Source organism: Polypterus senegalus, unplaced genomic scaffold (genome assembly GCF_016835505.1).
Source record: "Polypterus senegalus isolate Bchr_013 unplaced genomic scaffold, ASM1683550v1 scaffold_95, whole genome shotgun sequence".
NCBI lineage: Eukaryota > Metazoa > Chordata > Cladistia > Polypteriformes > Polypteridae > Polypterus > Polypterus senegalus.
This window is the reverse complement of record NW_024378528.1, coordinates 17,864-89,952: the sequence shown is the minus strand read 5'-3', so window position 1 is coordinate 89,952 and position 72,089 is coordinate 17,864. Positions and strand designations below refer to the sequence as shown.

At 41.2% G+C, this 72,089-nt stretch overlaps 1 long non-coding RNA gene across 2 annotated transcripts; it reads right to left on the bottom strand.

Moving 5' to 3' along the window:
- Positions 1 to 29,781: 29,781 nt before the first annotated feature.
- Positions 29,782 to 65,470, bottom strand: LOC120519599. 2 transcript variants are annotated; one of them, XR_005631590.1, is made up of 3 exons: positions 65,423 to 65,470; positions 33,470 to 33,565; positions 29,782 to 29,854 (listed from the first exon to the last, which is right to left on the bottom strand). It is a non-coding gene; the product is annotated as an uncharacterized LOC120519599 (long non-coding RNA). The 2 variants fall into 2 exon arrangements; XR_005631589.1 differs by lacking the exon at positions 65,423 to 65,470 and adding an exon at positions 65,018 to 65,076.
- Positions 65,471 to 72,089: the final 6,619 nt, after the last annotated feature.

The window sequence follows — 72,089 nt, the reverse complement described above, 5'->3', positions numbered from 1 at the left end:
GGGGTATTGGCGGGATAAATGGCGGCCATCCTTCACAATATATAATTAACCATATATATATATATCTATGATATATATGCTATTCTACAGCATGAGTAGAATCATCTGAGTATTAAAGTGTAGGTCTGCTGTATAAGCATAATTTAGTGTTAAGTATTAAAAAAAAGCATACCAGTCTCTTATTTTACAGGTACATATATATACACAGTATATATATATAATTTTACTGCAGTAATTCATTAACAATTATTGGTCTTTATATACCAGAAAGACTTCCCAAAAGGGTCTTTTGTAGGAAATATGTACACATAGTTGATTTTCTCTATGATTTGTATTTTTATAATTATAGAGCACTTCATATTATTATTTTTTAAAGCTCACTCTGTAAAATTAAACTATGATTATACAATTCAATGTTTATTATATTTATACATTATTATATCTGTCTTTACACGTGTTGCACAAATATTTAGTAAATGTAATAAAACCAAGAATTTTAAAAATCATTCAGAACATGTGTAGGTGAGCGTAAATATATCTGCACAAACCGACACTATTGAGTAACATTTTAGACAGTTCAAAAAGCAACGCAAATCGCGATCTCTGTATGCCACTCGAACAAGCTTTTGCAGAATACATTAACTGACAAGAGGTTGGCCCGCCCTCTCGAGTTTTAATGATTGTCAATTCTTGGTAGCGATCACGGCGCGATTGGCCGTGCTTCATCTTGGTAGAATCTTGGTAGCTACAAGAATTACCTCGACTCAAGGCTGCTGGGGAGCAGGCTCCCCTGGAAAGTCTTTCTGGTATATAAGACCAATAATTGTTCATGAATTACTGCAGTAAAATTATATATATACTGTGATATATGTACCTGTAAAAAGAAGAGACTGGAATGCTTTTTTTTAATACTTAACACTAATTTCACAAATCGTTCATATCAAGGCCAATATAGAATAATAATAATAATAATAATAATAATAATAATACTCTATATTAACATTGATGTTATAAATTATGCTTATAAAGTAGACCTACGCCTTTAATACTCAGACAATCTATATACATATAAGTGGTGTGTATGCTGTTTAATAGAACACATAGTTATTTTATGCGCTAAGTATATAAACATTTCCCTTTGCAATATTTCAAAATATTTATTTTCTACCTACTTCAAATTAATTGTCACATCAACTAGAATATATTACTTCCCAAATGTTATAAATACATACAAAACACAAGGCTGTGCACTATTATTTATTCATTCTTATTGCTTTCATTTTTTTTTATCCTCTTGATTATCTGTGCAGACGTCTCAGACCATATTAAGGCATTATATAAGGAAGTGAAATGCATTATTATTTGTTATAATTATGATTCAATGGAATTGGAGGCAGTTTGTTTAAGTGTGATTTTTAAATTTGCTTGTTGTCTGTGTGTTCTTGACAAATCATTCATAAACATTTTTCATTTAATCAAAAACAAAATAAACAAACTACAACGTAGGATTCAAAGCAATTACGTTAAAGAGAAAGTTTTCCATTCGCAATAATGTGCCTTGAGCGGGATTCGAACTCGCGTTCTTGCAATAATTTCTGGTAGATCGTCTTTCAAGAATTGCAGCAGTACCTCGACTCATGCGCGATATCCTTGTGAATAGCCGTCTGCTTCCAGTCGAGGCTCAGTCGGTGCTGCGATCTCAAAGTGTCCGTCATTAACACAAGATGGGCTGAGACAGTCCACGGTTATGTGCGCTTACTCGGGAGATTTAAGGGCGCGGAAACGATCAAGGAGAACATCAGTTATGGAACACCGAGGAAGGCGACATCTACAGAGGGGGTGTCTGTGAGTATTATGGGATGGCTTGGGAAGAAAAGTCGGCTGAGCAAGAATGAGCACTTGACTCGACAGTGGTGCAAATCTGTAAGACCTTGAAACTGATGAATAATCGCCGATATCACGTTAAAATTTCTGCGATCGATTTTTTTTTTCATTACATCTCTCCTGAAGAAGGGGCCGGAGTTGCCTCGGCTTGCATATTGTAATTTTTAGTTAACCAATAAAAGGTGTAATTTTACTTGACTTCCACTGCTTAACACAACCCCAAAACTTTAATTAAATCAGTTAATCTGCCTGCGCCACCACCACCAAGAAACCAGAAAAAAGAAACAGAAAGAGAGTAGGGGTCAAATACGGATTTTAGAGCCACCATGAATAGTTATTATGATGAATTGAACATACAGAGTATCAGTATTAAGTTAAATTGAAGTTAGGAGAAAGCCATGTTAAAATAATGTGTTTTTAGCAGTGTTTTAAAAATGCTCCACTGTATTAGCCTGGTGAATTTCCATTGGCAGGCTATTCCAGATTTAGGTGCATAACAGCGAAGGGCGCCCGCCTCACCACTTCTTATAAGTTTAGCTTTTGGAATTCTAAGGAGACCCTCATTTGAGGATCTAAGGTTATGATTTGGGTTATAGGGTGTCAGACATTCCGATTTTATAAGATGGAGTGAGATTATTTAAGGCTTTGTAAACTATAAGCAGTATTTTAAATTCCATTCTGAATGACACAGTTAACCAGTGTAGTGACATCAAAACTGGAGAAATGTGCTCGGATTTTCTTTTCCTAGTTAGGATTCTAGCAGCTGCATTCTGCACTCATTGCAAAAGATTTCTGTCTTTTTGGGTAGTCCTGGGGAGGAGTGCTACAGTAATCTAGTCGACTGAAAACAAAAGCGTGAATTAATTTCTCAGCATCTTTCAATGATATAAGAGGCCTAACTTTTTCTATGTTTCTTAATTGAAAAATGCTGTCCTAGTGGTCTGATGAATATCACGATTTAAAATTCAGATTACAGTCAACAGTTACCCCTAAGTTTTTTACTTCCATCTTAACTTTTGATCCTAATGCATCAAGTTTATTTCTGATAACCTCATTGAATCCATTATTGCCAATTACTAAAATTTCAGTTTTCTCTTTATTTAGTTTGAGAAAATTACTATTCATCCATTCAGAAATACCGGTAAGACATTGTGTTAGTGAATCGAGAGAGTCGAGTCATCAGGTGCTATTGACAATTGGCTGTGTGTCATCAGCATAGCTGTGGTAGCTCACATTGTGCCCTGAGATAATCTGACCTAAGCGAAGCATGTAGATTGAGGGAAAAGCAGTGTACCCAGGATAGAGCCTTGTGGAACACCATATACTGTAGGATATCATGCGTCTTTGAGTTATATTACCACAACTAACAAAGAATTGTCTCCCTGCCAGGTAGGATTCAAACCAATTTAAGACACTGCCAGAGAGGCCCACCCATTGACTAAGGCGATTTCTAAGAATATTGTGGGTCAGTGGTGTTATACTACATTTTTTTTTATGTCACTATATCTGGACAATACTGTTATGAGTTTTATTCACATGTGCATGTTAAATTTGGACACAGGGCTCAGCAGTTAGAATTGCTAACCAAGCATTGGATTAGATAGCCAAAAGACAACTGGAGGTTTGTATAGTCAGCTTAAACACAGGATAAGTATTTCTGTCCTCTGTCAACACAAATCTTCTTTCCATATTGGGAGAATGAGAACCAGCATGTAAGCACTATGATATTTCTGTATTTTGTGGAGGAGGAGTTCAGCCCTTTCCTGCCCTTGTTTGGAGACAGAAAAGACCAGTAAGTTGAAGAAGAACAGTATAAAAGGCCTGACAGCAGCCAGACGTTCGAGGCTGTCGACAAGTTAGAAAAACCTCCTAACTGGTGACAAGAAAATGGCTGACTGTGTTGATCCAGATTTCCACCTGGATTAAGTCTGTCCATGCGCCTCCCGTCTGTAACGCGTTAGCGTCAGTAAATGTAAGCTAAAAGATATTTTTTCCTCATGTGATTCTTTACCCGTAATCACGATGGGAGGGATATCACCGTTCTGGTATATTATGATATTGTTTAATTATTTAAATGCCACAATTTCAAAGAACACATTTCCAAGAGAGCTAATGCCTCTTCAGGAAACATAATGAGCGTGAGTCGGCAGGATTGTGGCTACATTAATAATTATATATTAATTATAATATTTTATATATATATATATATATATTTTTGTTGGATGGCCCGCCCGTTTATCGACAATACCCCCGGGTGACCCTTTCCTTCGCATGGGGGGGTTCCCATGGGGCCTAAAGAGAGCTGCAGGGAGGCCCGAGGATTTCTTCTGCCCTATGCCCCGGAATTTTCCGGGAAAGGGCCGGGCTTCGGTTTAAAAGAAATTTTACCTGACCGAGTGATTGAGAACATGGACTGGGGATTGGGAACATTTCCCGGGTCGGGGAGATAAAAAAGGACTGTAAGGTCCCAGAGGGGGCTAGCTGGGTGGAAGTGTGGCCCCGACTGGAGGATTGTTTTTGTGCTTTTTTGGGATTTATAGGTTTGTGGGGGAAGTTCTTTGTGCAATAAAGTCAAAATTTGGGACTTTACCTGGTGTTTGAGGGGGGAAGGGGTTAAAGGGTGAGAGTGCCCCCTACAACCAAATATATATTTTATATATTTATATATATATATATATATATATATATATATATATATATTAAAAAGAAATCCCAGCTTCGCGGAGAGTAGTGTTTTAAAAAATGGTATGAAAAGGGAAAATTTTAAAAAAAACTTAAATGATTGTCAATGTAATTTTTTGTCATTGATAGAGTGTTGTTCTTAACTATATATATATATATATATATATAAAAAGCAAAATCCGCCTTCCCGGTAGTCATTAAAATTTTTTTAAGAAAAAAATTTAAAACCCTTTTTTTAAACTGTGGGAAAATATCCAAAAATTTTTGTTAAGGATCTCTTTGTATACCATTTGTCAGTTCCCCCCCGGTTGTAACATGACAAAGCTGTCGCGAGTTTACTCTTGAGCTTTAACGCAGTTCCTTGTGAAAACAATCTTGTCTAAAACCCCCGTTTGGGATTCTGCTTAACGGTTTGAGTTTCAGGGTTTTTGTTTAAATTAAACAGTATTTAAGGATTTGTTGTGTTGAAGGACATTCCATCTTCAAGCGTTTAACCCAAAACCGTTTCATCAAAAAAATAAACCCCCAGCTTTTGAGAGTTTAAACTTTCATAAAAATAAAGTGTTCACTCCCAAATCCACCTTGAATCTAAGATTTTAAGAGGCTTGGGGGTTAAAAAAGGGTGTAAAATATTTCCTTTTTAAATTAAAGGGGACAACAAAAATTCAGGGGAAGCCATAAACTCACATGAACCATAGGTAAAGGGGGTTAAGTATTTACCTTCAGTCCCTGTTTGTATAATTATCTCCCTTCCCGCATCAGCCCACACCAAACCCTGTCCCAGTCATTCAATACATAAGACAGAATTTCCCGGATATCAAGGGGAGCCGAGGCCGTGAATATGTAACGAGAATGGAAAAGGTAGGGGGTTTCCGGGCATGGAAACCACTGGAAGGACAGTTTTTTTGATCATGTGATCATCTCGAAGACATGTTAATGGGGGTTGGAATATAAAATGGGTACCTGACAATGAAAAGTAAGTGAAAAATACCTTACAATAACTAAAATTTAAAAAAAAACAATAAAACAGCAAAAAGGCCGTGGATTAAAAAAAAAGGCGTAGTTATCAGTAGGGAGCGTGAATCCGGGGAAAACGGGAAGGGGAATGAGAGACCAGGCGGGCGGTCTTATATAGGCGGGCAGCCAGCCAACAAGGGGAGGCGTTAGGGGCCCCAACACCGCCCCCAGGTGATAAAGTGCAGGCCAGGGATGTATATATGTATGTAAGAAAGGGTTCAGTTGCTTTGGGGAACCCCGGGTACAAATTTTTGATGGGGGGCCCAAAAGTAACAAAGACTTTAAAAGTTCAATATGGCGGCAACATGGGCATCATACCACCGAAAAAAAAAGTACATACAATGGTTTTGGTTAGTGCAGGGCCCCCTACCAAATTCAGAAGATGGGGCCATAAATAAAAAAGTTAATATGGGGACGTTGTTGAAATTATGACCATTCGGCGGAATTTGAAATAAAACCTGAATTTTTTGTAAGAAAGAAGGAATGAGCTTCGAAATTTCAGCCTTCAAATTAAGGGGGAAGTTGGAGAATTAGTGATTTTGGGAAAATTCAATATGGCGGCTGACAGTGGCGTATACCACCGAAAAAAAAATTACTTTGGGTTTTGGGGGGGTCAAAAACCTACCAAATTTCGTGAAGATGGGGCCTTAAAAAAATTCAACATGGGGGGCGTTGTTGCCGTTAGACTGTTGCTAGAATTTAAATGAAACCTGCAAAAGGTTAAGCTGAAAGGGGAAGGGGCCTGAAATTTCGCCTTCACCACGGAAGTTGGAAGGGGCTTTGGGAAAGTTCACTAGGCCCGGGTGGTTCCCCCAAAAATAAGTACTGACGGGGGTTTCGTTAAAAATTTAAATGGGGGAAATGGCATCATTACCACAAATAATACAAATTTGCCTCTACCACCGGAATTTTAAATTGTGAGTTGGGGAAAGTTAAAATTTGGCGAAGTGGGCATAATAAAAAGTATTACATTGGGTTTCGTTACGGGGAACCGCCTAAAATTGTTTAAGATGGGGCCATGAATAAAGGAAAAGTTAAATTGGGCGGATTAATATGCCGTTTGGCGGAAACAAATAAATGCTTAACTTTTGTAAGGGGGGCCCCCCCTTTAGCACCTTCACCTCGGGAAGTTGGAAAATTGGGTTGGAAAATTCAAAGGCGGCCGACAGTGGCGCCCAAAATAAATAAGAAGTACATCGGTTTGGTTAGCGGGGAACCGTAAAAACCCTTTAAATGGGGCCATAAATAAGAAAGAACTTTTTAGAAGCTTTGGGTTTTAAACCGTTAACCCCTTACATTTGAATTTCAAAATAAACCCCTTTTTTATTTTTTGTAATAAGCTAAGGAATAAGCCTGCCAAATTTCAGCCCCCCCACCTGCACAGGAAGTTGGAGAATTAGTGATGAGTCAGTCAGTCAGTGGGGCTTTGTTTTTATTTTATAGATAATGAGTGGGTGGGGGTTTATATTTGTCACACCGCAAATGGGAGGCAGTAAGGGGCCGGGGGAAGGCATTTCCCCGGCCCATCCCGGGATGTGGCGGCACAATTTTTTCACTTCCTTGCCCCAAACCCCGGGGGGTTCCCCGTCTCTGGGCGCCCCGGGGACCGACCCAATGGGACCTTCCCCAGCCCCGGGCCCCCTGATGTCACATGGGGAAAAACCAATGACGGAACACGGCCCCCCCTTTTGACCTCACTTCCTGTCCCCCCCTTTAAAAAGCCTTCCCTTTTCCCCCTTCTAGTCGTCTTGTTTTGGACTCTTTTGAACCCTTCAGTGCTGGTATTTAAAGAAAAAACAAGGGCCGGGGATCCTTCAGGGGGCCCCCCAAACCTTTTTCTTTTTTTTGTTTTTTTTTTGTGACAGGGTAGGGGGATGGAGGTCCCAAAAGGGGACAGGACCTAAAAAACCCCCCAGGTGGGAGGGGGCGGGGCCGGGGGTATTCAGGCGGGAGGGTGCCCGGGTTGGCAGCCCCGGGGTCGCCCCAGCCAGAACAGGCCATCTAGAGGCCCTGTGCGGGGGGGGCCAAAAGGGCTGCCCGGGGGGAGACAAGAGGGATCAGATCTCTTTGGGGAGGGCCTGCCCCCAGTGAAACCACAGCCTTTTCCCCCTTGGGGTCCCCCAGACGGCAGGTGGTAAAATAAGGGGAGGGTTGGCCCCTGAGGGCCCCAGTAAACCCGGTCCGGGCGTTGGCAGGGGCTGGCCCAAAAAAGCCTCCCAGGCATTGGGCAGGTAGCTATCTGTCCAAAAACCTTCCCGGGGCTTCCCCCACCCGGTCTGGGCGTGCATTTTATGTCAGGGCTCATGAGTTTTGGAAACACAGGGGCCCTCACTCTGGGAGACGGAACCCCCTCTGCCAAACTCACCCGGGGTAGCCAAAACCAGCCCCCCCTGAAACCGGGGCTTGCATGGCGTCAGGGCGGGCGAAAAAGCGGGGGAAAGGGGGATGCAGGTGGGGGGGAGGGGGGCTTTGTGCCCCGGGAAACCCGTTGCGGCCCCGCATACAGGCGGGGATGGGTTAGGGGTTTAAAAACTCGCCTGCTCGATTGGGCACAAATTTCCATTTTTGCCCCCCTTTTGCTCCCGGACAATGGCAAAAAACGGACCAGTATAACCTGTGCCCAGGGGAAACCGCTGGTACAGCACCCCCCAATTAGCTACGGAGGATCAGTAAAAACCCAAAGGGCAATCCTTCCTGATCCCCACCCCGTGATACTGGGGGGGATGCTACTTAAAAGCGGGGAACACATACCACTGGGGGTTTTTGGGGCCTCGTTGAGAGAAGCCCCTGCTGCCTCCCCCCCTTTAACCGCCGGCAAGAGAGGTGAAGCACCCCCCCTGGCTGCGTGGAACCCCCGGGCCCGCGCGACGACCGCATCCCCGCCCCGGGCCCGGGGGGAAAACCCCGCCCTTGAGGTCGGCGCTGACCCTCTCTCCGGTTCTTTCAATTTAAAAAGCGGCTTCTTTAAAAAGGGGAGCAAGGGAAATTTGGACTCCCTGAAGTTTTAAAAAATCAGTTCTTGTCAAAACGCACAGTCAGTCTTACGGGCCCCTATTTTGGGTTTTAGAAAATACCTCCTTTCCGGGAAATCCCCGGGCGGGAGCAGGCTTTGTAGCCCCGCGCCCTTTCCCGGGGCCAGGTCTGAGCGGCCCCCACCCCCTAGGTGGCCCCTGGGAACGAAAAACTCTGGGGGCCGGATCAAGCTGGTTTTGGGGTTGGGGGGGTTTTGGGCTTTTCCCTTCCTCCCCCGGGTGTCCTGCGACAGATTCCTAGGGGGACCGGCTCCTTTTCCATTCCGATTGCGCCCTTCCACAGAATCGGGTCGACCTGGGGGACCTCTGGGCCCCTCAGCCGGGGGAAAAAGTACTTTTTGCCCTCGTGGTTATGCTACCCGAACTGTTGTTGGCTCCAGCTCCCTCAAAAAACCCTGCAGGGTTACTGGGGGTAGGCTGGGGATCCCAAAAAGTCTTGACAGACCGGGGGACCCCTTCACCCTTCGGGAGCTGCCAGTTACTGTAAAAGCATTTAAAACCTCGTGTATCATCCTAAAAGGCGGATTAGTAGAAGGTTTAATCAAACTCTCAAGCAAATGCTCGTGGTGGTCAGCGAGGATGGAAGGGAAAAGGGGATCAGCCCCCCCCTCTTTTTGCCTTGGGGAAGTCCTCCCTCCACGGGTTCCCCCTTTAACTATGTTGGGGAAAACCCCGGGGGCATGGATATTTTGAAAAAGGCTGGGAAGAGGGCCTTCCCACCACTAACATACTGATTATCGCCGTTCGTGAAGTTTTGAAAATTGGCCTGCCCTTTAAAAAGTCACATGGAGGCTAAGCCCAGGTTCGCTCTCAAACCGGGCCCCCTTGAGTTCCACCCCGGGTTTGGGGCATGGTCCTGTGCCTACCTCCCCCTCTGGTTTTGCCCACTGGCAGGCCCCTCGGAAATTAAGGGAGGGAAGGGGCTGGTCGACTTTTTATCAAACCCCAAACCGGAAAGGGGGTTTTATCATGAACCCTCCGGGAAGGAAGGGACCCCCCATCCCTCCTCCCGCCCGCCACTCTTGCCACACCCACCTTTAAATTTGGCGCAGCTTGAGACCTCAACGGGGGGGAGCTGGAAAATTATCGGGCCGTTTGGGGGGTCAGTAAAACCCCGGGAAAGGGCCTCTCTGATTAAGGGACAACAGGGCAGGCCGGGGGTTTTTGTCAGAACGCCGCCCCTCTTCGGGGCGGCTGGGGGCTTGAGATCAAACGCGTCTGGAACTAGGTGAATTGAGGAGAGTTATAGTCCCCCGGTCAGCCCCCCTTGTGCCTGGGGAAGCCTGCGGGGTTGGGTTTAATGACCCCCCCGGCAACTCTCCCAATTTGATGCCTATCAATCCCGCGGGGCACCCCCCGAGAGGCTTGGGCAGGCTCAATACCTGACCCACTTGACGACAAAAGGGTACTGGAGGGTTTCCTTTAAAGGACTCCGGGAAAAAAAGCGTTTTTACCCCGGACACGGGGTTCGGGCCTTCCCGGGGTTCAGGGGGTCCAGCAACCTTTTAGCGCTGGTGGACAAAGTGCCCGGCCCCCTTCCCCTGTGCCTCCTGATCGGGGCATCTTTCCCGCACATGGAAGGGGCCCACAGCATTCCGCGGTATTTGGAATTGGTGAGGCCCGGGTCGGATTAATCCCAAGAAATGTTTTTTTTTTATTGCAGGAAAATTTTTTCTACCTGGTGGGTGGGGTCCCTGGGGCCCAGGTCAAAATTGATGCCATTCAAATGGCCCGCCAAACCGCGGGAGGTCCAAAAACCTTTTCCCCGGGGCGGGTTCCGTTTTTTCGGTTTTTAGGGTAGTTGATTTAACAAAGAAAAACATTGTGGTATGGACTGCAAAAACAGCCTGCATTTGGTGAGAAAGGGCCCCTTACGCCACCCCTTTTTTTGATGGCACAACTTTTTTTTCCTTTTTTATCCTCCAGGCGGGCCCCGGGAAAAGGCCGGGGCCCTGCGAGCCCAAAGTCGGGTGTCGAACACCCCGCATGTTCCGGCGGAAAATGTTGGACCGGAGACCAGGTAGGGGGGTGGAGAGGGGCCCCCGATTAAATGGGGGATCACTCATGAGGGACTACCTTTGGGCGGGGTTCACCCCTTTCACGGGCCATCACCTCTCAGGGTGGCCCTGCACAAGGAGTGAATCCGCGGGTCACCCGGGGGTTTTTTTGACCTCGCCCCAAGTTTTTTTCGTTAGGGGTTTTTTCCGCCAACGCCATCTCTCTCTGGGGTTTCGACCCTTCGGAAAAAGGGGGACCCGGGTTGGGGTGAGGGGGGGCCCTTTTCACCAGCGATGGGGGGGCAGCTAAAGGGCTGGTGAAAACAGTTCTGGCCATGCCGGGGTTGGAGGCGCACTAACTCTCTTTCTCCCTTCCCCTTGACCTCCGGGGGGTTCCACCTGTCTCTCTGGGGGCACTTCTGGGACCAGCCAATGGGGCGAATTCCAGCTCCCGGCCCCCGATGTCACATCCGGGGCTAAACCCAAAGAAAATTTAAACGTCCCCTTTTGACCCCCCTTCCTGTCTCCCCCCTTTAAAGCCTTCCCCTTTTTCCCTTCGGTCAGTCTTGTTTTGGGCTCTGTTGAAGCACTTCAGTGCTGGTATTTAAAAAAAACGGGTTTCAGCCCGGGGTACAAATTAAGGGGGGCTCCCCAAACCCCTTTTTTTCTTTGTCTCGTTTTTTTGACAATATATATATATATATATATATATATATATATATATATATATATATATTTTTAAATATATATAATAAATTTTATACAAAAAAGAAAAAAACAGTTTATATATATTGTGTATATATATGATATATATGTTGTGTCTATATGTGTGTGTATACTTTTTTCCGGTCAAGGGAAAAAAAATAAAATATAGTCTATAAATTATTAAACAGTAAAACATTAAGTTTTTAAAATCAGGTACTTGAGCCCTACTGGGTGGTTTTGTAACTACATTTTTAAAAACGGTTTAACAGAACGGTAAGTAGTTTAAAAAGCAGCTAAAATATATATGGGTCATCTCTTAGTAGATCCCTTTTAAAAGGGACTACACCGGGGGTGTGGTATAAAAATTTCATTTTCTATGTGACGTTTAATTTCTGCCTCTGGGAATGTCCTTACGGTATACCAATTTAAAGAAAATTAGTATTGTGTCCTCTGCGTGTTAAAGGGGAAAACTTTGGGTTTTGGGGGAAAAATTTGAAAAAAAGTTGCCTTTTCTTTTTAGTATAGAAAATTTTGCTGGCTTTTTGATCACCCTTTTGGGGGGGGCGGGGGGGTCTTTGTAGACTGGTGAGGCGTCCCTGCCATTAATGGTGTAATTGCACTGTCAGTCCTCCACTCGTGCATGTCTTCATAATCCGGGGGAGGGCGCCTTTTCGTGTAAAAAAGTGTGAATGCCTTAATATTATTTTCCGGGGGGAAAAGGGGTCCCCTGTTTTTGCTGGGCTATAGCTCAGGAGGAGGATGAAAAAATTTAAAATGCTCACTTTGACTTAAGGCAGAAACGAATCAGCTTCAAGGCCGGACAGTAAAGCCCGGGGTGGCTGCTCGACTCTTACTGGGCAGGAACCCCAGTTTTTTAAAAATTCACATATCAAAATCTCAGCCTTTGGGGGTCATTCATATATTATATATATATATATTTAGACCGGGGAAACCCCCAGTGGAGACCCATCTTTAAAAATCACCCTTTTTTCATTCAAAAATAAACCGTCCCAAACACCACACAATGCAAAGCAATAATCACCAGTTTTGACCCCTTCCCCAGTCCCGGGCAATTTCCCCCTGGGGGTTTTCCTGCCCCCCCACCAGCTCCCAGTTGCTGGGAGGTGGCCTTTTTTTCCGCCCGGGTGTGCTCCGGGGCTGATGGGGTCTTCCGGGAACCCGGGGGCGGAAGTGCGCCTTGCCCTGGAAAACCCCGGGCCCTTTGGGGGGCCTCCGCCATCTTGCCCAAAATGTGGGGGAAAAAATTTCTCCCGGTCCCAAAGGGAAAACCCCTGGGGGTCGGTCCCAAGAGTAGAAAATCTCTCTTTTTCCCCTGGGCCTCTCCCGCTCCAGGGGGGTTGTGTCCTCCTGACCGGAAACTTTTTTTCCAGCTTCTGGTCTTTCTAAAGGCCCCCCCGGGGGAACCCCCCCCGCCCGTGAACCCGCCCCCACCAGCAAGAACAGTCCCCTTTGGGCCCTCCCCAAAATGTACCTGTGCGGGGGGCATAAGTTTGCTCCCAGGGCCCGGTCCTATAAAAATAGAATAAATAAGGGGAGGTTCCATGCCATGTCTGGGTTTTTTCTCTGACAGAGGGAACACTCCCCCCCTTTACCAGCACCCCGGTCGCCCAAAAACCCCACCGCCCAGTGTAATCCCCTCCCTTCCCGGGGGACATACGATTCCCCTTGCTGACTTTGGGGCTTTTACGCAGAGGGGAATTTTCCCGCCGGAGCTCACAGGCTCAGTCTCCCTTTGTAGGAAGAAACGGCCCCCTTTTGATTCTTCCCGCTTCTTGGGGCATTCTGACGCCGGGGCTTCCTCTGAAAAAGGAAAGACCCCATCTGGGCCCCTTTTAGAAAAACGGACTGATGCTGGTCGGCGGCGAGCACTAAAACCCCGGGACTTGTCAGCGGCGCTTGGCTCCCCTTCCAGCGATCAGCACCCCGCTTGTTCCACTGTTGGGGATGAGCATAAGTCCCCGAACCAGCATCCGGGGTGGGTTTGCCGCGCCCCCCTTTTTCCTTTTACGGGCGATTTTACTTGCCTCTACCCCCCGATCCTCCCGATTCCAGTGTCGCCTTTTTCCCTCATGCGGGTCTGAGTGCAAAGACCCCTTCCCCAGCTTGTCTATACGACCGGGGGGAAAATTTTTTCCCCCCTGCTGCACCATCTGCCTTCCCCGGGCCCCCTCCGTTCCTTTGGGCTGCGGTAAAAAACAGTATCACCAGTGGGGGACACCTTTAAATGGTCCTACTCACCGCTGACACATGGGGCTTTTTTCCGGGGTTTCCCCGGCTCCCCCCCCTCTCTGGGTTTCACCGGGCCCCTCTTTAACCTACCAGGGGAACACGGCCCCACCGCCCCCCCTGCCCCCGGGGAACTTCGTCTTCACCACTTTCCCTCCCAAAAGGGAAATGCAACCCCACGGTCCCTGCCCCCGCTGGGCGGGGCATGGATCCTCCCTTCTCTAGCGATGCCGTCCGGCAGCGGACCAGATATGCACACCCCAACCAGTGACGCTGATTCCAGGCAATCTCCTCCGACCCGTCAGTGGGTGTTGCTACTGCAGTCCCTCCGTGACGGCAAACGCTGGGGAATCCCCTTCTCCTTTGCCTTTGGCATTCTTCAGTCCCCCGGTGGCAAACAGCCCTCTGGAGAATCTCCGGCGACCACTGGCTTATTCAAGGGGACGTCCATAAGCGTGTGCCACGCCTCCCCTGCAGGACGTGTGAGTCGACAGTACCGGCAGCCTCAAAATTTATTTTTTGGGTCCCCTGCCTTGGAACAGGCAGAAGGTCCCTGTTTGGGTGCCATTGTGAGACTTGCGGACACCACCAGTGGAGACCACATCTTTAAAAATCACGTCGTTTATTCATTCACAAAATAAACACAGTCCCAAACACCACAATGCACAAAGCAATAATCACCAGTATTAGACTTCTCTTCCTCAGTCCTTGGGCACAATCTCCTCCTGGGAGCTTTGTCCTGCTCCCTCTCCCGACTCTAGCTCCCAGATTGCTGGGAGGTGGCGCCTTTTATTCCTGCCGGGATGTGCTCTAGGTGGCTGATGGCGATCTTCCGGCAGCACTTCCTGGTGTGGCGGAAGTGCTGCCCCTTTGCCCTGGGAAGCACTCCAGGCGCCCCTGGCAGGTTCCTCCCGCCATCTCGCCAAGTGTGGCGGAAGTAATGTTCTCCCGGGTCCTGCAGGAGGCTTAAAGCCCCCCTGGCGGTGGCCACGGGTCCCAATGAGTAGGAAAGTCTCTCTTCCTTTCCGTGGTCCTCCTGCTCCAGGGCGGTGTTGTGTCCTCCTGACCCGGAAGCTTTTAATGCCAGCTTCTGGTCTTTCTAGGCGTCCCGGCCGGGTAAGAACCCCAGCCGTCTGTGACAATATATATAGCAAAATACCCACGCCTCAGTGGAAGTAGTGTGTTAAAGTAATGAAAAAGAAAAGCAAACATTTTAATAATAGCGTAACATGATTGACATTGTCATGAGTGTTGCTGTCATATATATATGCCTGCCTAAATAAGTCACCCTCGCCTCTTACTTTTTACCGTTCATTTAATCATGGCTAGTGGCGGAAAAATGATAAAATAGAAGGAGGATTACACTGAGTATGGCTTTACCAAAACAATTATTGATGGCGATCGATTATTCATAAAGCTTCAATTGGTGATCTGTTTTTCTGTGTTAACCTCATATTTTTTCAGACTTCTTCTCAAACTAAGGTGGTGCGAGGGTAAAATGAATCGGGATTGCTGATCAATGTAATCCGTGTACCAGGAAATCATGCATTGACAAAAAGCTCCCCTTTGCTTGTAATGCAAAGTGTGATTAAATGCATTATTTTTTAATCGTTATGGAGCACATGCATCGCTTCTCAGCTGTGCTTGTGCTAAGAAAAGGAAAGATTTTAAAAATAGCGTAACACGATTGTCAATGTGACCTTTTTGTAATTAGTGCCTGGAGGATTCAGTGTGTAGAAACTCTAGAGACAAGCGTGTGTATTAACTTGTGGATTTTCTGTGAGTATTTGGTGGCAGTGTGACGAACTTGTTTCAAAGACGGCAAGTTAGCATGCGGAGCTCAGCTCAGACCGAAATGAGATGAATGGGAGGGGAGATGATGACGTGACTCCCCCACCCGCCTTAACTGTCAATCCCCCACAAACACAGTCTCTCGGAATTTGCAGAAGCACAGCCCTTCACCTGCAATTTTAACTTAGTAACAAAGTGATCAAAACTCTCGTTTATGTCCTGCGTCCTCTCATTAAACTTGTATCCCGATTACCGTGGGCATGTGAAAGCCAGCTGCAGCCTGTCTATGAACTTAATTTAAAGTTTAGGTTTACACCTTTCTTTCTTTCCGAGTAGCAGCACTCACTAATATGGTAGTATATGTCACTTTCGCCTACTTCTTACTGTTTCGCTGCCTTCTCAATTATATAATGCATGTTTTCTTAAGTGATTTTGGAGCTCTTCCTGGTTTTCTACGCACTGCGCTGACAGTCAGTTCACATGATTACGTGGGAGGCGTGATGATGTCACACAAACCTCCGCCCCACGGCTTTCGAGCTCAACTCCATTACAGTAAATGGAGAAAAATACCTTCCAGTTATGACCATTACGCGTAGAATTTCGAAATGAAACCTGCCCAACTTTTGTAAGGAAGCTGTAAGGAATGAGCCTGCCAAATTTCAACCTTCTACCTACATGGGAAGTTGGAGAATTAGTGATGAGTCAGTGAGTCAGTGAGTGAGTCAGTCAGTCAGTCAGTCAGTGAGGGCTTTGCCTTTTATTAGTATAGATATATATATATATATATATATATATATATATATATATTAAAAATATGCTTATACTGACGATATGGGTGGCTCGGTCAAAATATTTGGTATATATTTTGGGATTGGTCGCGCGCACGGTCATGGACTCCTGGACCGAGAATTAAAACAGCCTTAATATGCCTGGCCCGAATTGGAATAGGGATATTAATTAAATCCCATCAAAAGACAAGAGGCGAACTTGTCATATAATTGGCACAGTGCATGAGGCTGGAAAGAAAACACGACATCTGGTATCATCTGCTACCTACGGTATGCAAGTGGACTTTTAAGGTTGGACTTTTAAGTTCAATGCATAAGTAGGACTAAAATTGGACAAAATAAATGGAAAACAACAAGATTGAAACTTATGGCACGAGACTGGCTGTCCAGTAAAATGAAACGGCACTCACAGGGCAGCACAGATTAATGCACTGCCGTACGAGTCCAAAACCTGCCTGAAAAGTACATGCTGTGATAGGGAACACTGTTATTTAAATAAATTAATCGCTAGCCTTTAGAAAACAATATTGAAAAGCTATAAAGAACGGCGCGTTATTGTATATTAGTTGCGGCAGGCAGACAAGACATGCAGGCAATGCACTCACCTTGCCGTTTGCGTGGTAATCCAGAGTAACTGAAAAAACTTAAAGATGAAATAAAATCAACAGCGATAGAATCCATAACATCTCGATCACGATCGCTAAAATAATTTGTAGAAATCTTTAATGGCATCCTAGCAGCCCGATGCGAAAAATACAAGCTTCGTCCACGTGTTAAACACAGTCTAAAAGACGCCAGCTGTTTCTATCAGTCTACCTACAAGGGTAAAGGTTAAAGGTTAAAGGTTTTGGCAAAACCCCACCTATTTTGGTACTTTTAAGAAATTGCTGTGTGTTTAAACACACAGAAATAATTAAATTGCCTTTTAAATATAGCTTATATAACGAACCTAAGTTATAAGCTAATGTTTAAAAAGAATTTGTAAAACGGTGTACACATATAGCGCTAACATACAAAAGAGCTCTAAGAACAAAGTGGAAAAAGAATAAATACATTTGGGGTTAAAACTTACAATGAGAAACATGCCTTTGTACCTTCTGGTAAGTACTGGCCAAACTTTGTTTTAAGAAGGGATTATTTAGATAAGTATGAAGTTAAAAACATGAGGCAGTTTCTCATAAGACAAAGAAAGATAATGATATGTTTAATTGGTTTAAAGCAAATCAAAAAAAGAATGTCTCCACTTCTGTTTAAAACTTATAAACGTGCAAAACATTTTTCCTTTTAAACCCTGATCAAGTTTAAAGGAGAAATGCTCTTTTAATAATACTAAATAATAAGGGAGACAAGTTCTCACGGATATGTAGCATGTGCCCGATTGTGCATGAATGGAGGTTATGTATTTTGGGAACTCTTAAGGGAATGTATGGTGGCGCAGTGGTTAGCACACTTGCCTGGTGATACGAGATAAAGGTTCAAGCATGTATGTTTTCCTTGTTAAGTCAGGATATTCTCTGTGACCGCGTAACTTTTTGTGCGAATACTTTCTTGTTGTGGAATTGTGCTGCGTGATTTCTCCACGAGTGGATTTTTCTTGATTGCCGCTGAATTTACGGATCGCCACGGACAATATTTTGCCCTTGTTGCCACTGAACCGTGATGTTCACCACGAAATTTCCATGATCTGGAAAATAGCACGTATGAAACTGAGGTAAGAAACATTCCTAATATGTTCAGTAATATCAGCTTGCGGCCTGAGATGTTGTTTGATTAATAATAAGCATGAAGGAAAAGACGTGCTTAAGTATGTTGCATGGTGAAACCCTATAGATAAACAAAAAAGCACAACCTCGAGTGAGTTTATAGCACGTTTGCTAGAGATCGAGAACTTTATTCTGTGAATGAAGTATTGTTGTAAAAGAGAACGTGAATATATGTGAAAGAATGAAGCAATTGCCAAATACTGTGTGTAGAAATTACTGAAACGAGTGAAGGTTGATTGTCTGTTCTCTAGTGAATGAATTTCTGCTTTAGCCAAGTAATTCTACTTGGACATGAAGCAGAGTTTAGAATCTAGAAACAAATAAAAGACGAATAAATTATCTTTATTCAGAGTCTGGGGTGGCAGATGCGTGTTTATGTCATTTGTAAGTCTGTCTTTCTATGTTCGTCAGCTGACTAAGAATGGTAAATAAACTGTAGAAATGGGAGACGTCCCATATAATAATATTCCAAGTTAAATGTAATACATGTGAATATCAATAGTGATCATGACTGGTGATTGATAACACAATCTCTGCCTGGTCTGTGTCTTTGAAGCCTGCAAACAGATGCAGAGTTTAAATAACGCCATGACTTATTGACCTCGACGAATCTCAGAATAGCTTGTAACATGGTCAGTCAAAGAGAAGAATTTTCAAATCTGAATTTCATGAAAGTATTAGAAGCATAAAAGTTTCATTTAAATCTATAGATATTCTTTTTCTCCAGATTCAGCAAATCCACTGACCAACGGATGAAAAACACAAACTATGTTTCTATACAAGTTGAAAAAAATAGCTTAATAGCAAGTTTGGGCAGAGCAATTAGAAATAATCTAATCGAAGGATAGTGAATATTTATCAATCATAAATTAATGAACAGCAGCTATTGGAATAATTTTCTTGCATGCTGATTTAGTGCAAGTGTTAAATGTTTAAATGAAAAAAAATGCAAACAAATGAACACTAGACTGATTTCTGTCTCTTCGTCTTCATGAAAAACAGTATAGAGGGTTATATATTTTGATGTATGACAAATGATTATTATTATCACTTCAGTAATTACAAACTGTATTAGAATTAAAATACATGTATTGATTTGTCTCTAAGTGATTAATTTTAGGAAGAGTTGTTATTGCATCAGTATATTAAGTTAATGCTCAGTGATAATGCACATAGCTAAATGGATTATTCAGTTGTACATTAGAACCATTGTATGTAACATCCTGTTATAAGTTAAGACACTTGGATAACTGAGGCAATGTGTTAATTTTGTGTAATGTATGATGATCCTACTGAAGAAACATTGTCACTAGCATAGTTTAACTGTATTACTCTATTTCTTGCTGTTATTTTATGAGACTGAACTGTGGTCTAGAATTGTCATTTATAATACTGCATTTGTATGACACATATGATTGGGAAATAATTGCTTTATGTTATGTATTTGCTCTACCTTGCACCCTTCTCTAGTTTAGCAAGTAGTTTAAGTTTGGCCACTCAATTTAGTGGTTAAAGCCTCTCCATTCAGTGGTAAAGTTTTATCAATGAAGTAACAGGTGGTGTACACAAATGAAGATTTACAGAGACTGTACTACACTAATGACTTTTAATCTGCTGCACATACCTGAGAATAGCTGGTGAAGAAACGCTTGCTTTTCCAGAGGGAATGGAGTAAAGAACTAAAGAAAGAGTGTAAGTCCAGCTACTCAGATTTGATGCCATGATGTGAGCAGACATTTTTACTACTAAGACAAGTTTTATGGACTCTTCCGGGACAGGCTGTAGCCACTGAGGTGATGTAACAGCTGTTGAAGGCTCCCATGAATGACCACTGCATACAGTGCAAGCTTAGAGGGAAGTGCACCTCTGCTAAAAGGGACAGTCACCATGTGTTCATCTTATGAGCTCCCTAATGGCCAAAGGACTGTTTACTTTCTGTTCCAGTGAGAGAAAACTTTAGTGCAAGGCTTCCCAAAGTGGTCGATATTGACCCCCTGGGGTCAATTTGAACTTCTGGGGTCGATAGTTTCAATAAAAAAATTTGGGGGTCGACGACAGAAAAAATACACCCCTTACTACTGCTATTTGTTTGTTACTTCAAAATATCTATGATTCCAATAGGTACCTAATTATGAAGCAAAATAATTCAAAAAAACACTTTTTTGATAAAAACACATTGCATACCAAACTTGTGAAAGAAAAGGTAAAATGTGTCATTAAAAGAGTCACACGTAAGAATGCATGAAAATACATGAAGCACAAACATGTCTGCGCATTGTCTTATCAAACGTATCAAAGCAGGTGTTGACATGAAAAAAAATTGCGTGTGACTAGGGGGTCAACGGTTTTAAACGTTTTTGGTAAAGGGGTCTGCGGCTGAAAAAAGTTTGGGAACTCCTGCTTTAGTGCCTTGAAGCAGTCACACTTTGTTCAGACGGATCTGCAGAGTTACCAATCTGCAAAGCCACCAAGAAAAAGACTTTAACAAACCACTGGGTTGGACAAGGCATATATATACAGTATATATATATATATATATATATATATATATATATATATATATATATATATATATATATATATATATATATATATATATATATATATATATATATATATATATATATATATATATATATATATATATATATATATATAAGCCTAGAATATACTTGAAACTATTATAAGAAGGGCTCAAAGGTATGAGGATATGCATGATTTATCAATGATGTGAACTTGTAAATTGTTAACTTGGGATAGAACATCTGATAGTGAAGTTGGGGAGGATAACAGATAGTGAATGAACAATTATGCAATAATAATAGTTAAGAACAATTAATAATTATAGCAATGAAGCTAGAATAAGATCTGAGTTATGTTACAACCATTGTAAATCATAAAGGGATCAGACACCAAAGGGTGGGGCACATCTAGCAACATATTAACGCTAGAAATGATAGGAGTGCCAAAGAATAGTAATCCATCAAGATGATATATAGGATTGTAATATAATCTGATGCTATGACACCCACTGCATGAATTCAGTAATATGTAGACACAACACAGACTATGTAAGAAATAACAGGCCAAAATCTCCACTAACACCATTGATGAGATACAGTGATCACTACTTGATAACAGCATGTTAAATGTAACTGTTTGTCCATGTTTACGCTGGTTTTAGATGAATGGTACAGAAGCTATAGTGATACTACATCTTACATGTCCACAAATGACTTGAAATGTTTACACTGTGACGGGAGATCAAGTACCTTTTGCTTTGTGCACATAACTTTCAAGTATTGTTTTTGTCACAGATCCAGTGACAAAGGGTGGCTTGTTATACTACATTTTTCTTTATGTCACTGTATCTGGACAATACTGTTAAGAGTTTTATTCACATGTGCATGTTAAATTTGGCACGCGGGCTCAGCAGTTAGAATTGCTAGCCAAGCATTGGAGTAGATAGCCACAGACAACTGGAGGCTTGTATAGTCAGCTTAAACACAGGATAAGGTATTTCTGTCCTCTGTCAGCACAAATCTTCTTTCCTTATTGGGAGAATGAGAACCAGCATGTAAGCACTATGATATTTCTGTATTTTGTGGAGGAGGAGTTCAGCCCTTTCCTGCCCTTGTTTGGAGACAGAAAAGACCAGCAAGTTGAAGAAGAACAGTATAAAAGGCCTGGACAGCAGCCAGGCGCGAGGCTGTGTCGACAAAGTTCGAAAAAAACCTCCAAACGTGGTGACAAGAAAATGGCTGACTGTGTTGATCCAGATTTCCCACCAGGATTAAGTCTGTCCATGCGCCTCCCCGTCTGTAACCACGTTAACCGTCAGTAAATGTAAGCTAAAAGATATTTTTTCTCATTTGATTCTTGTACCGCCGTAATCACAATGGGAGGGATATCGCCGTTTCTGGTATATTATGATATTGTTTAATTATTTAATATGCCACAATTTCAAAAGAACACATTTCCAAGAGCGCTAATGCCTCTTTAGGAAACAAATGCTGTCAAATGCAGCACTCAGATCTAAGAGGATGAGAACAGATAAATGGCCTCTGTCTGCATTTACCCGCAAGTCATTTACTACTTTAACGAGTGCAGTTTCTGTACTGTGATTTGTTCTGAATCCCGACTGAAATTTATCAAGAATAGCAGGTTTATTGAGGTTGTCATTTAACTGCATAATGACTGCCTTCTCTAGAATTTTACTTAAGAAGGGCAGGTTAGAGATGGGTCTAAAATTTTCAAAGGCAAAGGGGTCAAGATTATTTTTCTTGAGCAGTGGTTTAACTACAGCAGTCTTAAGACAGTCTGGGAAGACCCCCGTATCTAATGACAAATTTACTATGTCCAGAATATTGTCAATTAGGAGGCCTGATACTTCTTTGAAAAACCTTGTTGGTATTGAGTCAAGGACACAGGTGGAGGGTTTCAGTTGAGAGATTAATTAATCAGGTAGTAATTAATTAGAGATTAATTAATCAATGTAATTCAGGTAGATCTATCCTGGTGAAAGCATTTAATTTGTTTATAACGGAGTACCGGGGCTTTGGAGGTTCTGCAGTGTTGGGGAGATATACTATGTTATCTCTAATATCATTAATTTTATGAATGAAAAATACAGCAATGTTCTCACAGGTTTCACTGGAAGTATTCTGAGGGCATTCCTTTGAGTTACCTGGGTTTAACAGATGATCAAATAACAGTCGTTCATATTTTTTTTTGTGTGTTTTGACCTGAGTGACCAGACAGACCAGTGGCTTTATAAGGTCACACAGCGGTGACTGAAGCAATGGCCGAGGTGACAGGTGAGACAAGAGGGCAGCAAGGCTTAGGTCAGCAGTGAAGAGCTCATCGGGTGACAACCTGTCTGATGAGTGAGTGCTTAAAGAATCAGATGTCAGTCACACATCAAGATACAGATTTGATCAACGAGGAATTCAATCTGTGATCACAGGACGGCCATCAGTGTGTGACGAGTCAAAGAGGAGACAATCAGAGGGAGGAACAAAACTGACAAACACACAAGTGACACACTCGTCTGACTCACTCTGTCTCAGGTCACTCATCTCACCCTTTATCACCCTGACTCTCTTCTCTATCATCCTCACCCCTCACTCTTTTTTCACCTTCTTCTCTTCCTTTAACCCCTTGGGCTCCATGAAGATGACAGATTTAGAAGTCATAGTCGCCATCTGCTGGTGAGGCCTGTAATACACAGTGGCGCTTCATTGGCTTCTTCACACAGACTCATGTCAGGTGACACACCTCTCCTTGAGGGGTCCTGAGAGAATTGTGAAGGTGAAGTCAGTCAGCTGACTCGTTTCCTTGACGTTGGGTGACAGTGGGAACAACAATGAGGAGGAGCAGTTTAATGTCTAACGTGACACCAATTGACTCAGTAAAACACCAAACTCCATCAGTATGGCCGACATGTGACTGAGCGGTGAGTCCTCGTCTTTAGACATTCACAGTGAATTCATTCAGAGGTGACAGACCACCTGAGTAACTAATGGAGGGGCAGACAATGTCTGTTCAGAGGAAAGCACTCCAGTCACTTCTGTCACTCTGTGCTCTAAATAGTCACTGGAATGAGGCTCTTGATACTGAGACAGGCATATGGTCCTGCTGGAACAGCACTACTGAAAGGCGCTATATAGACTGACAAACAAGTGACAATCAGTGACACTCAGAGGACACAGCAGTAGAGGTGTCAGCCTGAAGGATATGTGGCTGTGAATCAACAGTGACCACGGGCTGGTCAGTCAGGTGTTTGTATGTCTGAGGTGTCACCGCCTCATTTCGACACACACACCTGATTGGGTACTCAGACCCAGTAATAATGAAGACCCTGACAGCCACACTCACCCCGCATTCTTATCCACAAATTCACTCTCAGAGGTGCTGCCCCCCCCCCACCTATAGTGTAAAATTAATTTTGACCCCAAACTGCAAACACAAAGACACCTGAGTTTGTGAGGACATCAAGTGACCGTGGAGGGTACTGGTCAGTGGTCACATGGTGTCAGATGGCTGATTGTTACACTGCAGTTATCATTAAGACAAAACCCTGGCTAGAGGGCTCAGTGAAGGAGGTGTTGAACCTGTGCAGGAGGGTCATTGTATGTGAGATGCTATGAAATGACAGAGAGCCAGCAGGCCAGTCCAGATACACACCTATTCTGGGGCTGTAGGGGGCACTGATTACAGTCTGCTGGTTATTGTGATACACAAAGTACTGAAAATGAGACCACTCCAAACACCAGGACTTGTCATTGTATCCAAGGCCGCTCCCATCCCCTTCCTTTCCTGCTCAGTCCTTTATATGCGACTCCAATCCTCATGAAGTCTCCACTGCACTCCACCTCCCAGTAACAGCGAGTCCCAGTTAAAGCCTCTCTGCCCAGAACTTCAGGCAAGCAATTAAATCTGTCGGGATGATCAGGACATTTTGTCCCTCACGTGTCACCTTCTTGTTACCTTCAGACAGACGGAGGTCTCTGTATGCCGTGTTGATGTCTAGTGTGAGGGGACAGAAGTCTGAAAGGAGAGAAAAGAAACGAGTGAGGAACTCTGGGAGTGTGTAACGGGACTGGGGGCGGAGCACAACACCGACAATTAACATGAGCCAATCAGGAGCTGCGCTGACGAGACACTAATAGTAAAGTGCTCATCTGATTGGACAGAATTTGTGGTGATTAAAATTAAAACATAAAAGAACGACAACAGAAAACAAAGTGAAAGGCAAGCAAGTTAGTAATTTGAAAGTCATCCCAGTCGTCAGAAACTAAGAAAACAACATATGGTCACCATTTAGTTCTGATGGACTGTCCACACTGACCACTGGCTTTATGAAATGACATGTTTAATTGTCACAGTCCACCTCTTTAATTTAAAATCAATCATCTGTCACACTTCACAACCACATAAATTATTTCAATAAAACCTGCAATCAGTATTTACTATTTTTATCTATCCTATCTATCTATCTATCTATTATATAGTGCCTTTCCCATCTGCAATTGTCTCTCTCTTTCTTTCTTTTGTGTGTTTCCTGTCATCTCTTTTTATTATTTGACTGTCATTCTTATCCAAGGTGACTCCCATCATCTGAGATTCCATTGTTTCCTTTTCTTTCTTTTGCCCAATCAGAGCCCAGGCAGTTGAAGTGACTTGCTGAGGTCACACAGTGGTGTCAGTAGTGGGATTTGAACCCACAACCTCAGAGTTTGAACTTCAAAGTCTCCATCACTACACCACACTTCATTTTCTCCTCAATTTAAACTCTCCTTTTGTTCAATCAGAGGTCAGCTTTACTCCGGTGGTCTCATCAGGGAGGAGGCTACTGTTCTGTGGACCCTCAAACATCTTGAGAATATTAGCAGCTGTGCTGTCTGGTTCATGAAGCTCTTTGGAAGTGGTCTTGCACTCTTCACCTTGACCACCCTTGGCTGTGACCTTCTTCATCTCCTCCTCTTCTCTTTTCCTCGTTCAGTGTGAGGCATACAAGGACACAACACAGCAGAGTGAGGACTTGACTGAGTGACTGAAGACCCCGGTGACATTCATTACAGGAATCAGTCAGCTTGAGATATCACCACAGTCCAGTGGGGTCTTTGAACTTCTATGGACCCCCAATAATTTTCTCTGCCATTTTTATTTGTTTTAATGTTTAAAATTTGTGAAGTTGAGAACTCAAAGCAAAGTGTCTGCTCTGTGGAGTAAAGAATGTAGGATGACGAGGACTTTTGTCAGCTTTAACTTATTTTACATACAAATGTGCTTCATTTGTAAACTAATACGGTGTCTGTATATACAGTTGTGTGATAAAGTAAGTGCACCCCATGACGTGAATTTCATATTTTCTTTTACCTTTTAAACCTTTTTAGATACATCAATACTTGGGTTCAACAGATGGCTTTGGTGATTCACTGCCTGAGTCTCTCAATCCCATAATGCACTAGTCACAGGACCCCCATCACTCTCAGCCCCTCAGTCACACAACACTCAGACTTTCATATCCTAAGCCTGTCCTGCTCTATTAAAACTTCACTGATTTTTATTGTGATGATCCATTCAGTCAAATCAAAAACTCACATTTTAAAAAGTCATCTCTGCTCTGAGGTTCAGGAGGCTGGAGGGCGAAAACTGGAGCTTCATGAGCTGAAAATAAAAAGAAAGAGAAGAAGACTGAAAACTGTGAAGATGGCATTGTGGGATCTTAATTTAGTTCTTAAACACAAATTACAAATTTAGAGGAGTACAAATAAAACATTTATAAAATATACAAGGGCTGGCAAATGAGGCCAAATGTCGATCTGAATATTCATATTAATAATAAATATACAGGGTGTCAGAGAGTATTGAGACCCCCTCACTTTCTGCACACTTTACTGTGTTGTTGATTTAATTTTAAATGGATTAATGTGCCTTTTGTGCTCATCAGTCTACACTCAGTAACCCATAATGACAAAGTGTGTGCAGGTCTTCAGAAAGGTCTGCACATTTATTACAAAACAAAACTGAAACGTCTCCTTCCTAGAAGTATTCAGACACTTATTTCAGATCCTCTCGTATTTGACTGCACTTCTCATCCAGTTCTGACCTATCACTCTGTCCCCATAGCCTGATGCTGTCACCGCCATCTTCACTGTATAGATGGCATTAGGCAGGTGGTGAGCAGCGCCTGGTCCTCTCCAGACATCCTGCTTGGTCTTCTGTCTAAAGAGTTCAATGTTTGTCTCTTCAGATCTTTGACTGTTTCCCTTGATTCTCTCAGGCTCTCATTTGTCTTTTACTCGAGAGTATCTTCTGCCTGACCACTCCACCATAAACGCCTGATTTGTGGAGCGCTGCTGAGATGGCCATCCTTCCTAGAGTTCCTCTCATCTCAGCAGAGTACTTCTGAAATTCTATTGTAGTGACCATTAGGTTTTTGGTCTCCTCACTGGCTAAGGCTCTTACTTCCCAGTTACTCACACTGGTCATTTCTCGAAATTGTCCTGCTGGTTCAAAAATTATTCGATTTCTCAATTCTTGAGGCCGCTGTGCTGCTGGAAACACTCAAAGCTTTACAAATGGCTTTAACTCTTTGTGCTGCTCTTCTCTTCAAAACAATTTGAGCACTGATGTCTACAGAGGGTCCCTTAAAGTGCATGTCTTGGTGTTCGTGCTGACATACAATATCATAAATATTCTGTATTTAATACATATTGACAAGCAGGTACAGTTCTTCACATCTTCAGCGGTCCATCTAGTTAACAAATCCCACCCTGAGTCGAGAGGGTGCTGCTCCTGCTAACGTCATCACTTCAATGAGTTCACAGGCCCCAAGATGAGTGACGTCACTTCCACAGCCTGCTAATTAAGCTCCGCCTCTTCTGTGACACCACTATAAAATGTCACCAGAAGTGGGTGTTCATTACAGGTCAGTGACTGAGGAAGACGGAGCTCAGACTCACAAGTGACTTTAACTTGACTGCCTTTGATTGCAGCAGACGTCATCATTGTGCTCCGTCTTTGTGCTTTTTATTTTATCTTCATCATTAAATGGGGTATTTCACGGTGGCACCCCAACTCATTGTGCCCACTCTCTCTGCTTATTTTCACAGTACACACATACAGTATATGTCTAATGTGGTGGACGGCTGTGATGGACCCTGTGCCCTTGGCTGCCAGACCTTAGTTTGTGTTTAAACAAATCGCTGTCTTTATGTGTAAACGTACGTAATTCATAATTTATAAAGTGTGTTTTACTCTGAGGCCGTACTCACTGAAATATTCAGGTGGTCCTCAAGTTCTCACAGTTCTGACGCAGTCCTCCAATTTGCTTATCTTCACCACCAAAATAAATCAAATCAAATGCTTTTGGCGTGTAAACTCCTTTTAAATGTCGGTGAGAGACACGACTTCTGAGCAAACAACAGCTGGCATATAAAACACGAGAGCCCAGGGGGAGCACAGCTGAAAATGGATGAACGTGAACTTTTAACGTGGACTCCATCCAGCAGAATGTAATGGACACTGAAGACAGCAGGAGCAGATTGAGATGTTCTGATGTTATAAAGCACTGACGCTGAGCTCAATTTGATTCCATTAACGTCTTCTCTGTTCTCAAATAAACAATTCATTTGTGCTCTGAGCCGGCTTAGCCATTTAAAACACATTTCTGTTCATTAATCTTAAGTTGAGCAAAGCAAACAAAATAAAAAGAATCTCAAAGTTAAGTGAAAAAAGGACATTTTAAGAGAATATGTGGAAAAAGTATAAGGAGTGGAACATTTCAAGTTAAAATTCTAAAACATCTGATTAAACACAGCTGATTATTTAGAGAGTTTGTTATCACTCAGCTAATCAAAGTGAAAGGCACTATATAGTAAAAAATAATAAACAGCAAAGGATGGCAGATAAATGTTAAAGAGCAGGCCTCTTCAGTGTCCTCTTATTGTCACTCTGTTCCTCCTAATGGACTTCAATAACAAACACAATGTCACCAGACGCTGTACCTGATGGAGTCCTTGTCATGATGTCCCCTTGGCTGATCTTCTCCAGACTCTTTGTCAGACCTGACAGCTCCTTTCTCAAGTCCTCAGATGAGAAATCAGCGGTGACAGTGAAGCTCAGCGAGTCTCCATCAGCAGGAAGGACACAGCGAGAGGAGAAAGTCTGCATCAGGAGAGAAGAGGGGACGAGATTTCAGAAAGGAGTCATTAAAAAGTAAGTAATGCTGATAAGAGGGGGCTCTTCTGAGTTAAGGATCAGTGTGGTGGGCAGTCAGCGTGGGTTTAGATGGTGAGAACGCCTGTCATTGACTTGTTGGTCATTTAGGAGAGAATATTTTGTGGAGTGTAGTGGAGCATCAGAGATTATCAACCTTAACTATCAATGAGCTTTTAACACAGGACTCCATGAGAGGAGAGTCAACATAAAGGGACTGAGAGGGCAGGTGGGTCCAGAATTGACTTGGCACACAAAAGAAGACGCTGGGCTTTTATGGTTCTAAAACAAACTTGCTTAAATTAAATTAAATTAAATGTAAAGACTAACAAATACATGTAGGAAGAAAGCTCTTCAGTATGATTATACAATTGAAGGTGTGTGACTTGTGAGGAAATCCAGGAAGCCTTTGTGTCTTCATCATCATCAACCATACAAAAGACAGAAAGCTACGGCAAGCTGAGTTATGTAGCAACCACCAAGTGTGGAGTGTAAATCAAGAACTGAATCTCCATAATGTCTGTTAAACACAGTCGACATCAGGACTATTGTGTGGAGTTTGAGAGAAAAGCACACGAGAAAGATTAGAGACAAGACTGGACTGTGGGGTCTGAGCTGTGAGGAAAGCCTGAAGGATTAGATTCTCATCAGTTTAAGGATGGAGACATCAGGAGGTGGCCTGGCAGAAGAGTTGGCACCATCCTTTATTAGATGTCATCTTTTACACTTCATAAAAAAATCACTTTTTCAAACAGACAGCTGTAGATTCATCTGTCCGTTTACTTCATGTACATGAAGTAAACAACTTTGAGATATTTGTAAAAAGAATACTGAAATGGTAAGGAAATATGAGAAAACAATCTGTGCTGGGCTGAATGTCCTGTTCTTGTCATGTTGTACAAACTCCTCTGATCTTTTAAATTTCTCTCTAAATGTTCTCTGGTCCCACACATCCCAGTCTGATCAGACTCCCTGTGAAGTGTCGCTCTCACCTGTAGGAAGTGGAGATGGTCCTTGGTCTCTGATAGCTCCTTAAGCTCAGCTTCTCTCCTCTTCAGCTCCTCAATCTCCTTCTCCAGTTGCTCCATGACTCCTTCAGCTTCTCCATTTCTCTCTTTCTTGTTCTCTGATCCTCTCAGTCAGTTTCTGTGGGTTTCCTCAATGCATCGTATCAGAGCAGTGAAGCTCTTCTCATTTTCTTCCACCTCTCTTAGCACAGATATCTAAATAAATAGGATAAAGATTCAAAATTAAGTCAGCTGATGAAAATAACCAAACATGAGGCACATTTGTTGTTATTTTGATGTTGTGAAGGACAGTTTCAATTGGCTGGAGTGACTGGTGGTACTTTATCGGCAGAAGGAAGGTCAATTACATACAGACTTCAAAACAATATGTTCGCTCCATTATGCCGAGTAACATCATCACTCTGCTGATGCTGCTATTAAGGTAACTGCAGGACTTTATGAGATACGCAGTCATAAAAGGCTTCCTTCTGAAGGATCTTAAGAGCCATTGGCAGGAGCTGCTGGGGGACACCTCTACTGTCTTGTGAGGACTGAAGTTGACCTGATAGTTTGTATAAAGTCTGCCTTTAAAAATGGCATTTCCTGCTCAGAATGAGGTTAAGAGTGGAGTAGGACAAAACACACCAGGAATAATGAAGAAGAAGAAGAAGAAGAAGAAATATTTGTAAAGAGGAGTTAACTTGTGTGTTATATAGTAATTGTGTTAAAATAAAACTATTTCTCGATCAGAGACTCGTATATATTAATTGTATTCTAGTTCGGGGTGTCAGACCAGTGAGATTGAAATATAAAACAAAAGGGTCTAGGTGTTGGTCAATGGGCTTTGGATTTCCTTTAATTTTGTGATCTCTTTCCATATTTACCTTCTTCCATCTCTTTTTCATTGCAAAGCTCAGAGTTGTGAGTCTTTATTTAAATGTCCGATATATTTCTACTTCATTTACTTAACTTTGCATTATTACTGAAGAATTTTCTATTGTAACTATGACTCATACTAATATGATGACACCTGGCTGTGTGTTACTATGTGGGAAGTAAATCTGAGGTAAAAGGTCCCTGCTGTCCAGGATCACCAGCGCCAAAGCTGGAGGTGTTCTGCTGTTTTCAGAACTTGCACATCTGGACAGTTACTCAGATAACTCTGCGATAGTAGGTGAAGATGAGAAGACCTAAAAGGTCATCTCCTTACCAGCCACTAAAATGAGGAAGAAATGATAATATGAGATTTATTATTAGGGAATTTATGTGAAGCTTTACTCCAGACACAGAGAGTCTCATATGGTGTTTTGCCTTTTGGTACACATGTGGAAAACCTCCCTGGTTGGGTGGACAGGCTCCTGGCTGGAGTTGGGAAGGAAAGATCCAGTTGTCATTGTCACATGTGTGCAGTTCTAAATGAACAATTATAATAGGATGGATCAGACCACCAGTACCGCAGAACAATTTAAGACTTTGGTAAAAAGCTGAAGAGCAGTAGTGACAAAGTGATCAGAAGTTCAGCATACTGTATGCCACAAATACGACTGAGGAAATTAGATAGATAGATAGATAGATAGATAGATAGATAGATAGATAGATAGATAGATAGATAGATAGATAGATAGATAGATAGATAGATAGATAGATAGATAGATAGATAGATGTTGGTCTGTTTAATGTAAGTCTGTGTTAAATAAGTTAGGTTGGATATGTTTGTCTGTCTTAGCACAGAATGTGTGTGAAGAGTTCTGTCACTGCTGGATGAGAACTTCCACATAAATGAATCCTGACAGAACTGTGCATCAAATAACAGGCTACCATAAACAGTGTGCAAGCTCATTTCAGGGTAAGCGCTACACTCATGGTCACAATGGAAACCAATTTAGGATGTCTGTCAATTAACCAAGCTGAAATGTGAGGATGTGGTGGAAGATCTGGAATAAATAGAAGAAACCCACTGAGATACTGTAAGAAGGGGTAAAGTCCACATGGAAAGTGAATGGAGGACAGTGGATCTGAGATTCAGCAGATGCCACCAATGAACAATCTTACTGTCCTTTGTGATAAAATATTAAAGCTTAAGTACAACATTTGGAGGTGTACGTTAAGTAAAGTCTGCACTCAGTCAAACAGTGGAGATCCTTAAGTTGTCGAGACTAATAAAACTGAAAAATACCAGAAGGAAGAAGAGAAGACCATTACGATCTCAAGAATATCCCATCTCTCCAAATGAGGTATTTTACAGGAAAAGACAGGATCTCTAATCAGAACATAATCTCTTGATAACAAAAGAACCAGAACAACTCATCTTTAAATCACAGCATTATTACGGTGAACATGAAGATAGGGCTAATAAGATCTTAGCTCAAAAATAAACAAGCAGTAAGTTTGTAACACAATAACAGAAATTACCAGAGTAACTGGAGAAAAGTAACGAAACCTAAAAATATAACTCACACATTTAGCAAGTACTATACGCCTTTATATTCTTCTCAGTTTAAAGAAGACTAGACACAATATGAGAAGTTCTTTGATGTTATACAAATACAACAGCTAGACACTCTTAATGCTGAGGAACTGGACAAACCTCTGACACTCTCAGAACTACTGGATGCTGTAACCTAACTCCAAAGTGGGAGAACAACAGGCCCTGATTGCATCCAGTGGAATTTTATAAAGATGTTTTCAACCAAGTTAGCTCCACTATTATTAGCAAAGTTTCCAGAAGCTACAGACAATAAAAATCTACCTAAAACACCTACCCAATTTTCCACACCTCCCACCTATTTCCTTTTTAGAAGAAATCTTGATCAGAGTTGAGGAGTCAGACAGCATCTCAGCCAAATATAAAAACATTTCAAAAAACCTCCCATTTAAGGGTCCTAGGATACGGTTGGAAAAGGACGTTTTAATGAATATTTCAGAAAAGGAGTGGAAGTCAGTCATGCATAGAATACACTCCAGCTCCATATGTACAAAGTATTCAACCATTTGACTTCAACTCATTCATCGATCAAATTTATATCATTTAAAATTGGAAGAATTGAACCTGCGAGTGTGGCAATCGAGCTCCAGCCTCACTGGGCCATATGTTTTGGGGGGACAACAAAGTAACATCATTTAGGGCCAAAATGTTTGAATGTTTTATCAGACAGCCTTGGGGTCACAATCACTCCTAACTCACTAACAGCTGTGGTTGGTGGGCTACCAGAGGGGCCTAAAGTCGAGGAGGACACATTGACTGTAACTGCATTTACCACATTGTGATCTTATAGACTTGTCATGCTGAACTTGAAGACCCCAAGCCAACCTGTGATAAGTCACTGGGTCACTGATGTTTGACATTAAAAAAACAAATTCTCACTTGGAAGATCTGTTCAAAACCTTTATAAAATATGGCAAGATCTAATTAATAAACCTTTAAAATAAGCATACATGGCAGGGGAAAAGGAAATTCTGCCTATTTATTTGTTTATTATTTATTTTTCTAAATTATCAGGAATTGTGGCCTAGCCCTCGGCTCTTCTCTCTTTTTGTGGGTTGCAGTGTGAATACTGTTTGGTAGTTTGTTATTTTTTTTTTTTTTGTTTGTTTAGATTTCTGTTTTAACTTTCTCATTTTTTTAAATTATTTTTATTTTGACTTTGAAATTCATTTGTTGAATGCTGTCTGAGTCTCTATTGAATAACATGAAGGACACCACAACACGTCTTCTATACTCTGCCTTCTCATGTCCCTACTCATCATCACCAGTGAAGCTCTGGTGCTCTACACGTTCTCATTTATTTCTCCTTTCTTTGATATGAAGTGTTGTCTTTCTATTCCACTCACCTTCATCTCATCCATCGCCCTCCTCGTCTCCTTCAGTGTCTTCTCTCTCTCCTCAAGTCCCCTCTTGATATCACTCAGTGTCGCCCCCAGCTGTTTCTGTTTGGACACACAAGAGCACATGCCTGGTCAGATCCAAATTCACGTTTAATTTTTGATTTCTTCTTCTCTTTCTGACTCCCGACATTTTCACAACACATTTGTTTTACATTTCATGACACAACTTAGATTTGTTTCAACAAACAGAAATGATAATAAAGACTAAAAGAAGGGTTTAATTTAATTGATGTAATATTGACTTTGGACTTGAAGAGTGTGTCAAATCCAGAAGACAGTTTGAAGGCACACTGGTGTGTGAGTTAGTTCTTGACGTTTAGAAGACATCACATCGACAAACTGGGAAATGTGAAGTTCACACAACATCAAAAATAATAAAAACATAATGGAGTGTAAAGTAAAGAAACTGGTTTAAGGTTAGGAGGACTTAAACACATCATTTCAGTAATTATAGGATCTACAAGGCCATTTGATATCCTGAGCCAGACATATGAGGACGTTGTCTGCCATTGTCATTTTCTGGAATTCAGTAAGATATCGAAATACACAAACGATTGTGTCGAAATCAGGAAGAAGGCAACTTAAAGTTATTCTAAAACTCAGAAATTATGTTTTTTGTATGTTTCTTGCCTCAGGTGTTTTGTTTAGGTTACTGATTATTATTTTTAATAAAACTAGTGAGCTCTGTCCCTGTTTGCTTCTGTCACCCACACGCAGGTTTGGTTCATGCAGCACTTCAAACATTTAAAAGCCTGTACAGCACCTGTCCTTTTGTCTCACTGCCTTGTCTCTCTTCTCCCCTAGACATTCTCTGCTGCTGTGGTGGTCCCGCTACTGAGGTGCGCCCCTATGAACAGGAAGATTTTCAATTTTTCTAATTGAGAGACAGAACTTTCCTCCGACTACTCACGGAGCTCGATTCACCCCTGAAAGAGAGTTATGCTTGTTTGAAGTGTCTGAATAACGTTTGTCTCTAAAATCTCCTGTGTATCTGAGCCGCTCAGTGACCAAGCGTGACCGCTGCATATGGATTTCTCTTTCACCATTCTAAAAATCTTTTAATTCTCATGGAGAGGCCTCTTCATTGGGAAGAAACATTACTTTTCCCTGCTGGCAACATGATTTAGATAACCTACAAGTCTCCGACTTAAAGATTCAATCCAAACAACATATTCCATTTCTTTTTGCTGTTCTGTTATTTCACTGAGAAATAATTTCCATTTGTTTGTGCAAATGCAATCTTTACTATCATTTTTATAGACTTTTGAAATGGCCAAAGTCTCCATCTGTTATAATACATTTTTCTTTAATATTTATGTCACTATATCTGGACAACACTGTTAAGGGTCATTGTCACTGTCTCTGTGCAAGCTGTTATGAGTTTCATTTATATGTGCATTCTAAGTTTGGCATACAGGGGCTCAGCATTTAGAATTGGCAACCAAGCATTGGAGTAGATAGCCAAAGACAACTGGAGGATTGTATAGTCATCTTAAACACAGAATAGTATTTCTGTCCTCTGTCAGTAGAAAATATTCTTTTCTTGTTGGGAGAATGAGAACCGGCATGTAGGCATTATGATATTTCTGTATTTGTGGAGGTGGAGTTCAGCCCTTTCCTGCACTTGTTTGGAGACAGAGAAGACCAGCAAGTGAAGCAGACAGTATTAAAAGGCTTGGACAACAGCCAAACCTTTTGAAGCTGTTGTTGGACCTCTGTCCGAAAACCCTCTCAGCGGTGACGAAAAATGTCAGACTGCGTAAATCCAGACTCCTACCTGCATAAAAGTCAGTCATATGCTTCCCGTCTGTAACTGCGTCAACCGCCAGTAAATGTAAGCTAAACTGTATCTAATCACGATGGGAGGAATATCGCCTTTTCTGTCATATTACTATATTGTTTAGTTAGTTAATGTGCCGCAATTTCAAAATAACACATTTCCGGAGAGCTAATGCCTCCAAAGGAAACTAGGTGTGGTATAAGGTGTGGTCTTTGGCCGGCTTGTCATCCCGGCCAATACCCCCAGGCCGCCAGATGGAGCCCTCCCTGCAGTAAGGAGGTGCCCCGAAGACCAGCAGGGAGTCATGGACTATGTAGTTTTTATACATGACCCTGCTGGATACCACAGGTGCCGCAAGAGGGAGCTGCAGGGAGGACCAAGACTCATTTAGTGCTCTAAAACCCGAAGTACGTCAAAGGAAGAGCGACATGCTTCCGGGGTGAGAAGAAGGACTCATACCTGACCCGGAAGTGATAGAGAATCACATGGACTGGGGATTGAGAACACTTCCAGGTCAGGGAGGATAAAATGACTGTGGGAGCTCCCAGAGGGCGAGCTGAGCTGGGTGGTAGGAGGGCAACACGTCCGGAGTGATAGATTGTTTATTGTGATTGTTTTGAGTGATTTAATGAGTATAATGGAGAAGAGGGTGCTATGTGCACTGTGCCGTATTAATAAAGTCAACTTGTGGAATTTTATCTGGTGCCTGGCGTATTGGAAAGGGGTTCAAGGGAGCGATAGCGCCCCCTATCGTTTATAAAGGACAACTGAAGATGTGTCGTAGTCAAGTGTATACAGACAGACGACATCAACAGACAACACCAAACATGAGTCTGTGTTACCTTAGTTGGTTCTTTCTCTTGCACTTATAGGAAAGGCACATAACTTGTGATTTTATTTCTCATAATTTTTATCCCACAAATATCCCAGGAAACATCAATCATTCAGAATCAGCTTTTAAATGTTCTCGTCTCAGTTCTGTTCACTTCTTAGTTACTTTTTAAGTTTTTCGAGTCAGCACTGTGATTGCAGTTTGTTTTTCCTCACAGGTTGTCTGCACTCCGCACAGGTCCTCTGTGTGTGTGAGACGCTGCTCTGAAATGATTCAAGTCCACTTTAGTTTTCTTACTGAATTTATGATGAGACCATCACAACAGCTAAGTCTTCTCCTTCACACAGTTATGGTGATGTCAACTCCCAGAATTCACCCCCTGGCTTTATCTTAACTACCGAGTCACAGTCAGAAGTTCTCAGACTCCAAGCAGGTGAACTCCTGACTTGGTTTATGGTCACTCAGGTGGAGGTGACGCTTTGTCCAGATCGTTGTGTCCTTGGAGAGCTTCCTCTGTCACACATTTAAAAAAATTCAGTTTGCTTTGTCTTTCTTCTAACAGATTCTTTTCTCTCTCTTGTCCTTTTCTCCTGTGACTGTGAGTTGTTCTGCAGTTTAAAGTCTTTGAGGTTTCACACTTACTGGTTATCTTTTAGTGACAAAAAAATGTACAACTGCTGGTTGATGTCCTTCTTCAGTAGTTCTACAGATTTTATAGGTGGTCTCTCTTACTTGTGCACCTTTCTTTCCTATATCAAGTCAGGACTGAATGAGACCCCCACGTTCAACTCCATTACAGGGGTATTCAGCTCTTACCGTCTGTCACTATGTTACCCTTTGTAGCAGAAGAGATCATTTAGCCTTTGTGATTGCCACAATAAGGGTCTTACTACAAGACAGAAGCTAATCCATGGGCAGAGATCAGAGTTCTAGTGCTTACAAAGGGTTATAAAGGACGGAGTGGACTTGCTGCTGTAGGTGTCTTGGATGAACAGAAATCCAACCTTTTCACTGCTAATTCCTGCTAAGTGTTGTCCATCAAGTTGAGTTTTGGCTCCTTCTTCAGTCACAAAGTGATAAAGTGTGACATACTGAGACATCACTGGGTGTCATTTGCTGTGTTTGATCAGACTGATCAGATGAGACCCAAAACTGTCAAGGAGAGTCCTGCTGAAGTGAACTGACATCTGAGCTGAAGGTACGACTCAATAAAAGATGGGCAGGCGGTGGCAGCTTAAGAAAAAGACTTCTGACCAAGCAGTGCCAGTCTGTCCTACAATTACATGTCTGCTTTCAGGGACATCTGAAGAACTGATTTATGTAAATCAATCCAAATCAATTGATAGCCAAACAACAGAAAACATAAACAGATCAAAAATTAGATGCTGATATTAGTGACCTGATTCATATTAAACTGAAAAATATCAGGCCACTTCATAGACTTCATTGTTGTTTGAGATGTTGGTTTCTAAACGCAGTGTTCACCTGTGAGCTGAGCTCTTTTAATATTCTAGCGGGACTCTGCCACATTTGTGTCCCTTACTGAAACCTGGCAGAGCCGATGTGACACTAGTCCTTTATCTGAAGAAGCACCAAATGGTGGACTAAAGTTAAGTGTCTTTATCTGAACTTACTGTACATTGAGGTTGTGTAGTAGTGATGGGGGATTTGAAATTTGGCTTAGATGGTCAGACTTACACTTCTAGTAAGTTCTTTACACTCCTGCTGGACTTGTTAGGGTTTTACCAAATATAAAAGCTCAGAGTCTTTGTCATAATCATACATTTGGTAGGATTATCACTCAAGGGTTTGACATTCAAAATGTCCTTACTGCTCCACTAAATAACATGATGTCTAATCACTAATGAAGAGCCTGATGAGTTATATCATTAAAACAGAAAATCTACACAGGAATAGTATATTGACATTTCTGAGCTGAACTTATTGTAAGAATCGTAGGCTTAACTCTGGAGTACAATACAGATTGACATGTGACAATAATGTGTCTCTTAAACAGCCCTGAGATCAGCCAAATGCAAACTCCGATTCTTTAAAAATGGACAAACACCACAAAGGCAGACGAGCAGCTAAGCACACTCAGAGTGTAAGTGTCAGCAGTACAGAGTGTGTCTATTGACGTGTCAGACCTTCTATTGAATTACGCTTAGGATGACATTGTGTGCTCACTTACTACGCTTTACATCAGCCAACTGTAACATCATCTTGTTAAGAACACCTCAGGAGGGTCCAATGTCAGACATTTCTATGTGTAGCCCACGGACGCCGCACCCCTGCCAGTGGACATTTCTAGACAGCAGGCTATAGTTGGCCTCCCACTGCCTTAGAAACTCAAAAGAGAAACTGATCAGAGCAGAAAGAAACTCAGCTGGCTGTGAGGAGAGAACTCAGGTGTTTGTGGGCCATCTTGGGATCTCATCCTGAGCTGTTTCATGACTTGCACCAGTCTGACCAGGATGGACTCCAGCAGCCAATGCTCTGAACTTGAAACATCAGGTTTATAAGGTCCAGTAAAACCTCGATTATCAGTCATGGGTCAGGACCGAGGCTGTGACGGATAAGAGAAAAGACGGATAACAGAGCAGCTACTTTAAAACGACATACAGTAGATTAGTGTAGCTTAACAGTCGTAAAAACTATATTAAAATTAATTAATTTATTTAATATTATAATGACCAGCTTAATAAGCAAATACAACTCAGAGGTCCTGGGGCCTCATTTATAAACAGTGCGTACACACAAAAAATGTTGCATAAGAACTTTTCAAGTTCAAATCGCGATGTATAAAACCTACTCTTGGCGTAAAGCCACGACTTTTCCACGGTACCTCATACGCTGTAGTACATAAGTTCTCCGCCGGTTTTGCAGACTGGCGGCACCCAGCGCCAAAGCAGTGGTACTGTTCCTGTGTGGTTACCCTTTATTTTTTAGAACCATATTTTTTTATAAATAGACTGAAACTTACTGCATATTTTTTTTTAGTGTAATGCATCTGATTTTAATTAACTTGTAACAATATAATGGTCCAGGTAATTGCGATAGTATTCCAAATACTGTAACTGCTTTAGCGTTGCTACTCTCACTGCATCTTCTTCTTCTTTCAGCTGCTCCTGTTAGAGTTGCCACAGCGGATCATCTTTTTCCATATTACTCTCACTGCACCACTCGGAGTATTTATATCACTGTATCGGAGTGTGAATCACAGCAGCAGCTGATGGGTAAGATTAATTATCGACACAGCATCAAGCACAAGCTGCCTCAGACACGGCAAAACGCTTCAGAACCTTTCCTGTACGGACCTCGTGGTTCACAAATTTTTATCCCAAGAACTCTAAACACACTCAATCAGTCCATCAAGTGCTCCTTGTAGAACTGTCTGTACTTATATGTACAATCACCTCACTGTAAACTTGAGATACAGTTATAATGTTACACAACCTCGCCACTTTATAAAGCGATATTTACATACGATGACTATATCATTTTTAAGATGAAATGCAGCAAAATATGTTGATTATATTATACAGATAAAACTAACTTAATTTAAATAATCTGTATTGTTAATAATTAAACATGTGCCACAGCGCTAGCGAGTTCACAGATTGATCCTGATTGATTGCTGTATGCTGGAAGGAGAGATGGATAGAATAATTAAACACGTACTATGAAGATATTTCAATGTTCCTTAAAAGTTTTGAAGAATCATCATTCAGTTATTAAAGATCCCTGTGTGTCCTCCATAAAGATGTCTTTGCTAAATTGCCCTTCAAGGCCTTGTCATTGTGTCCCCCTAATCATCCCCTGTCTCTCATTAGCTAACTGTTTCTCTCACCACTTCACCTTCTAATAGCTCATGTGTGATGAGCATACTGGCACAAAAATGGCTGCCGTCACATCATCAGGTGGATGCTGCACATTAGCGGTGGTTGAAGTGACTCCCACTCACTGTGTAGAAGAGCTTTGAGTAGTATGAAAAGCAAATAAAAATATAAAGAATTATTATTATTATTATTCAAGCGCAATCTCTCAGCGTTGATAACACCCTCGGCAAGAATACAATCATTTCCAACATCCATTGCTTTGATATTTACTTCAGTCACTCAAGAAATAAAGACAAAGTATAGAAATGTCAAAAGAATGTGTAATTTAATAATCAGGGATGAAATATAAGTGATCAGCGTGGACCTCAGTGTTATCATTGGCAGACACCACCTATTGGAATGTAAGTCAAAATGCATTATATTTTCCATTTCAACAGATGGCACATTACAAATATTTGTAGTAATCTAATGTATAGAATGTTGGAATGACAAATACAATGTGTATGTCTCTGTTATATACAGTAGACCCCTGCGAAGTCACGGTTCAGAGTATGCGGCCTCAGTAATTTGTGGGTTTTTGATTAGAACCTATCTAATAATTGTTAGCGGAAACCACTTCACTGTGGGGACTGTATTGGACAAGTGATGACCAGTGCCTGGTTGTCTCCACAGACTGAGGAGAGGCAAGACACATGACAGCCCGCATGGAGTTTGCTAAAAGACACCTGAAGGACTCTGAGGTGGTGAGAAATAAGATTCTCTGGTCTGATGAAACCAAGATAGAACTTTTTGGCCTAAGCGGTATGTGTGGAGACAACCAGGCACTGCTCATCACTTTTCCAATACAATCCCCACAGTGAAGCATGGCAGTGGCAGCATCATACTGTGGGGGTGTTTTTCAGCTGCAGGGACAGGACGAATGGTTGCAATCGAGGGAAAGATGAATGCGGCCAGGAACAGGGATATTCTGGACAAAAACCTTCTCCAGAGTGCTGAGGACCTCAGACTGGGCCGAAGGTTTACCTTCCAACAAGATGGCTGTATTAGCTCAAAAGGGTGCTTCTACTAAATACTGAGTAAAGGGTCTGAATACTTAGGACCATGTGATATTTCAGTTTTTCTTTTTTAATAAATCTGCAACAATTTCAAAATTCTTTTTTTGTCTGTCAATATGGGGTGCTGTGTGTACATTAATGAGGAAAAAAATTAATTTAAATGATTTTAGCAAATGGCTGCAATATAACAAAGAGTGAAAAATTGAAGGGGGTCTGAATACTTTCTGTACCTACTGTAGATCTTTAATTATTCGCTTTGAAAGATTATCATTTAAGCTAGAAGTGATGGCACTCCTCAGACACAAGCAAGAGATTATGTATGAAAATAACCTTCCCTGACTTCTCTCCAGCAACAGCTACTAAACGTGCCTTCTACAACATTAAACAGCGGTTACAGCAAGCCAACGTCAAATACAGCCTCTTGTATCCAGCCAACTGAAAGTGGAATGCAGGGTCAATTCTATGTCTTCGCTAGCAAGGAAGAAGCAGAAAAGGAATTAAGAAAGCTGATCCCGGACTATTCTGATACATAATAGTGAGTCATGGCCGTTAATGATATGGCAAGGATTGATAATATACTGTCTGATCTATTTGTTTAAAATACAGGTTTTTATCATCATATATTCTCATTATCACTCATTATTACTCGGGTGCTATCTGTTTATGTTTCATTGTGCTTAATTACTTTTTCTTTTTTTTTTTTTATTATCTAATTATTTTCTCTCTACCTAAACAAGACTGTTCAACATCATACCCTTGGTTTATTGTTATTGCTATTATTGCATTAAGACTTATTATGCTTATTCTGGACAACTTTAACACCATTCCTCAGGTTTATTATCTGGGTGTATTATCTTAATACACTAAGATTGCTGAAGATTATATATATTTTAAGTGCACAGTTTTTAGACTATATTGGTAATAGATATCTCTATTTTTAACCCTAAAACGCCGCTGCATGGGGCTTGTTTTGCTTTGGACGTGCTCTGTCTCTGGGTATGTCAGAGGACTGGGAGTGTGTGAAGTGGGGTCTAGCCTCGCGTGGGGGTTAAGCGGGGGAGAGAAAGAGAGCAGGCTTGATCTATACCTAATCTATCCTTTAATCTTTATAATTATAACTACCAACGTAATAATAAGCTGCATGGCAACAACTCTTGGGGAAATAGGAAATTAAGGCCTTGTCTCACTTCCAGTTAAGACTATAAAATGACATCAAAAACTCAGAATCAGTGTCTCCATGATGGGACAGTTAACTTCGTAAGCTGGAATGTTAAAGGCCTGAATCACGAATTAAAGAGAAAGAAAGTACTCTCTCACCTAACAGGTCTAAATGCTAAAATAGTATTTTTACAGGAGACCCACTTACTAAGCAAGGATCAGTTCCAGCTGCAAAAGAACTGGACTGGCCAAATGTTCCATTCTAGTTTTACAAAGAAAACTAGAGGTGTGGGAATTCTCATACATAGAACAGTACCATTTGTAGCATCAGATGTAGTATTGGATCCTGAAGGGAGATATGTAATGGTCATGGAGACTTATCTAACTGTAAAATGATTTTGATAAATGTTTATGCACCTAATGTTGATGATAAGGAATTTATACAAAATTTATTTGCATCCATTCCCAATCTGAACACTCATAAAGTTATAATGGCTGGGGACTTTAATTGTGTTTAAATCCACTTTTAGATAGGACTTCTCCACAGGGGAAGCATCTAACACGCAAAGATAATTACAAAGTTTATAACTGATCACAACTTATCAGACCCCTGGAGGTTTTTAAACCCAAATTCAAGAACATATTCTTTCTACTCACCAGTACATCATTGCTACTCAAGGATTGATTACTTCTTTATAGATAATAACTTCTTGCCTAAGATTAAATCTTGTAAATACGATGCTATTGTTATTTCTGACCATGCACCTCTGATCTTGGAGCTAAAATTACTAAGCCCCATACACTCACCCGCAGATGGCGCCTCAACCCGCTTCTATTAGCTGACGAGAATTGTACAGAATTTATATCCAAACAAATCAAATTCTTTCTAGAGACAAATACATCCTGAGATCTCTGCAGGAATACTCTGGGAAACTCTTAAGGCCTTCTGGCCCACAGAAATAAATCCGAAGCCAAGAAAGTAGCAGAGATAAAAAGCGAAATTACTAAAATAGATGAAGAACATGCCAGACTACCAAGCGAGACTCTACATAGGAAAAGGCAGGCTCTACATTCAGAATTAAACCTCTTGACAACTAAAGAAACTGAACAACTAATTTACAAATCCAGACATCATTACTATGAACATGGAGAGAAAGCTAATAAGCTTTTAGCTCAACAAATTCACAAGCAAGAAGTGCAACGCAATCTCGTAATCACAACCTAACGGAGATAAAATCATCGAACACAAAAATATAATGCACACTTTCAGAGACTACTATAAATCCCTATATACTACTGAGTTTAAAGAAGACAATACACAATCTAATGCATTTCTGGATACATTACAGATACCACAAATAGACACTTTTAGTGTGGAGGAACTGATAAACCTCTGTCATTATCAGAATTACTAGATGCTATAAAGTCACTCCAAGGTGGAAAGCAGCAGGCCCTGATGGCTACCCTGCAGATTTTTACAAGAAATTCTCCGCTCAGCTAGCTCCCCTCCTATTAGCAACATTTACAGAAGCCAGAGATAACCAATCTCTTCCTCAAACCTTTCGCCAAGCACTAATCACTTTTTTCCAAAACAAAATAAGGACTTATTACAATGTGCATCATACAGACCAATTTCACTTCTGAATAACGACGTTAAAATACTCTCTAAAATCATAGCTAGAAGGATGGAGAAAGTGCTCCCTCGTAATATCACAAGACCAAACTGGATTTATTAGGGGCGACACTTATCTTCAAATCTTCGAGCCTGTTTAATGTAATATACTCACCAACTAAATCAAACACCCCAGAAATATTATTATCATTGGATGCAGAAAAGCATTCGACATGATTGAATGGAAATACCTTTTACTACATTGGAGAAGTTTGGGTTTGGCCCAACATTTGTGTATGGATTAAATTACTGTATACTAACCCAGAAGCTTCAGTTTGCATCAACAACATTTGCTCAGACTACTTTAAACTAGAACGTGGCACTAGACAAGGATGCCCTTGTCACCGCTGCTGTTTGCAATTGCCATTGAACCACTGGCAATACATTGTCGAAATACTGATCAGATAAAGGGGATTAGCAGAGAAGGACTGGAACAGAAAATCTCATTATATGCAGATGATATGGTACTGTATATATCGACCCAGAAAATTCTGTGCCTGCAGTCTTAGCAGCACTCACAGAATTTCAAAAGATCTCTGGTCTCAGAATTAATCTGAATAAAAGTGTACTCTTTCCAGTGAATTCTCAAGCATATAATATTAGATTAGACACCCTACCTTTTATCATTGCAGAACAGTTTAAATACCTCGGGTAAACATCACAAGTAAACATAAAGCTCTTTATCAACAAAATTTCGCTCTGCATGGAAAAAATTAAACAAGACTTGCATAGATGGTCAACCCTTCATCTCACACTAGCTGGAAGAATTAACACTGTTAAGATGAATATTCTTCCTAAGCTCCTTTTTATTTCAAAACATCCAATATACATTAATAAATCATTCTTTAAGCAATTAGATTCAACAATAACCTCATTTATTTGGAATTCAAAACATCCACGCATCAAAAGAGCGACCCTACAAAGACAAAAGGCAGAAGGCGGCATGGCTCTACCTAACTTCCAGTTTTATTACTGGGCAGCAAATATACAGCGATAAGAACCTGGACACAAATAGAAGAACATACACAGGCTTGGACCGCAATAGAAGTAAAATCCTGCAGTACTTCTTTGTATTCCTTGCTCTGTGCTCCAATAAACACACTATCGGCAATACACTAATAACCCAATTGTGCTCCACTCACTTAGAATCTGGAACCAATGTAGAAAGCATTTTAAGACGGAGAAGCTTCTATCTGTGGCACCTCTGCAAGAGAACCACCTCTTTCAACCTTCACAAACATATGCAGTTTTAATATCTGGAAAAATTTGGAATTAACTTGCTTAGAGATCTTTATATAGACAACGTCTTTGCATCCTATGAACAATTACATTAACATTCCAGCTACACATTTCTTTCACTATCTTCAAATTAGGAACTTTGTTAAACAGAACCTTCCCGATTTTCCTCATCTTGCACCCTCATCCATGCTGGAAAAATATTGCTCAATCTCAAGGACTTAGACTCCATCTCTACAATATATAAAATCATTTTACAATCCCTCCTTTCAAAGATCCAAGAGGACACTGGGAAAAAGATCTCTCAATTAATATATCAGAAAAGGAGTGGAAAGTAGCAATGCAGAGAATTCACTCGAGCTCCATATGCAAAGCATACAATTATACAACTCAAAATTATATATCGAGCACATCTGTCTCGACTAAAACTCCCCAAAATGTTTCCAGGGTATGATCCAACATGTGAACGTTGCAACCAAGTCCCAGCCTCACTGGGTCACATGTTCTGGGCCTGCACCAAATTAACATTATTCTGGACAAAAATTTTAATTACCTTCAGACAGCCTTGGACTCACAATCCCTCCTAACCCATTAACAGCTGTGTTTGGGGTTCTTCCAGAGGGCTTAAAGTGGAGAAAGACAAACAAATTGTGATTGCATTCACTACACTTTGGCACGCAGACTTATTCTGATAAACTGGAAGAACCCAAACTCTCCTTTTAAGTCAGTGGGAAACTGATGTGTTATATTATTTGAAATTGGAAAAAAATCAAATACTCAGTTAGAGGATCCGTACAGACTTTTTTCAAAACATGGCAGGATCTAATCAGTAATATTTAAAATTAGCTCTTAAAGCAGAGAGAAAGCAATTATTTCTGTATTTCTTTGTCTTCTGCATTCATCTCTATTGGCTTATCAAATCTATTAATTTGGGTATGTTTACAAGCCTTAAATTTCCGCTTTGCCTTGCTCTCTCTCTCAGGGGTGGGGATCGATTTGCCCTTAATTAAATTTTTCTTTTTGTAAAAAATTGATTGATTTGTATGGATTGCAATAAAATTAATAAAACTTCAAAAAAAAAAAAAAGAGTTAAAGCCTCAAAATGCCGTTGAAATGCCTGGCACCTTCTAAGGCTTCTGGCAATGAAAACGCGCTTGTGTGAATTACAGTACATATAGCGGTAACATCGGTATTTTACATTCTAGCACTGCCAATGACATATCAGTACCGTACTGTGCAGTATGCAGGTTTACCTTTACATTCTTTATTTTTAGGTAATGTATTAAGAGGAGTATGAAATTAAATTAAAGTCATTTGGGGGCATATTTAGGGTTTAAACTATTAAAATAGGCATTTTTTTTAACCACATCCAAATTTCGCGTTTTTTCACAATTCACGGGTGCTCTAGGAATGTAACCCCCACGAAATTTGGGGGTGTACTGTACAATTTAGCATGGGATTTCTAAAAGCCATGTTAATGACTGAGATGTGCCATCTGTTGGAATGATGAATTTAACATGATGTCTCTGTTACACATCATTTGGTGTTGGATTCGTAAAAGCAGTGTTAGTATTTGTGATGTACCATTTGCTTAAGTGACAAATGCCATTAATTTTATTACTACAAATGTTTGTGTTGTGCCATCTGTTGGAATGAGAGATACATAGGAAAACAATTGACACACAGATACACAAACACAGAGACACTTTTCCTTTTATTAAGGTGGATAATGTTGAGAATTTTGATTAGGGATCAATGTGCTTTATTATTAGTTTTATTGCTATTAGTTATGTAAAGTGTAGTCCTGAGGTAACTTTAAAAGGACACCATTTATGTCAGCAGAAGGGCCCTGGCCTGCCAGCCTTTTCACAGGCAGATCTTGTTTTGTGAATGCCGGTGCTGAGCCGCTCACTGACAGAAGACAAACAAACTGCAGGCAGGGCCTTTGCCAGTGTGAGTACTGGGCAGGCTCTTAGGCTGGCACATCAAACATATAAGCACTTAATGGCATTTAGATTTATTAGAGCTCAGTAATACTTTGGACAATAACATTAAAATAAAACACATTCTGATATCTACCTAGTCTGAGCTACTGTATATAGGGGTTAAGAGCTGATTATTGAAGGTTACGGACCTTTCACTGCTCATCAATGTCCGTGAAGTTAGCAGCAGCTTAGCCCTGACAGACAGTGAGCAGCCGAGCACCAAGAATGAACAGCACCGCTGTGTGTTTGTTTGGAGTCTTTTATATGAGCACACGCAGATATATGTTAGATTAGCATTTAGGTTTATATGCCAGTGCTTCATTGTAAGTCCTAACCTGCACAGCTGGCATTTATTTTAGCCTTACAGCAGTGTGGCTCACCCTTTCAAGCGAGATATCTACAAGGAGTCTCAAAGAAAGAATGGAAACAAACTCGTTTATTACAACTGTTTATGGTAGAAACATCACACCGAGTATGTGGACTATCGGCCCTGTGGTATTCGTGTGAATAACCGCATGTCGTGATGTGTCGTTCACCTCTAAGAGAAGATTCTTTGTACTGACCTAGAATAGCCGAGTCCCATCGGGGAGAACAGTCTTCAGCCACAGAGAATCCCTGCAGGCAGGGGAGGGAAGTTTTTTTTGATAGGCACACCATGCGGCCAATCACAAGCAAACACAGACTAGGATCATATCATTATGTGAAAGAAGAAAGGGGGGCCAGACGCTCCGAAGACAGCGAGTGTAGCGGTACAGTCCACTACTTCGAGAAAAGTGAAGAAATGAGCGAAAAGCGAATTAGAAATAGCATCTGGCAGAATTTCAATGATATTGGAGACTGCAAAGCTGAGTGCAGAATTTGTAACATGAAAAAATCCGTCAGAGCAGAGCAGGGTCAACAACAAACCTGCACAGACAACTAAGAAAGCACTCAGCCGTCCGTCCAGCTCGCCCTCTCTCCTCAGGCTGTCATCTACTGACCCGTGAAAACTGTCCTGTTTGGAACCAAGAACTTCAGCTGCAGCATCCACTGTCTTATCAAAAACCGCAGGTATACGAGGTGTGGCAGAAAAGTAATGAGACTGGCAACACTGCAAGCGATCTGGCAACGCTGCGCTGTTGTCCTTGATAGAGCACGTGTATCAGTACCCTCACATAGCTCAGTGCGAGTTTCAACTCCTTCCGTTAACTACGTGATTTTTGTGACTGCTATTAGCGAAGTTGTGTTTTGGTTGTGCCACGCAAAATGGAACAGCAGAATTTGGAGCAATGTTGTGTCATTAAACGGCAAGTGTGACGTTTGAAAAGTTAAAACAGGCCTATGGGGAACATTCTTTATCCCGAGTTCAAGTTTTTCGCTGGCACAAATCATTTTTGGAAGGCAGAAAACACGTTGAAGATGAACACCATTCAGGGAGGACTTCAACTTCGAAAACCAATGAAAACATCGAACGTGTGAACACTCTTGTGAGATCAGACCGTCGTTTAACATCAAGAATGTTGAGTGAACAATTAAATTTGAACAGATTTATCATTCATCAAATTTTGAAAGAACATTTGCACACACGAAAGGTCTGTGCCAAAATCGTGCCGAAAAACTGCCCTCTCCATAACAGAATTTTTGACCTCAAAAGGCATTCCTGTGGTTTCCCTGCCCCCTTATTCACCTGACCTCAGTCCGTGTGACTTTTTCCTTATTCCTAAACTGAAAAATGTCCTCAAAGGACATCATTTCGGGACTTTAGAAAACATCCAAAAGAGTGTAACGGACATGCTGAAGACCATACCGGTTGAAGACTTCCGCTGCTACCAACAGTGGGAACAACGTCTCCATCGGTGTGTAGCTGCCCAAGGGAACTACTTTGAAGGGGATAACATTGATGTTTGAAAAAAAATAAAAACTTTGGTAAATAAAAAATCAGTCTCATTACTTTTCTGCCACACCTCGTATCACAGCCTTCTGCCACTCAAACTTAAGTAAGCACATTTATTCCAAAACAAATGAGCGCAGCCAGACAGATGAGTGTCGATGAGGAGCTGCAAAAATGATAGCCCGTGACTTTCAGCCATTTGCATTGTGGAGGACAAAGGATTTAAAACTTTTGTTCAGCCTTAATCCCCATGTATGTTCTCCCCAGTAGATAAACCTCATCCCTAACAATTACTCAGCGACTATATAACACGGAGCGTGCATTGTGGTGAGACAGGGTGAAAAAAGCTTCAACAGTTTGCCTGACAACTGACTGCCGGACATCCAGAACGACCTGCTCATATGTGTCTGTCACTTGTCACTTTATTGGAAACTTTAAGGTGACATCCTGCCTTCTTGGCTGTTGTGAGTTTACTGAGAGACGTGCTGCAGAAAACCTGACAGAGGAGCTGCTGAGAGTGACAACAGAGTGACAAGTAGACGACCCAGTGGCGTGCTGTGTTACTGTATATATACTGTATGTGACGTGGAGAGGCCTGTCCGCCGTCAGCAGACAACAGAATTCAAGTGCAGTCCTCTCTCTTACCGACGTGGCTGACGTGTGCTTTGCAAATGCTAGAGCCTGTTGAGAGTTTTTGGCTTGTTCTGTGGTGTGATATTTAAATATAAAAAATACATTTTGTTCTAAAAAACTTGGGTTTTGGTTGCCGCTAAGGAGCCGTGTGGGAATTTTTAAAGCTTATTTCCTTTTAGAAGGTTTTTTTTTTCTTTCTTTTTCGTCCGCATAAGAGCAAAAGTAGCTGGGTGTTTGGAGGTGGGCTTGGAATAGTTATTTGTACTTGTACCTGTTCTTGTTATCTGTATTTGAACTAGCATTGAGGAAATAGGATAGAAAGCAGCAGTAACTGATATCGCCATTTGTAAGTAAATAACCGCGTCGTCGTAACAGCGACTCCTTATTTTAAAGGAAAAGAAAAAAAGGCCGCGGCTGATTTCAAAGCAGTAAAGGTGAAGGCTCAGCAGTGTGCAGGTCAGCGGCCAGCGTTAAGACGCCGATCAGTCACAAGGGGCTGTAGGAGCAAATAAGGAAGTAAGGTTTGATTTGTTTATTTTAGATTAAACTGTCCTTAGCGGTCCAGAGGTGGTACAGTTAAGTGGGCGACAGCGTAAGGGTTCATTAATACAGGGAATACAAACAGTGCAAGTGGAGAGCTTATAAGTAAGAGGAATGCAAAGTTAGGAGAAGAGACAGAGAAAATTAAAGTTAACGTCATAGAAAGACAAACAGCAGGCAGCTGAGAGGGGAGAACAGTACAGGAGCTTAAGGGGAAAAGGTGTCAAATATCTGGAGCAGATCTTAGTGTTACCATTTAAGTTAAGGAGCAGCTGAAAGAAGAAGAAAAGAAATTTAATTTTAAGAAAAAAAAGTTAAGGCAGTTTACTAATCCCACATCAAATTTTAATAATGAGGCCAGTGCAATGCAAGTCCTGTTGGATGTTGGACTTTTTAGATGATGGTTTGGAAGAGCCAGTTGTCTATGAGGGTTACATCTGCAAGAGATGCCAGCTGATCCAGCACCTCGAGCTCAGGGTCGCTGAACTGGAGGAGGAGTTGGCTGACCTGCTGTAATAGAGAATTGGCAGACTTGGCCCAGGTGTCCTTTAGAGAGATAGTGTGCACCCCCAAGGTGGTGTGGGAGGAGATTCCAGACCAGACAGGTAGAAATAGGTGGGTCACGGTCACAAGGCCTAAGCTAAAGGGTGCACAACCCCAGAATTAGAAGTGTCTAACCGTTATCATGTCCTTGCGGAGCTGGATGGTGTCTCTGATAATTCTGAGGTGGTAGACAGGGATGAGGAGCCCCAACGGGCCACCTCAAAACCAGTTCCCCAAAAGAGAGTGGTAGTGATAGTTGGGGACTCAATTATTAGGGGGATTGAAGCGCAGGTGTGCTCCAGAGAGAGAGAGAGAGTCTCAGACGTGTGTTGCCTTCTGGGAGCACAGGTGGGAGACCTCCCTGGAAGGGTGAATAGGCTCTTGGCAAGAGCAGAGGTGGATCCAGTTGTCATTGTCCATGTTGGAACAAATTACATACATAAGGGTAGTCTATCAGTTCTGCGATCCAAATTCAAAGAGTTAGATGCCAAGCTGAGGAGCAGAACAGACAAGGCAGTCTTCTCTCAAGTTCTGCCTGTGCCACGCCAGTCCAGGTAGGATCAAGGAGATTGGCAGGCTTAATGCTTGGCTCAAATCTTGGTGCAGGGTAGAAGGTTATAGGTTTATGGGGCACTGGGACTCCTTTTGGAACAGATGGGACCTGTTCTGCCATGGTGGGTTACATCTGAACTGGAGGGTACCAATGTATTGGGGAGGGGCATGTGTAGGCTAGTCGAGGATTGTTTAAACTAGGGAATGGGGTTTCAGGGAGTTTAGGACAGGCCAGGTTTAGATCTGTACATGGAAGAACAAACAATGGTGTAGAAATAAAAATGCATAGTAATGTAAATTCTAAGCAAATATTTAAATGCTATCAACTTCCCGACAGTGTTCAGAAGCCATTAATAAGGCTAACAGAATGTTAGGATATATAGCGCCTTGATGTGTGGAGTACAAGTCACAGGAGGTTCTGCTCAACCTTTATAATGCACTGGTGAGGCCTCATCTGGAGTCCGGGGTACAGTTTTGGTCCCCAGGCTACAAAAAGGACAAAGCAGCGCTAGAAAAGGTCCAGAGAAGAGCGACTAGGCTGATTCAGGGCTACAGGGGATGAGTTACAAAGAAAGATTAAAACAGCTGAGCCTTTACAGTTTAAGCAAAAGAAGATTAAGAGGTGACATGATTGAAGTGTTTAAAATTAGAAGGGAATTAGTACAGTGGATCAAGACTGTTATTTTAAAATGAGTTCATCAAGAACACGGGGATACAGTTGGAAACTTGTTAAGGGGAAATTTCAAACAAACATTAGGAAGGTTTTCTTTACACAAAGAACGATAGACACTTGGAATAAGCAACCAAGTAGTGTGGTAAACAGTGAGACTTTAGGGACTTTCAAAACTCGACTTGATGTTTTTTTGGAAGAAATAAGTGGACAGGACTGGCGAGCTTTGTTGGGCTGAATGGCCTGTTCTCGTCTAGAGTGTTCTTAATGTTCGAATGTTAGACGGCACTTCTGGACTTGCTAATATGTCACTTATTGTTTCAGAAATAAGACGTGATAGTATTCTTAGGAAAGCTTATAATATTTGTAATTTGATTTGTATTATTAAAGAATGGAATAATTTAAAATGTGGAATTATTAAAATTATTAAAAAATTCAAGAAAATTAATGAAAACTAAAGAAATGTTTGAATTTTACATATGTTTTATCACTTGGGTTTTAATTTGAAATGTGTCACATTGTGTGACTTTATATTTTGATGATGAAAACATGTTAGCGATGCCCCAGTGTGATAGAGACTTGAGCACTTCTGCCAATAGTGCATTCCCAAATTAAAATTTAGTGTTGCGGGGTGGATCTAAATCAAAAATCAAAAATCTGAAAATGTGCCCTAAAACTTTAGTAGGTTACCACAAAAACTAATATGAAAGGATGGGGCACACATGGTAAAAGGTTGAGAAACACTGATATAATCAAATGTTGTATGAGCCTTCATGTGTCTCAGAGACATCTGTACATTTGTTAGTGCTGGTGACAGCGAGTCCAAGTGTTTGTCATTGAGAAGTGACAGGCTGGAGGGGTCACACTTATGTACTTAAGTGGAATGAGTCTGAGGTGGGCTATTACAGAGGGACTGGCAATAGGGAATCATCATCATCATCCTCCTCACTGAGCACAGACAAACTTCCACTTTCATTTCTTCACAAGTCACTTCCTTGTCTGTCTGACTGATTCTCTCTGCCTGCCTCTCCTCAGACTGACGATGGCTGAAGCCCAGCTGTTTGTGTCACAGGACGAGTTCACCTGCTTGGTGTGTCTGGACACCCTGAATGACCGCGTATTACTGGATTGTGGTCACAGTTTCTGCCTGAAGTGCCTCACAGATTATCCACAATGAGATATTGAAGATTAAAATAACAGAATACAACAACACAGTCCGTCTTGAGAGGCGCTGCTATTTCTCTAGAATTATAAATAACAATGCTAGTAATCCCAGAGTCTTATTCTCTACGATTGATCATCTGCTAAACTCCGGTCACTGAACAGAATGCCTCCAAAATTCTTCCAGTGAAACTTGGAGGCTATTGCTGTATTTTTTAATCAACAAATTAATGATATTAGAAATTATATAGTATATCCCCCCAACACTGATCCTCTTAAGCCTCAGTGCTCCATTATAAACCAATTCTTTCACCAGGATAGATTTACCTGATTTATATAAAATAATTTCTCAACTGAGACACTCCACCTGTGTCCTCGACCCAATACCAACTTGTTTTTTCAAAGAAGAATCGGGCGTGCTAATTGATATAATTCTTGACATAGTAAACTCGTCATAGATACGGGGGTCTTCCCAGACTGTTTTAAGACTGCTGTAGTTAAACCTCTGCTCATGAAAAATAATCTCGACTCCTCTGTTTTTGACAGTTTTAGTCCCATTTCTAACCTGCCTTTCTCAAGTGAAATCCTAGAGATGGCCATCATTATGCAGCTCAATGATCACCTCAATAAACCTGCCATTCTTGATAAGTTTCAGTCGGGTTTCATAATAAATCACAGCACAGAAACTGCACTCATTAAAGTAGTAAATGACTTGGGAAAATGCAGACAGAGGCTGTTTATCTGTTGTCATCTTCTTAGATCTGAGTGCCACATTTAATACCATCTATCACAATGTTTTTAGAAATCACCTTAGTCAATGGGTGGGCCTCTCTGGCAGGGTCTTAAATTGGTTTGAATCCTACCTGGCAGGTAGAAAATGCTTTGTTAGGTGTGGTATTTATACTTCAATGACACATGATATTCTATATGGTGGTCAACAAGGCTCTATCCTGGTCCGCTGCTCTTTTCAATTTACATGCTTCATGAGGTCAGATTATCTCAGGGCATAATGTGAACTACCACAGCTATGCTGATGACACACAACTGTATTTATCAACAGCGCCTGATGACCTCGACTCTCTTCATTCACTGACACAATGTTTCACTTGTGTTTCCAAATGGATGAGAAGTTATTTTCTCAAACTAAATAAAGAGAAAACTGAAATTTTAGTGATTGGCAATAATGGATATAATGAGGTTATTAGAAATAAACTTGATACATTAAGATTAAAAGTCAAGACGGAGGTAAAGAATTTAGGGGTAACTGTTGACTCTGACATGAATTTAAAATTGCATATTAATCAGATTACAAGGACAGCATTTTTTCACTTAAGAAATATAGCAAAAGTTAGACCTCTTATAACATTGAAAGATGCTTAGAAATGAGTTCACACTTTTGTTTTCAGTTGACTAGATTACTGTAACGCACTCCTCTCAGGACCACTCAAAAAAATACATCAATCAGTTACGAGTGCAGAATGGAGCTGCTAGAATCTTAACTAGGAAAAGAAAACCCAAGCACATCATCCCAGTCTTAGCATCCCTATACTGGTTACCTGTGTCATTCAGAATTGACTTTAAAATACTGCTAATGGTTTACAAAGTCTTAAATCATCTGCTCCATCTTATATATCACAATATCTGACACCTTACACTCCAAATCATAACCTTAGATCTTCAAATGAGGTTCTGCTTAGAATTCCAAGAGCTAAACTTAAAAGAAGTAGTGAGGCGGCCATCTGCTGTTATGCACCTAAAATCTGCAATAGCTGACTGAAAGAAATTCACCAAGGTAATACAGTGGAGCTCTTTAAAACATGGCTGAAAACACATTACTGTAACATGGACTTCCCACAGTTTCATCTTAATTTAATCCTGATGCTCTGCATATTCAATTAATTATCATTACTTTTCATGATGACTCAAATATCTGTACTAACCCCTACTCTCTCGTCTGTTCTTTTCCAGTTTTCTGTGCTGGCGACCTGCACCACCACCACCTGATCATAGCACTGTGATGTCCCTACATTGATGGATTAAAGGCCAGAAGTCCACATGACTATCATCATCAAATCCTTCCATGAGAACCCTGAATACCAGAAGGACTGATTGAGGTCATTGATGTCAGGTGGTCTCGTGGCCTCAGAAACCCTGCAGATTTTATTTTTTATCCAGCCGTCTGAAGTTTCTTTTTTGTTTTCTGTTCTCCCTGGCCATCAGACCTTACTTTGATTCTATGTTAATTAGTGTTCCCTTATATTAATTCTTTTTTATTTTGTCTTTTTTCTCTTTCTTCATCATGTAAAGCACTTTGAGCTCCATTGCTTGTATGAACGTGTGCGACAGAAATAAATGTTGTTGTTGTACTGGGACCAGAGCCAAGAGACCAGCTGTCATCAATGCAGAGAAACCTTCATCACGAGGCCTGCTCTGTGAAGAAATAATCTGCTGAATGAAGTCATCAAGAAATTAAAGAAAACAACAATCAGTCCACCCCACCGCCTGATTGGGCCTCCTTTGTGTCAAGAGCATTTTGATGGATGTCTCTTATTCGGGTCTGTGAAAGGTACTTCGGCATAAAAAACCTAAGGTCTCGGGAGTATGGTCACTGTGAATAGTTAATACAGAAAAGAGAATACAGAACACACGCCACACTCGTCCTATCTCTTTTGAAAAACCCTAGGTGAATTTTGAACATCATGTCCTATGACTGTTTAACACTGCGGACACAGGCTAGATCTCCGTCATATGGACCATTACAGAGTAAAGATTATAGAATCTTTTGCAGTCTCCATTACAAGATCCATAGCACCTACAGGAAGTTGGACAATTAAGTGAAGACTCTTTAGTTTGTCAGAATCATGGGGTTAGCGCCCAGGGCCATATTCTAAAATATCTTAGATTATATCTATTTAGTTAGCATGTCGGCACTGTTCATTTTCAATATATGTGGCATATTTCCCTGACCAGGGGCTTCTTGTCAAAAGGTTAAAATAAAACAGACATCTGAGATATTCCTATTGGAACAGCAACATTTGTTATATAGTGTATAGGTTTGTCTTGCATTCTAATTTTTAAAGCTCTATCAAACTATTGTTAATTTCAAAGTAAAATGCCACCAATCATTTTGTTTATAACTAAACCTTATAAATAGATCCCGGTGCTTGATAATACTTAACACTAATTGATATCATTAAATTATACTTCTGTGCTTTATTCAGGTTTAATATTTTTAATTTGCCTTTTTAAGTTTTATTAAAAATGAACTCTTTAAGACATATTCAGACTATTCCAGAATGCACATGTCAAAAAGCTTATTATTTATTTCAAATGTTTTTTATACATCACGGCAGTTTTTCAAATTGTAATAACTCCTTTACAACTTCATGTGGTTATTTACTTCATAATTAACTTTATTTAATTAATTATTTTGGCACAAATGTCCTTACCATCAAGACTACCAGTCTAGTTCATATTCTAAACTCCAATATTTAATGATCTTCCTGAATCAGGAGGAACACAAGCCTCACTTTTAGTGCCAGATAAGATTCTAACAATAACCGGTTCATGTTAATCAGCCTCATATTAGCAGATGTTAAATAATGTTTTCCAAACTCTTTTCAATCCTATAGAACTGCCTACATAGATGACAGTTTAGCTGATAATATACCTCAGAACACGTAGGTTCTGTTGTAGTGTGCTGTGAGCTTTGGGTGATCCCTTGTTGATCTGGTCTTAATATGTTTTTTAATCTCCTCTGTGACTTAGTATTTGTAAATTTTAGTTTTTACTGTCTTATATTTGTGATAGGGGCGAGTCAATGTTTCATTTTGGAATAATAATGTCTAGTTTAACTCTGCCCCTGACTATGATCCCTGCACAAACCCTGGTCCTTTGTCTCGTATTTAAGAAGATTGCAGACACTTGCTGACTCTTGGAATCACAGTTTAAACTTAAACAACCCTAACCCTTCACCCTGAATGCTACTAAAACAAAGGGTGCTTTTTCACAAACAGAGGGGAAAAGCAGTTTTCAATGACAGCTGTCCTATGTCACCTATGTCTACCTAAAAGAAAGAATAAACCTCACAGTTTTAGTAAAATTTTAATCCTTGTGCTAACACATATAATAGATATGATGTAACTATTCACTAAAACATTTTCCATCCTGTTTTGCCTAATGTGTCCAAAATAAACCTAATCATCCTCAGCCCTGTAGTGTATCTGCTCCTATAACATACTATAACTGTTCTTATTTTCAGGGGTTCATAACTGCTGTAAAATGGAAGGCTATTACCAAGCATTAACAGAATTTCTAAAACTTTGTATTATACAAAGCCCCCTGAGTACCAAAGTGTTTATCACCTGTCGATGAAAATGCTGTTTTAAATTAAAGCCTGAACAAGATAACTGTTTTCTAATCATCATATAAAATGCTTAGTAAATAAAGAGACTAAACACAATTTATAACAAAATGGAACACCAATGGATGGCTGAATAAACAAGGGAATCTAACTTAGCTTGAAATGCCGCAGAGTGTTTTACAAATAAAACCCTACAACAGTGGTTCTCAAACTCTGGACGGACCCCGCTAGGGGGGCGCGAAGTAACAAAAAGGGGGCTCAAAGATGTGAAAAAAAGAAAACAAGAATCGAAAATATGAAAAATACATCTATTGAACCTAAAACAAATTAACTTAAACTACATTCTGATACAGAAAAATAAATATAGAGATAGACAAATGTCGATAAAAGTTAAGAAGGTATAATAAAATATGCAAATAAAGTGTAATGAGAATAAAATCTGATTTATTTATGTATTTATTTTTTCATGATTAGCAGGCCAAAGATTTGGCCATTTGAGAAAAAAAACAATCATACATTTGTGTTGTAAGCAGAATCTGAATTACTTGGGCTGGCAAGAAAGATATATGATAGAAGATATCTGATGTCTCCAGTTCCTTTAGGGACTTTATACTGGCTATTATCATTTAAAATTAATACAGAAATTAAGTTCTATGCTATGTTTGGGGTGGATGTGATCAGAAAGGCACTGATGATTCCAAAGATCAGTCAAGAAAACTGTTGGAAAATGGGCAGAACTCTTTTTGGAAACAAGGCTTTTTCTTATAATGTTTTAAAATTGGACCTTTACAAAGATGCTTTTAGATGCTTTATTTTCTAAAGATGCTTTATTTTCATGTTAAAGCATCTGGTCATTTTACTTGGCTACTGAAAATGTATTTTTGTTCACTAAAGCTTTAGTGTTTCATTAATCATTACCTGAATATCTGATCATTAGTTTAAGCAGAAAGAGTAATCAGCTCTGCTATTTTGTGAGCTATACAAGCGTGCTGATCTGTTGGCTCTCATTTATGAGGTCACTAGCATGAGCTAAAGCTGCTGATTTTAAAACGTGATTTTAGTTCAATGAACTTCACAGGTGCAGAAGAGCGCTTCTTACATCCCTTGCCTCTAGTTAAGCAAGTACACCTCGCTATAACCTTCTGCATCTAAGAGCAGAAACGTATGAGCTATGAATGAATTTTCAGAGACAAGAATTTTAAATGTGATAAAGGAAAAGTTGTCTTGGAGACAGGATGACCGCATCATACCTAGATTACCTTTATAAAATCAGTATAAAAGCTGATCAAAAAAGAATAAAAGAAAGATCTTGGCTGATACCTTAAGCAACGCAAAAATGGGTCACCTGGAAAAACGAAACCTCTAGCAATACCAGGTTGTGTGTATGTTCACACTTTATTTTGCTTTTATTTTATGGCTCTGTGTATTTGACCTATCATACTTTTCTCCTCAGCCTTTTATAAACAGGTGGCTCTGTACAGAGAGATTACGCATTTCACAAGCGGGTCCCTTCTGCAGGTAGTTCAGAATACTTTATTATGTCAGAGTTAATGCACCACCTGCTTGTGCTTTAAAGCCACTCCTGAATATTCTCAGAGGAGAGGACCCTGTTTGAATTTTCAGACGCTGAGACAAAAACTACTTGATTGGATTACCCGTTTCGGAAAAAAAAAAAAACTAATATTGTTTGCTTCAGTCCTATGAATTTGTACATTAATCGTCGTACATGTAGATAGAAAAAAAAATGCTACATCTTATATTATACACATGCACGAGCGCACTCACGCTGCTTACACACGAGCTGCACTCACGCACGCACTTGAGAATAAACTTGGAAATACAGTGGAACCTCGGTATACGTCCTTAATTCGTTCCAGACCCTTTACTTATACCAAACAGGACGTATACCAAACAAATTTTTACCATAAGAAATAATGAGAAATGATTAACCTTTCCCATGAAAAAAAAATCCCTATTGCTATTGGCATATTATACACTCACCTAAAGGATTATTAGGACCACCATACTAATACGGTGTTTGACCCCCTTTTGCCTTCAGAACTGCCTTAATTCTACGTGGCATTGATTCAACAAGGTGCTGAAAGCATTCTTTAGAAATGTTGGCCCATATTGATAGGATAGCATCTTGAAGTTGATGGAGATTTGTGGGATGCACATCCAGGGCATGAAGCTCCGTTCCACCACATCCCAAAGATGCTCTATTGGGTTGAGATCTGGTGACTGTGGGGGCCATTTTAGTACAGTGAACTCATTGTCATGTTCAAGAAACCAATTTGAAATGATTCGAGCTTTGTGACATGGTGCATTATCCTGCTGGAAGTAGCCATCAGAGGATGGGTACATGGTGGTCATGAAGGGATGGACATGGTCAGAAACAATGCTCAGGTAGCCCATGGCATTTAATTGATGCCCAATTGGCACTAAGGGGCCTAAAGTGTGCCAAGAAAACATCCCCCACACCATTACACCACCACCACCAGCCTGCACAGTGGTAACAAGGCATGATGGATCCATGTTCTCATTCTGTTTACGCCAAATTCTGACTCTACCATTTGAATGTCTCAACAGAAATCGAGACTCATCAGACCAGGCGACATTTTTCCAGTCTTCAACTGTCCAATTTTGGTGAGCTCGTGCAAATTGTAGCCTCTTTTTCCTATTTGTAGTGGAGATCAGTGGTACCCGGTGGGGTCTTCTGCTGTTGTAGCCCATCCGCCCAAGCTTGTGGCTTCACAAATGCTTTGCTGCATACCTCGGTTGTAACGAGTGGTTATTTCAGTCAAAGTTGCTCTTCTATCATCTTGAATCAGTCGGCCCATTCTCCTCTGACCTCTAGCATCAACAAGGCATTTTAAGCCCACAGGACTGCCGCATACTGGATGTTTTTCCCTTTTCACACCATTCTTTGTAAACCCTAGAAATGGTTGTGCGTGAAAATCCCAATAACTGAGCAGATTGTGAAATACTCAGACCGGCCCATCTGGCACCAACAACCATGCCACGCTCAAAATTGCTTAAATCACCTTTCTTTGCCATTCTGACATTCAGTTTGGAGTTCAGGAGATTGTCTTGACCAGGACCACACCCCTAAATGCATTGAAGCAACTGCCATGTGATTGGTTGATTAGATAATTGCATTAATGAGAAATTGAACAGGTGTTCCTAATTATCCTTTAGGTGAGTGTACATTGATGGGGTTGTATAAAATAATTTAAACACTGCTTAATACTACAATACATAAATACAAAAGCAATTAGATGAAATAAATGAAAATTTTACCTCACTTTACTTTTTAATAACATCGTAGATACCGTCACTCTCGGCTAATGGTATGCAGCAGCCATGTCCCGGATACGCATGCCACCTTCATACTTTTCAACAATCAATTCAAATTTACATGAAAAAAACACAAAATCACGTTGTGACGATGCAGGTTTGCTGTATGCTCCCATCTGCTGCCGGGGAGCCCTTGAACCCTACACCGTCGGTAATGTGCCTCACTGCTAACCTCATCGGTAAAGCAAGGGATGGTGAAAAGTGCAAAGTGCTTTTATTAAAACAATTAACAAAACAAGGTGTTCAAATTAAAGTGCAGTCTCCAAAGTTCCAATAAATAATCCATAAAATCAGAAGTGAAACATGGAGGTTAAAAACAATAGAAAAAAGTATTCTTAAAAACAACGAAGTTAAAATAGAGCAGGAAGCATTCTTTAAAAATAAAAATAAAATAAAAAAAACCAAGAAGAAGCCCGGTGCCTTTTTATCTGGCGGCCCCCCTACTTCCCAACAGGGGACTCGCCTACTTGCAGCTGACGTTAACTCTGTCTACTTCAGCAACTTCGCCGCTCTCTCTCTCTCTCTCTCTCTCTCTCTCACTCACTCACTCAACCTCCCGTCCGTTCATTTTTTACTCCCCTTCTAGCTGACTCGGCTTCTGTTTATCAAGATAAGCAGCCCCAGGAACAATCATGAATGCGGACGGTCCCTCACAAGTGCACTTTGGTGAGAAACGCCATTATCGCTAATCGCCCTGACAACCTTCAGCCACATAACCACCACGCCTCACCAAGCTGCGCGCGCGCATTATTTATTTTAAAGCTGGACTTTGACAGGAGCTGTGGACCCACTATATCACACACGTGAAAGTTCACAGAGAGTTATAGTGAGGGTTGTTCACTGAATGCTAGCAACTGGCACACTAACGCTCGTGGGCAGTCGTGGCTTTGTCTCGAGAGGTAAAGAAGGTTAGCACGCAGTCGATTCCAAACAAAGGCCGTATACCAAGCAAAATTTTTTGTCCAAACAGGACGCGTATACCAAGTTGAACTTATTCCAAAGCAAACGATACCAAGGTACCACTGTATTCATATTAAGGATAAAATATAAGGATTCAGCCATCCGCTTTTTAAAACATACTCATTTGGGCATATAATAATCATGAATAAGGCTTACCGTGATCCTGGAGAATAGTCTGCATGGAGAACAGTTATATTTCATTTAGTCCTATCCAAAGATAAAAGATATAATTTTTCTATGAAGTTCATATAGACGCTGGGGGCTACGGGCTTTGGAAACAGTTGAAAAAATGACTGACATATTCGTGGCTTGCCAAAGAGTGTTTTAAAGGCCTTTCTCTATCACCAGATGGCCCGCATAGAATTCCTCAGCAGCATGGGGGCAGGTTGGGTGGGAGATTACAGTTCGGTACCAGCCGGTGAGCTCTCAGGGCCTCACCAAGCGGGGGATGGGTGCTCAAAATGGGTGGGCTCAGTTGTTTGCAAGGAATTCACAGAGTCCTCCCCAGGTGGGGTACCTAACTTCTTCCACCTACAGTCACTTGCCTGCTCGTGACGCACAACGTGGCTGTTGGATCCTGTCCAGCTTGCAGAGCCTGACTTTCCTTCTTGCGTTTAGAGCAAGAAGAGCGGGGCTGTCGGCTAAAAGCTGGGGCTGAGAAATGCCACTTGGTCTTTCTGTCTGGGAAACCTGCTGCTTGAGGATTTTCTGTGAGATGGAAGATTCAGTAGCTGGATGCTTAGATCTTTCTGTGAAAGGATTTTCAGGGAGATGGGAAAGGCGGCTTGACTTAGATAAAATTACAGTGATAAACCAAAGATTAGATAGATATTTTAAAAAATAGATACAGGGTCTTACCCAAAGCAGGAGCGGCTATAAGGTAACTCGGCCTGGCTGGAACGCTGCGACCTCGGTCATAGATTCCATTTCCTGATCAGAGTCTTTAGAAAATGCTTTGCTGTTTTATACCGCACTTTCAGAAGTGGCTGGGAGGCCGGTCATCAGGTGCTGCCTCACTGGGGGCAAACGGGTGGGATCGTGCTCGGCTGGCTCAGACCGTGTCTGTGCTCTGACAGTTTGTCATCTTGCAGCAGCAAAAGCACATTGAGAGAGAAAGAAGTGAAGCACACCGAGACCTGCTCTCATCCCCCTGACAGCCCCTGCGAGCAGGTCTCGGTGTGCTTCACTTCTTTCTCTCTCAATTTGCCTATTGCTGTGGCAAGATGACAAAAGAATCTGTCTGTGAGAAAAAGCCTGGAGCTGCAAGTCATAAAGCAAAGATTAGATAGATATTTTAATTTCGTGTTAATATTAAAATCATAGATCATAGAACTGAAAAAGATGCTTCGCTTTTTATACCACAATTTCAGAAGGGCTTTCAGGGGGAGCACACATCCTCGGAGAGAGGACAGGAAGTGTGGGAGGCTGGCCGCCAGGTGCTTCCCTACCACAGGGCAGGCCCTTCAGGCCGGCAGGGTTATGGATTGGAATGTGCCCGGTCTTGTCCAGGGCTAAGGCAGCAACCTGCCTGGACTTGTCCAGGGCCGACCTTGGGCATGTCTGTGCTTGTCGAGGTAAAGGCTGTAACATGCCTGGGCTTGTTTTTCAGGAGATGGGGCTGGGAAGTAGGTGGGGTGTTGGTGGGTTCAAGGAGGGGCAGACATCCATCAAACTGCCCTTGACAGTTTCCTTAACCAATCAGGTGCAGGGGGCGGGGTTAAGGAGGGATCAGACATCCATTAAACTGCCCTTGACAGTTTCCTTAACCAATCAGGTGCAGGGGACATGTTCATGGTGGAGTCTTGGCAGGGACAGGGGAGTGGGCCAGGTCACGGGAGGGGGTGGGGGCCGGGTCACGGCGGAGGAGCGGTCTTACGGTGTGGAACTTCCTGTCTGATGCCAAAAGAGGGCGGGGATTACGGGGTGGGACTTTCGATATGATGTCATAAAGGGGTGGGGCTTAAAGATGGTACTTCTGGTATAACGCTATAAAGGCATGATTTAAGGACATTAATCGTTTTGATTGACAGTTTGACAGAAGCCGCATGCCTAATACTACTGCTTTCGAACCAGTGACTAGCACTTCTGTTTTGTTAGAATTCAACAAATGAAAATTTCAAGGAATCTACTTTCTAAAAGGCAAGCCTCTATTGTAGAACACTGAGATGGTTCATATAGCTGATCAGATGAATATCATGGTCTATGGTATCAAATGTTGCATTTACTGTAGATGGAATACTATGGGCCTAAAAATACAACCTTGGTCAGTGGAGTGCAAATCATTGAATAAAAGCAGTACCTGAGTAAAATGTTACAAGAGATTACTTTTATTTGCAAAAATATAGAGAACCGCTTACCTACAGCTTTCTCTTAATTTTAGAAATACAAGAAAGATTGGAAAATTGGCCTAAAATTTGATAGATCACAGGGATAAAGTATTTTTGTTTTTTTTTATCTTAAGAAGAGGTTATTAGCCAGTGTAAATAATGTAGGTACATATCCAAGATTTAAAAACTAATTTATAATACTTAAATGTGGTTTGCCAAAGAGAAGGTAAAAGATCTTTCACAAATGTAATAAGAAAATGAAGGAAGATTTAGACTTGTTAACTAAAGCACCAAATTCTGAACAGTCAATTTGGGCAAAGGATTTTTAATTTCTCAGTTTTCTTAAAAGCAGCATCATTTGACACTACTTCACTGGCTAAATAAGAAAACATAATTTATTATAAAGTGACGTTGAATTTTGAAGCTTATCCCTACATTACTTTCTCTTTTAAAGACTTAAACTTCACTTCTTAACCGAACAGGAATATGTTTATTTTTCATTAAAAAGTCGCGCCCACCTCAAAAACAGAAAAGAATTAAAAGTCAATTAAACACTACGCTAATATCTTCGTTATAAAATGAATGGATGGATGGCTGGATGAATACAATTTATAAAATATATCACAAACAATAAAACTGAACTAAAAAGATCTTAATTTAAGTTGAAATATCATCTTAAATGACTGGAAATTTTCCGTTCATCAAGATGGACTGAACTTTGGGGAAAATACATTTTTATCGTATTTTGTTTGACAATGCAACATTAAGTGTCGATTTCCCAGTTTTTAAGAGGCAAACCAATCGTAACCAGTGTTGCAGTCATGAACAATTAGCTCACCAGCCAAAGAATACATACACCTAAACGTAACGTTAACTTTTTGACACTGTTTTAAAAAATGTTTTGCAAAATGTACAGTTTTATAATTATAATTAAGAATAGTAGTAATAATAACAACAATACCGTGCTGTTTTCTGTCATGTTTTGTTTCTGCTCGAAAACGCTGCGCTCGTGCTAAAAACTGAGACTCGTTGTGTTCGCCTTTCCTAGAAATGGTGACGTCACTTCCGGGTCTACAACTGCGGCTCTAAAACTGCGGTGACGTATGGAGCTGTTGCTCTGCAAGTGGATGCTGCTCGGTAATTTAGTCTCCGGAACGGCTCATTACCTCACATGCTGTCGTAACTCCCCGAAGCCAACTGCGGTTGTCCAGAAGTGCAGTGAGCAAAAATAAAATCAATAAATAAATACATAAAATAGAAAGAAAACAATCAAGATGGAATCATGTAAATGGTGGCGGCGCAGTCACACTCTGAAGTTGATGACGCGTGTTTGTATTTGTGTCTGTCAAACTGAAGTCAAAGTCACCTGCGATCTCATAACCTGCCCGGTCAATTGTAATAACCTGAAGGTGCCGTTCAACGTGCGGACCAAACTGCTCCGCCTTCACTCCCACCTCACTGCAGTGCGCGTTCCTCTGACCTCAAAGCGCAGCACCGGACTAAACCAGTCGGGCACTCCGTGAAGCGCGCGTGTCACACTGAGATCTAGCGGAGTGAGCGAGCTCACGTGAATAGCCGTCTGCTTACAGTCGAGGCTCAATCGGTGCCAGAGGTCTCAAAGTGCCCGTCATTAACACAAGACGGGCTGAGACAGTCCTCAGTTATGTGTACACTCCGGGAGATTTAAGGAGCGCCGGGAAACGATAAAGGAGAACATCAGTGATGGAGACACGAGGAGAGAGCGACATCTACAGAGAGGAGGTGTCTGTCACTATTATGGGATGGCTTGGGAAGAGAAAGTCGAATGAGCAAGAAGGAGCAATTGAGCTGGATGAGTGGCGCAAATCTGTAAGAACTTCAGCTGCTAAATACTCGCCGATATCACGTTAAAATATCTGCGATCAAAAAACTTTTTTTGATTACATCCCATCCGAAAGAAAACTTGCATATTGTAATTTGTTTAGTTAGCCAACAAAAGTGTCATTTTACTTGACTTTTCACCACTTAACACAACCGCCAATATTTGTTAATTAAATCCAGTTAATCTGACTGCGAGTCTCACGTTGCTAAAGAAGCAGAACCAAATTAAATGCAAGCCTGTTAATAGTAATAGCAGGTCACTAGCACTTGATCATTATTATTATTATTATTATAACTTATCATCTAATAATTATATGACTTGCTACCTCGTTATTACAACTAAGTTTGACTAATACTGAATGACGGTACACCCCCCTCTAGTGGCCATTATGGAGAATTGCTGGCCTCTTAGTGTTTCGAAGTCCAAGTTCCTCCCAGTTGGCGCCCAGTGGAGTCAACTCCACCTCCTTGGAGCTCCAGGGTGGAGGCTCCGGGCTGCAGAGATGCACACTTGGTGTCGATTGAAGCAAGTCTGAATATCAGCAGCTGCCCTTCGAGGGGTGACTGAAGTAGCCATCTCTTCTTATTGCTAATCCACATCTTAGCAGAATTACAGCAGCTTTGACTCCTCATAAAATATCAGCAGTGCGTACAGAATGCAAGCAGCCGTCACTTAAATATTAATGTGGGATAAAACTAAAAGTGTTTAAAAAGTGTACCTAAAAAAATTATAATTTTAGGATTTATTAGCAGCTGATATGTAAAGTGTGGGGTCAGACTCAGTCACAGGGACCACTCACCTCATTCCAGCAGACTTTCTTGCGCCACATGGACACACACGGGCACAAACACACACAGCAGGACACAAACACTCAGACTGGGGAGCAACGCTCATCTGCCTTAATAATAAGCTTAATTGCTATAATGGAAGAATAAAACATTCATATGGCATCACCATATTTTTGCTGCATTCTCCATTTTCTTTAAAATTATATATATACTAGCAAGAATAACCAAGCGCAGCAGAGAAGTAGTGTGTTAAAGAAGTAATGAAAAAGAAAAGGAAACATTTTAAAAATAACGTAACATGATTGTTAATGTAATTGTTTTGTTGATATGAGTGTTGTTGTCATATCTATCTATATATATATATATATATACATCATGTATATATACATATACATACATATATACACATATACAAATATATATATACATTTATACACATATATATACACACACACATATATACATATATATATACACATATACATATCTACATATATACTGTATATACACATATATATATGAATCTACATATATATATATATCCACATATATATATTAGGGTGGGACTCAATTAAAAAATTAATCCAATTAATTAGAGGCTGTGTAAGAATTAATCTTGATTAATCGTATGTAATCACACGAAAATTTGCCCCAAATCGCAAATGTTTTTTTTAATTTAAAAGGGTTTTAGTGGGTGACAGAATCAAATAATAGACATGGACATGAATATTGTAAACTGAAGCTGTTTTAATTTCTGAAAAAAAATGCTTTAAACTGCATTTGAATTCAAAACAGAAACAAAAATATCATCCCTGGTTAAAATTGGGCAGACTTAAAAATAAAGTGGTAGTTTAAGTACTTTTAAGTAGATTTTCAGAATGGTATTGTCTTTAAATAATAATAACCAAAATTTCAACATAAAGTGCAGTTTTTCTTCTTAAAAAATAAGTCAGAAACATAAAAGGTAATTTGACCAACTTAATCTTTAAACTCTGAGTAACCTTAGCCAAAATTATTTTGTACATTAGGCTAAAACAGTGTGATCATTGAACATTTTGTAATTAGATGTATTTAGAATTACTAACGGTCACGGAAGTCCAATGATCCCCAGTAAGAGCCACAAAGTCCGATTCTGTAATGCATCTAATTTTGCTTGCTTTTCAGTGTGCACAAAACCAGGCTTTTATCAAGGCTTCGCCGGTAGTCTTTTGAAATGAAATTTTCCTCCGATCAGTCATCGAGGAACGCGCTTTTATTCCACTCTAACATTTTTGTAGCTGTGATGTGTGCATCAGTGTAATGGTGTACCAGGAAATCATGCATTGACAAAAGTTCCCTTTGCTTGGAATTGAAAGTGTGATTAAATGCGTATTTTTTAACGCTGCTATGGAGTACATGCATCGAAGCTTCTCAGCTGTGCTTGTGCTAAGAAAAAGGAAACATTTTAAAATAACGTGAATATGATTCTGCGTTAACCGCATATTTTTTCATACGCCCCAAACCAAGGAGATGCGAGGGTAAAATGAATCGAAGCGCGACATACTCAGTGCATCACCTCTAGGGAATCGAACCTCGATGTCGGCGCTTAGAGGCTTAAGCTCTATACTCACCACCATGCAGTGGCTTGTCTATTTGAGAGTATGTAGATTGGGATATATATATATATATATATATTCGCAGCAGAGAAGTAGAGTGTTAAAGAAGTTATGAAAAAGAAAAGGGAACATTTTAAAAATAACGTAACATGATTGTCAATATACAGTAATTGTTTTGTGAGTGTTATTGAGTGTTGCTGTCATCAAGGATTTGATTATCATTATTTCTTTCAATCAGGTTCGTATTTGTAGGATGTGTTGTTCAAGTTACATTCCGCGGTTTGTCAATCGCTGTAAAGATAAGAGGTTTCATTCATCGATTGCTTCTTACTGCATCAATAAACAGCCTGCTTCCTCTTTATCTGAGACCTGTACACACTGCATGCACAGGTTTTTTACACTGTCTTCCTTTAGCGGACATTGACTTTTTCCACCGTGTGCTTTGTTTCCGCAGTAGCTGCACTTATGAATATGCTGTATCAGACGCCTTCATATTTTTTGCTGCCTTTTCAATTGTGTAATCTCGGCTTTTGTTCAGCTCTTTGGAACTGTTGCTTTTTGTCTGTGCACTGCGTCAGTTCACGTGAGCCACTTGGTGTTCATGCATCGAAGGTTCCCAGCTGTGCTGGTGCCATCTCGTGTGATGTCCATGGCTGTATGTAATGTTAGTTAAGACCCAGCACTTAAAATGTTTCTCTCAAGAGTTTCGCTGAGTTTGTGCCAAACACCACTCTGACCATCTCATCTTCCTCTGCATAAGCACAGTCCTTCACCCGTGAATATTTAGCGCAGTGTTTCTATTGGATTGTCAGCTGACGGACGGCCTTATATGGGCAGGCACTAAATTACAAACGCCAGCAGCAGCCTGTCTATGAACTTAATTTAAACTTTAGGTTTACACGCGTGCTTTCCTCAAGCAGCAGCACTCATGAATATGGTTGTAAATGTCAGTCGCCGCTTCTTATTGTTTCGCTGCCTTCTCAATTATATAATGCATGTTTTCTCAGCTTTTTTGAGCTCTTCCTGGTTTTCTCTACTGGCGCTGATAGTCAGTTCATGCGGATTACGGGAGGCGTGATGATGTCACATAAAACTCCGCCCCACGGCCATCCAGCTCAACTCTATTATAGTAAATGGAGAAAAATAGCTTCCAGTTATGACCATTACGCTGTGGAATTTCGAAATGAAACCTGCCCAACTTTTGTAAGGAAGCTGTAAGGAATGAGCCTGCCAAATTTCAGCCTTCTACCTGCACGGGAAGTTGGAGAATTAGTGATGAGTCAGTCAGTCAGTCAGTGAGTCAGTCAGTCAGTGAGGGCTTTGCCTTTTATTAGTATAGATATATTTTGTAACACTTTGGTCTTTATTACAAAACTAGCTGTGCTGTCATGTCTAAGATGGGTTGAAATAATCAACGTAGATCTCAGTGTTAATGTTTGCAGTGCACCATCTGTGGGAATGTATTTTGAAATGCATGTAGTAATAAAATGAATTGTATTTTCATTCCAACAGAGACAGTATCACAAATGTTTGTAGTAGTACAGTGCATTAAACAAATGTTTGTGATGTGCCATCTGTTGGAATGACAAATCCAATGCTTATGTCTCTGTTTATATTCCATTATATGGGCAGAGCTGAAGCACAATAAACTGCCGCAGGTCTGGACCAGCAGTTGTGTGCCAGCAGGGAGGTTTACAGGCTGGTATGGTGCCCACTAATCACACTCACACTAACACACATTCTGTCATTAAACTGCTGGCCGATATGGTGCTGGTGCGGCTCTGTAACGATGATATTGATTAGCATGGGAGTCATAAAAGCTGTGCTAATGTTTGTGAGGCCATCTGTTGGAAAGACAGACAAAGTGACTGGACAGATACACAGACAGACACACAGACACTTGTCCTTTTATTAAAGAGGATTAATCATAAACAAGAAGTCTTAATATCATCAGAACATTCAAAATATGAGATATGATCAGAGAATTTACAAATCAAAAGTTACCAAATGAACAGATTTGACAAATAACAGTCGTCCATATATTTTTTTGTTTGTGTTTTGATCTTTTAGATTAATAAGCAATTCAAATTTTACAAACTGTGAAGCATTAACAGGCCATTTATCTCTGTGAATGTAACACCTAATCATAATTAACTAAAGATTTCAAAATAAGTATTCTTTAACACATTAATTTTATTAAACCAAACTGTTTAAAGGGTCATTAATATTCTGAATATTTTAGATCCCAAACTTTTTAACCCCTAATTGGGTTTGTTTTATATGCAGAGGACAAGAGGGGGAGTTTGGCCAGAAGAACAGCTGATGTCACACCCCAAAAGCCCCAGGAATGTCACTAAGGTGAAAGCCCGACCAGCGCTGAGTTGACAGCACATATAGGGCCCAGGAGCGGGCGGGAGTCGATTATCGTGACTGGCTGTGTGTTGCCCATCGACTTTTTAAGTGACATTTTGCCCTGAATGTCCCCCTGCCCACCCTGCTGACTGACATTTCCATTTCATTAATCCTGAGTAAAAAACCCCCAAAGTCAGTAGGAGAAAAACCTCAACCAAACAAACATCGGGCAAGGACAACATGGCTGTCAGCCGTAGATTTGGGAACGTTCCGGTTGCGCTGGCGGACCTGAGTGACCAGACAGACCAGTGGCTTTTTGGGGGTACACAGAGTAGACAAGCAAGGGCCCAAGGTGACAGGAGAGAAAAAGGGGAAAGGGCCGGCAGCAGTGAAGAGCTAGGTGACAACCTGTCTAGGCGGGTCCCAAAAAATCGGGCGTCAGTCACACACAATCCGTTTGACCCGAGGAATCTGTATAAGGGGCCACACAGGGGCAAAAGTAAAAGGGAAAAAATCAGAGGAAAAAAAACAAAAACCACAATTTCACACTCGTCTGACTCACTCTGTCTCAGGTCACCATCTCCCCCTTTATCCCCCTGACTCTTTCTCTATCATCCTCCCCCCCTCCTTTTATTCACCTTCTCCTTTTCCCTTTTTAACCCCCTCAGGCTCCATGAAGATGAAGATTTAAAGCAACGCCATTCGGGGTGAGGCCGAATACCACAGTGGGGGCTGTCAGCCTGGGCCTTCATTGTTCTTCACACCCCCTGATGTCAGGTGACACCCCTTGGGGGGCCTGAGGGAAAAAAACCGGGGAATGTGTGTGAAGGTCAGAAAAAAGGTCCCGGTCACATCTGTTGCCCGTTGAACACCGACAGTGGACAGTCAGTCAGCTGACTCCTCCTTTTGGTCTGGATGACACTGGGAAAACAAGGAGGAGGGAGTTTAATTCTTCGGCCCCCGTGCTATAAAACACCAAACTCCATGTATGGCCACATGTGAGGGGGTGAGTCCTGCTTTAGACATTCACAGTGAATTCACAGGGTAAGACCACCAGTGTAACAAATAGGGGGCAGAAAACTTTCAGGGCCACCTCCTGTCACTACGTCACTCTGGCCCAAAAGCCTGGAATGAGGCTCGGGATACTGGGGGCATGTGGTCCGCGGGAGCAGACTACTAAAAGGGCTATATAATACGACGGTGAATTAGTGACACTCAGGGGACACAGCGTAGAGGTGTCACCCTGAAGGACATGTGGCTTTGAATTAACAGTGACCCCCGGGCAAACTTATTTGGGGGTCCTGAGGTGTCACCACCCCCACTAACACACACCGATTGGCCCAGACCAAAAATAATGGAGACCCTGACAGCTGCACTCGCCCGCATTCTCATCCACAAATTCACTCACAGAGGTGTGCCCCCCCACCTCTGGGTAAA